General features: G+C 38.4%; 1 protein-coding gene and 2 long non-coding RNA genes across 5 annotated transcripts; 2 read left to right on the top strand and 1 right to left on the bottom strand.

Moving 5' to 3' along the window:
• Positions 1-21,393: 21,393 nt before the first annotated feature.
• On the top strand, positions 21,394-22,505 carry LOC131301765 (uncharacterized). The gene is made up of 4 exons (XR_009191425.1): positions 21,394-21,501; positions 21,603-21,693; positions 21,775-21,855; positions 22,419-22,505. It is a non-coding gene; the product is annotated as an uncharacterized LOC131301765 (long non-coding RNA).
• An 8,859-nt stretch (positions 22,506-31,364) lies between these two features.
• LOC131301293 (histidinol-phosphate aminotransferase, chloroplastic-like) lies at positions 31,365-47,397 on the top strand. 3 transcript variants are annotated; one of them, XM_058327492.1, is made up of 10 exons: positions 31,365-31,526; positions 32,140-32,410; positions 34,166-34,249; positions 34,365-34,519; positions 34,913-35,010; positions 35,157-35,265; positions 38,254-38,411; positions 39,443-39,585; positions 39,705-39,845; positions 46,748-47,397. In XM_058327492.1, the coding sequence occupies exons 2-10, from the start codon at positions 32,144-32,146 to the stop codon at positions 46,877-46,879; spliced, it is 1,287 nt and encodes a 428-aa protein (XP_058183475.1). In that variant the 5' UTR covers positions 31,365-31,526; positions 32,140-32,143; the 3' UTR covers positions 46,880-47,397. The 3 variants fall into 3 exon arrangements, with proteins under 3 accessions (XP_058183475.1, XP_058183476.1, XP_058183477.1); XM_058327493.1 differs by having other exon boundaries at positions 31,366-31,526; positions 32,034-32,410; XM_058327494.1 differs by lacking the exon at positions 32,140-32,410 and having other exon boundaries at positions 31,368-31,526.
• Positions 41,892-44,417, bottom strand: LOC131301294 (uncharacterized). Its single transcript, XR_009191239.1, has 2 exons — positions 44,228-44,417; positions 41,892-44,185 (listed from the first exon to the last, which is right to left on the bottom strand). It is a non-coding gene; the product is annotated as an uncharacterized LOC131301294 (long non-coding RNA).
• Positions 47,398-52,981: the final 5,584 nt, after the last annotated feature.

Here is a 52,981-nt window from a genome sequence, read left to right as displayed (position 1 = left end):
TGTACAGTAAGCACCATGGGCACGCCAAAGTGATATATTCAATCCCATGTCCCTTTCCTTTATTTGTTTTCTAAGAGTTTAGTCTTTCAAATGATATTCAAAGTTTTTCCCATTTGAAAATGTTAAGTAGAGACTGATTTTTACCGGGTAAATGGAGTGTTTTTTCAACAAAACCTTCCATATTCGTAACGTGGCTCCCGAACCCAAAGTCTCAACGTTTTCGCTAGGTCAAAAGCCTTCTTTTCAAATCAAACCCTAGGTTTTCCGAATCATCCATCTCAAAAATTCGGGTGGCGAATCTCGAGCGCGCCTATCGGGGAGCCCACACCTATAATAAAGTACTCATTAGTTTGAGTACTTATTTCATTCCCATAGATAACATTATCTCAAACTCTTATCTACCTCACTTTTATGTGGGCTTCACATACTTTGTGGTAGAAACTAGGTGGATGAAGATTTTGGGGCACTATGCAGTGGTGCCCAAAGGAATAAAAAAAATTTCATCAGTGTCAATGACTAAAAAAAATTAGCTAATGAATGTGAAAAATTCATACTAGACTAGAAAAATTGATCCATAAACCTTTCACGCTATAGCTTATGTTATAAATTCGGCTACGGTTGCCCCGTTCCGCTAAGGATTCTTAAAAAATAAGTATTTATTTGCAATTTTCAAGTTTAAAAATATGAAATTATTGTAATAATTTTTTGTGCAATATGGATTTTATTTAATAAATTTCGATAAGATCTTTTGAACAAAACAAAAAAATATCAAAAAAATATTTTTGCAAATACATTATTTTTAAGTTTAAATATTGCAAATAAGTACTTATTTTTTAAAAATCTTTAGCGGAAAGAGTAGGTTGACCATTTCTGATTGTCATTGCCATACTTTCTTTTTTTAAGACATTTTCTTGTCGGTCTCGTTCTACTAAGCTTTTTATTTTTTAAATATTTATTTTTCACTTTATGAGACAGTTCATTCTCTTATGATACATCACATTTAATTCCAAAAAATATATACTTATTTGAAACATAAGTACTTATTTTTTTTAAAGGAACGGGTCCTGTTAGTCCACTGGAGTAATCACCCAAATGACTACTCATCAATCCATAAGTGGGTCCTATTTTTATCAAAAATTACTCTTTAGTTATCATATTTTAGCCATTTTATTATAGATGCCCTAAGGTTTTGCCTGAACTTCATCAATTGGAAAAAAATCTTGGGTTCCCTTGAGTTCACCAAGCGTATTACGGGGTTGTAGTGCGCTGAGATCCAAGATATCATTGTCTTAATTTGATATGATCATTTAATAGAATTTACTGGATATTTTGTTCGTATGAAAAAATTAGGTTAGTCTAACATTTGTAATCACATGATTGAGAGAAATTTCCATTACAATTCAGTTTCTGAATCATGATCATCATTTATTCTTTAAACATATATATATATATATATATATATATATATATATATATATCGTGAAAGGAATTAATTTTCTTGGTAAAATGAGTAAGAATTGCAGGAATTCTAAAACATTTTAAGTATTATTTTGTTCACTCACATACTCATGTTTCGTAGAGTCTACATTGAGTCCACACTTCAATGATTAAATTCATCCTCAATTCAATGATTAGATCCTTTCAATTGTTCGAACTTTGAGTTTTCAACTTTAATTGCTAAAAATCAACTCAATCTAGTATAGTTAAGTATTTAAATGAAAAAAATGCTTGTCGTAATTTTAATTTTTTGTTGACAATATTTTTGGACAAAGAACATAATGATTTAATTCAATGCTTATCAATAGCCCCTTTTTTTCAATAAATGAATAAGATATTAGTGTTTACTGATAAGCACCCAATAATGTAGATTCTTGATGTTTTAAGTCCTCTAGTATGTTGCTTTTATATAAATAAATTATCGTTTTTATGCAATATTGCACGTAAGGTAGTTATACTAGTGTTTCAGGTAAACTGCAAGAATAAGGTATGTTTTGACACCAACCATAACCCTCAAGGGTGTTCAAGTACCCGAGGCCATGTGGAGCACCACCACAAAGGCTCAAAAGCGAAGAAACAAAGCACCGGAGGATGGCCAGGGCCGTTGGATGCCAAGACAAGGAATAAGCTGAAGATCTGGGTTTAAGCATCTCGGTTGTATCGATACCATAAACTTAAACTTATGTCTGGCGAATAGCATATCGATACAACGAAATGATTGTATCGATACAGGAGCTTTACATCCAGAACCAATTTTTAGCTTAATTGCTCAGTATTGATACATCATTTCCTCTGTATTGATACCGAGGGCCTTTGTCTAGTTTTTTAGCTTCTCTCTCCCCTTAATCTTATCTTATCTTTTTGCTTTAGTCTTTTCTTCTTGCTTAGGTTTCCTCCATTGTTGCTTCAAGCTTTCCTAGTGTAATTCCTTTAAGAACACCTTTAGTTAATTATCGTTTGTTATTTTCTCGTTCATTAAAGTTGTAGCTACGCTCTAGATTCTCCTTAATATCAAGTTTATTTCCATTTTATTGGTTAAATCTTATGTCTCGTTTTATCCTTATACTTAGTTCTTTAGCTATGAGTGAGTAGTCTTTTAGGTTTAGCCAAGGGGTGATTCCTACCCCGAGACTTGGTTGGTTAAATGGTTTCTCTTGGCTTTAAGCTTAAAATCAGTTTGTAAAATGGATTAAACCTCTTATTTTTGTTCAAAGCATGTAGTTGTTAACTTCTTTGATCGTGTGTCGACAAGCTTAACTTGGCATACACGATGCTTGGAACCCTGGCACTTCAAGTGTTTGATAAAATGACTAAATGAGTTTTGGTTCATTTTTAGACTCCATCTTTACACATGATTTTCAATGTTAAGCCTTCTGAGTGAGAGCACACAGTTGTGACTTTCACTTGAGTTATCAAAGAGAACTATTAGTCGACCAAGTCGCATGTAGGTTGATCCCCAAGATCTTGCCGTTTGTTAATCTAGTTAAAACTCTTTTCTAGTCTTTTTTCGAGAGAGGAACTTCCACCTTTCAAAGCAAAATCAAAAGTTGGTTGTCTAAACGCCGTAAACCTTTGCAGACCTACAATCCGAACAAGCTACATTCAAATCTCCCTATGGGTACGATCTCGGTCTTACCGGATATTATGCTACCGACGACTTAGCCCTATGCTTGGGGTATTCAACCTATTCAACGGTTAGGTTCATGGCTAAGCATTTACAGAATGGTCTAATTTGACTATCAGTGTAGGATTATATGAACTCAACACAAATAGACTATAGTGTATTGTTGTCTCATTTTTTGGTGATGAAAAAATTCAAAGATGTTATAAAACTAAGTTAATATCAAAAGAATATTGCAGAAAGTAAAGATAATGAGAACACAATATATGTAAAACGTGGTTCTTCCATAACTATCAATAACACAATTGATCTACGCATCAATCCGATTCTCTTTATTTGTTTCATTGCAATTTGCCTTCTGTCTTTATTAGAGTTAAATATCAAAACGTATGATTAATATGCTACTATTACGACTTCGTTTACTATTTATAAACTTAATTCGTTGAAGACTTTATGGCTCCCATAATTGCAAACCTTTTGTCATCAATTAATTTCACAATAAAAGACACAAAATAAGGTACTAACTAATATACTAATTTGCATATGACACTCTTGTAATTGATGAGCTCATTCATTACTGTATCATGCATTGTACCGATGTACCATATATGCATGTGTGGGTGGGGTTTTGCCACAGTTGTGTCATGTGTGCCTACAGATGCTCTATATATTTAAGGGTAAATTGCACTGACCTTCCCTAAGGTTTCTGACAAACAAACTGACATCTTCTCTAATTTTAGAAATTATAGCCACCTCCCTTACTTTACAAACTAATATGCATTTACCACCTTTGTCATTAAGTTTTGACTGATGGTGTTAATTTTGATAAAGAAAATACCATAATACCTCAATACATGTAAATTTGATTGCATCGACCTTTCATACTCTATATTAAGACATATGGTTTTAGTATTAGCATCTCACAGGTATGGAAAATTATTTTATCTTTTGAAAGCTATTAAACAATAAATAAAATTTGAAAAATGTTTTTAGATTTTTTAATTATTTGTTTGTCTTTCTATAGTTGGTTATAATATTTTTATTTCAACTTCTAACTTTGTAGAACTCAAACAAGTATTAAATTTTGTCCAAGACCAAAAAAGAGTAACTTAAGGACAAGATTCATCGGTTTTATTTATATTTTTGTCTTATTTTATTCTTCTACAAATATCTGCTTCAAATGTAATTTATAATGTGTGAGAACCCACTAGGAATTTGGGAGTCCCACATTGGGAAGTCTAAGGGAGTAGTGATAGGTGCTGAAAAGCACCCATTTATTCTCATTAACTTAGGCTTTGTCAGTCCTATCTAGTGTTATTTAACAAGATTTAATTGGTTTTGATGTTTCAAGGCTTTCGGAGCATTCAAAAGGGATTTTGAGTAAGAATCGTGAGTTAAGGATGTTCCGGTGGAGTCCACGGCTAGAAGAGGAGCGAAAAGGTGAAAGCTGGAATTTTGGTCCGGACCAAGAACTTGCTGGTCCGAGCGACCAAGGCTGGATCAATAATCTGGACGTTCTGATATTCTAGTTCGGACCAGCATATCCATTGTCCGAACCAGCGGACAGCATACGGGAATTCCACGGTCTGTCTTAAGTCTTATTTTTTCGGGCTGAACTATAAAAGGGCGCCCTTAGTTCATTGTTTAGGGTACGTTCTTTTCTAGCTAGCGTGACAGGGAGAGAGGCAAGGGGATTTCAAGGAGAAAAACTTCATGTCTTCCATTTCTTCTTCAATCTCAATCGCATCTTTCTTCTCCAAGGCCGGTTAAACCCATTGTCTAAGGGGAAGATGAAACTTCGCACCAAGTAACTCTATTTATGTATGGGTTTTAGGTTTATTATTCGGATCGATTGTATGACTAAGAACCCTTTCCATTTCAATTTAATGGTATTATTTTAATGGTTTTAATCTATTGAGTATTTGTATGCATGCTTTTAAATACGAGTTATATAATAATTTTCATTGATTGCAGTTGGAGTATACTCATAAGACGGGCCGTGCTGTTAGGCGGCTAGACCGTACTTCTGAGACGGTCCATGCTATGGGATAGTCTATACCTTTTAACAATTCAATTTTTTTCTAGATGATTATTGCTAGGGTTTGCAAGCCCTAATAATAATCCCTTCTGATTCGAATAATTAATCTCGTCTATGCATGTTGGAGTTACGTGTCGAAGTAGATTCGAACCCTAGATTTTCTCTCCACTTGTTATAAACTTTTCATTTAATTGTTTCTCTTAGCTTAATAAATTCTCCAAATTCAAACAACCAAACTTCCTTTGTCCGATTTAATCTGAAAATTGATGGGAATTATAGTAACTCAGCTTCACTGTCTCTATGGATCGACACTCTCTCTTAACCACTATTCTACAGAGTAGTAGTTAACTCCAAATTTTTATAAATTTATTTTTGACACGGAATGACGCTGTCAAGTAGAAATGGCATATAAGGATTTGCGAGCAACTATTGTATAACTTGAGGTTAACCTTTTGAGTCATGTGGTTAGGCGAATGGTTAGTAGGTTAGTTGGTGTAGGTCGTTACACAATGAGTCCAAAATTCAACTCTCTTTTTTTATCCTTTGTGGACTTTTTATGGTTATGAACCAATCTCTCTCTCTCTCTCTCTCTCTCTCTCTCTCTCTCTCAGTTAGTCTTATGAATTAACCATTTTTTTTTCTTTTTCAATTAGTTTAGAAGAACAAATTGTAGGGAGGTATTCCCGAGCACATACATTTAGTTGCCGAATACGTGATGTTTGGGAGCACGTGGTGAATTCCACCGGACTTATCGCCGGGCAATATGAAGAACAGCGATATGGATCAACGATATGGGAAGTCCTTGGTCCATGCAATCTGTTCGGTTAAATAAAGGCCAATGACATGACAACTCACTAGTGTAAACTATCTGTTCGGCAGATAAGAGACATTCTGATTATGTTAGGACCAAGTTACATGTGAAGTAACTGGTCCAGGAAGTCTGTTCGGCAACGAGATGGCCGAACAAAAGAAAGAACTTCAGTCAAGTATTGGAGCATAAGGAACATTCTGGAAGAGTCCAGAAACAATAGTATTCCGTTAAGGAATAAGATCCCGAGAATATAGGATCTAATAAAGATACCCAATGAGTATGGGATGTTCGGCTTGTTATGGAAAAGAGTCCTACAAGGATTAAGGTAATGAACTGATAAAGGAAACGAGAATCCTTGATATCCTAAGGATTCCTATACGAGTTAGGAATCCTAGGGCAACACGGATGCTTGGCCAGCAAGCATACGCAAATCTATAAATAAGAGGTAAACCTAGAGGTAAAAGGTACGCAATACACTGTATTCTTATTGCTTTCCTACTGATAATTAGGGTTCGATTTCTAGTACGTGATACTAACAAAAGCATCGGAGGGCCTTTGCCACGAGAGGCAAAGGTGCACTCACCCTCTGTCTATTTTGCAGATTAGGGTTCAGACGACGAGTTAGGGTTCCGGTGAAGAGGCACGAATAAGCCGTTGCGATCCAGTTGATCAGAAGGCATCGATTGTTTTCATCCCCCTACAATTGGCGCCGTCTGTGGGAAACGAACAAACTTTTCCGAGAAAGTAATCATGACAGAAGAAAATCCAGTCACTCCATTCAGTCCAAAGGACCAGTTGGGTGGGAGAAGGGATAAATCCCCACCAGGCGCTCCGAGAAAGCCCACTGGTAGACATGACAGAAATAACTCCAAAGAAAAAGGAGACAAGACTGCTACTGGTTCCACAAGAAGGAGTAAGTCTCATCGAAGAGAGGAGTCAGTTACTCGTTCAAAGAGTATACACAACGATGATGACGTCCTTGATAAAAAAAGAAGAGAAATTGAGGAGTATGCTCGTTTAATAAGAAAACGAGAGTACGAGATACGGGAGCTGCAGAGGGTACGAGAGCACCCAGAAGATTCTGGACTCTCATGAAGGAATTCCCAGAGAGACAGACGGGCTCTGGTGGTTCATAAACAGACTCATTCACGTAGAAGGGGGAGCAGAAGTCCTGTTATAGGGCGTCATGAGGCTTCTCCACAAAAAAGGGGAAGAAGAAGTAGAAGCCGAACACCAGAGAGAATGACTTCTTCACGAAAAAGGAGGAGCAGAGATAGAAGTTCTACCCCCAAGGAAGAGGACACGAGAAAGCATCATCGAGACAGGTACGAGAGACCTGATGCTGATTGGGTTAAGGCTTCGTCCCACAAGTCAAAAGAGCAAGAGGATGGGACAGTGACTGCACGAGAAGCAGCACGCAAGGCCCTGCGTAATATTGCAGCCTCCCCCTTTACAAAGAGGCTACAAGAGGCTAGGTTGCCGAGCAGAGTGAAGCACGGTGCGTTCGTACTTTACGAGACAAATACGGATCCCGTGGCTCACATTCAGCATTATCAACAGGCTATGTTTATGCATGAAGGGAATATGGGCAGGCTAAGAAAGAGCCGTACAAAGATAAGCAAGCTCCTGACCCAAAAGCTTTCTTTTCTATCACTACGGTTTGGAAGGAACCAATATACAGGATTCTTTATCGAATAAAGAATCAGCCATATTTCAAGTGGCCCCCGAGTCTAGGCGGAGACAAGGATGCAAAACGTGCTACGAATCAGCACTGCAGTTACCACAAAGATTGGGGCCACATGACCGAGGATTGTGAGATGTACAAGAGGCACCTTGATGATTTAGTCTCTCGGGGCTATCTCAAGGAATTTATCCAAGAGGATCCAAAGGAAAAAGGGAAAGCTATGGAGCTGGGTTACGAACAAAACCTAAAGGTGTGATCCATATGATACATGGGTTGGCTACACCTTATACGAGGAATGAGGTGAGGCTGTTGCAAAGGCAAGTCAGACACGATCAGCATGTGATGCGTTTGGGAAATAAGAGAGGACGAGAGAATGATGTGTGCAACGAGAGCATAGCATTCACTGACGATGACTTGGGGGAGGTCCAAATACCCCACAACGATGCATTGGTCGTAACCCTACGAGTTGGAGAGTATGACATCGAGAGAATTCTAGTCGACTCAGGAAGTTGTACAGAGGTGTTGTACTACGATGCGTTCAAGAAGCTGGGGTTGGCCCAAACAAACTTAGAGCAGTCTACAACGCCTCTCATTGGGTTTGGTGCAGGAGCAGTCTGGCCCCTTGGGAAGGTAACGTTACCTGTTCGGGCTGGGACAGTAGTGTTAAGAACAGATTTTTTGGTGGTCGATGTCCCTTCTTCCTATAACGCGATTATAGGGAGGACGTGGTTGCACAAGATGAGAGCAGCCTCCTCGACTTATCACCAGATGATGAAATTCCCAGGTTCAAATGGGATTGAAGTCCTTAAAAGCAACCAGAGGGTGGCATAACAATGTTTGATTTCCATCATCAAAACAGCCCCAAAGACCCTCCATGTTCATACATTAGAAGTACCAGATCAACCAACCATCGAGGATGTTGGAAGAAGCCCAGCTGAAAAAGTGGTTGAAGGATTGGAGAAGATTCAGATCAACGAGACTGATCCTGAAAGATATTTTTTAATTGGGGAATCACTACCAGCAAACGAAAAGGCTGAGTCGATAAGATTTCTAAAGGAGTATATTGATGTTTTTGCATGGGTGCCAGAGGAAATGCCAGGGGTGGATGCAGATGTGATTTGTCACCATTTAAACATTGACCCTCAGCACAAGCCGATCATTCAGAAAAAACGAAGGGCAGCCGTGCAGCATGTAGATGCAGTGATTGAGGAGGTCGATCGTTTATTAGAGGCCAAGGCAATACGTGAAGTCTATTACCCAGAGTGGTTATCCAACACTGTTGTGGTAAAGAAGAAAAATGGGAAGTGGCGTGTCTGTGTGGACTTCACAGACCTAAACAAAGCGTGCCCTAAGGACAGTTTTCCTTTGCCCAGGATTGACCAATTGGTTGATGCAACCTCTGGTTACGAACGAATGAGTTTTCTCGATGCATATCGAGGATATCATCAGATTGCTATGTTTGAACCTGATCAAGAGAAGACTTCGTTCATCACACCACGAGGGTTATACTGCTACAGTGTCATGCCGTTTGGGCTGAAGAATGCTGGGGCTACATACCAAAGACTTGCAACCATTATGTTCAAGAAGCTCATTGGGAAAACTTTGGAAGTTTACATAGATGATATGGTGGTAAAGAGTCGAGAAAAAGGAGGGCATATTACTGACTTAAAAGAAGTATTCGAAATCTTAAGGAAGTATAAACTAAAACTCAATGCCTCGAAGTGTGCGTTTGGAGTTGGTTCAGGAAAGTTCCTGGGCCATTTGGTAACCATGAGAGCGATAGAGGCAAATCCTGATCAGATTGATGCCTTGCAGAGACTACAGAGTCCCAAAACTACCAAGGAAGTCCAGAGGCTGACTGGAATGGCAGCAGCACTTAACAGATTCATCAGCAGGTCAAGTGATAAGTGCAGACCCTTTTTTCAATTGCTGAAAAAGAGGGAGGGATTTGAATGGGGAGCAGAATGTGAGCAAGCTTTCCAGGACCTGAAGAAGTACCTGGCCGAACCCCCACTATTGTCAACTCCACAGCCAGGTGAGTCTTTAATTCTGTACTTAGCTGTTTCCGAGCATGCAATAAGTGCAGTCCTGTTGAGGGATTTGGGGATCGAACAAATCCCAATTTATTATGTTAGCAAGACATTGTTGGATGCAGAAACGAGATATCTGCCATTAGAAAAACTTGTCCTGGCACTTAGGACAGCCACAAGGAAATTGCCACACTACTTCCAAAGCCATAAGGTTGTGGTTTATACTGAGTTTCCATTAAAATCGTTGCTACGAAAGGCAGACTTTTCGGGAAGGATCTCAACATGGTCCGTGGAGTTAAGCCAGTACGATCTCGAATATCAGCCATGCACAGCAATCAAAGGCCAAGTGTTGGCTGATTTTGTGGCAGAATTTTCACCCACTGTGGCTCCCCTGCCTCCTACGAGAAAGGAACAGGTGACTGAGACATCATCCATGAAGGATCAACCGTCAGCCGAACAGGATCCCACGGAGTGGAAGCTATTCGTTGACGGATCAGCATGTAATACTGGTTCAAGAATTGGGGTAGTCCTGTTTCCTCCTCAAGGAGTTCTGATTGAACTATCTGTTCGGCTTGGATTCAGTGCAATGAATAATGTAGCTGAATATGAGGCAATCCTGGCTAGATTGAGGAGTGCAAAAACCCTTAAAGCAGAACGGGTTAGGGTATATTGTGATTCTCAGCTTGTGGTGAATCAGCTGTCCGGCGAGTATGAAACTCGAAATGAAAAGATGGTGGCCTATGTGCAGGCAGCCAAGGACTTGCTTGATACCTTCGAGAGGGTATATATTGAACAAATAAGTTCTGGACAGAATGCTCATGCAAATTCATTAGCTTGGTTGGCTGCGGCTGTTCCTACTGAGTTCAAAAGGAAGGTAGCAGTCAAATATCTGAATGAGCCGAGCATTGGGAGGAATGTAGACTTGGTCTTGGACGTGAACCAAGGACCAAGTTGGATGGACCCAATCATGGAGTTCTTACGAGATGAGATACTACCATTTGACAAAAAAAAGGCCCACAAAATAAGGGTCAAATCTGCTAGGTTTTGGCTGTCCCCAAAGGGTAAGTTGTACAGGAAATCCTTTACAGGCCCATATTTACTATGTGTACATCTTGAGATGGTACAAAAGTTCCTTCATGAAATCCACGAGGGAACATGTGGGAGCCATGCTGGAGGCAGATCCATTGCCCACCGAGCAATTACTCAAGGCTACTGGTGGCCACACATGCAAGAAGATGCAAAGGTGTATGTGAAGATTTGTGAGAAGTGTCAAAAATTCTCACCAATGATTCGAACACCCGCCGAGGATCTCGTGCCTTTGACAAGTCCCTGGCCTTTTGCTCAATGGGGGATGGATATAGTGGGACCATTGCACAAAGCAACTGGGAATCGAAAATTCCTGCTTGTAGCAACTGACTATTTTACAAAGTGGATTGAGGCAGAACCACTGGCCAAAATCACTGAACCTATGATAGAAAGGTTCGTGTGGAAAAGCATCATCACTCGCTTTGGGGTCCCTTACTCATTAATCACAGACAATGGATCCCAATTTCAGAAGAAATTCAAGGCTTTCTGTGCTCAATTTGGAATTCGAAATTATTATTCCACCCCAGCCTACCCTCAGAGTAATGGGCAAGCGGAGGCGTCTAATAAAACTATCCTTGATGGAATCAAGAAAAGATTGGACAAAGCTAAGGGAAAGTGGCCTGACGAGTTACCATTAGTTCTGTGGGCTCACCGAACAACGCCTAGGAGGTCTACGGGAGAGACCCCCTATTCATTGGCCTATGGAACAGAGGCTGTCATACCTCTGGAGGTGGGTCTGCCGACCAACAGGACCGTTTTGGTTGAAAGTGGAGGCAATGACAGGGCCCTTCAAATCGAGCTTGACCTTGCCGAGGAGAGGCGAGAAAAAGCCTTGGTACATCATGCTTCTTACCAAGAACAGCTGATGAAAAGCTACAACAAGCATGTTCACCCTCGAGAGTTTGGTGTTGGGGACCTCGTACTACGAAAAGTGCTCGGCAACACCAAGGTGGCCAATGAAGGCAAGTTGGGGGCAAATTGGGAAGGTCCGTATCGAGTGACTGAGATTGTAGGCATAGGGGCCTATTAGATTGGTAGATTTGGATGGTAATCCAATTCCGAGGCCTTGGAATGTCCATAATCTACGAAAATTCTTTGTTTAAAAGAAGCATTCAGTTCTGTTTTAGATTTGCACTATGTGATTGTGTGGGAATTACGAATATAATTCCCTTGTTCTATATTTTAGTTGCAAGGGGTACGAATAACGCCCTCTTGAGTTTTACCGATTATGAATAAAATCACTTTTTTAGTATAATTGTTATGTTCTAATCTAGAATATTGGTATTTGTTTTAAATACGAACTACGAGATTAGTTTCCCTCATTCGTATTGGGGAGCAGGGTATACAGTTAAGTACGTGACACTTAAACACAAGTATGAAACACTTGTGTGATTTTCAAACAGTTAAGTACGTGACACTTAAACACAAGTATGAAACACTTGTGTGATTTTCAAACAGTTAAGTACGTGACACTTAAACACAAGTATGAAACACTTGTGTGATTAAGTATGAGCACACTTGTATGCCTTGTTTAAAGTACGTGAAACTGAAACAAGTGTATGATTCTTTAAGTACGTGAAACTTAACGAATACAAGTATGAAAACACTTGTATGGACTTTAAACTACGAGACCCTTGTACAAAGTTTATTAACTTGCTTAAAGCATAAACGAATATATGTTAAGCCACACTAATTCAAGTACGTGAAACTTAACGCCTGTATGATTGTTTGAAAACAGTTTGTTGCAACTATTCTTTAAGTACGAAACACTTAGAATTTGTTTAAGTATGTGAAACTTAAAACATGTCTTGTTTTGTTTAAAGTACGTGAAACTTACAACAGTTGAGTACGAGAAACTTAGGAACATTCAAGTATGAGAACCATTTAAGGTGGAACGCTTTTAAGTACGTGAAACTTAAAATTCAGAAACAGGAAATCATGTGTGAAAGATTTGCTAAAGTACGCAATACTTATGCAAACAAATGATGATTAACAGTACGAAATACTTAGATTGAAATTGCATACGAACAGATGCAGCAAACATGGAAGCCGAACAAACATAAAAGTTATGCCACGAAGGGCCAAATACCTATTTTAAAATAAAGTATTGATAGTACTGGTACCACGCAGGGTAAAGAAAGCTATGGTCATGCAAGACCAGCCGGATGATTTTTAAAAACTACCTGTTTACTATCTTAATCCAGGTTCTGAACCTCAGGAGGGACATCAGCCTCAGCAACAGTAGCAGCAGTTTGTACCTCTGGGATAACAATCTCATTGGTCACTTCCAGAACAGATGATTGCACAACGTCATTTTGTGATTCAACTTGTATTTCTTCATCAACATCTGCAAAGTCGTCAATCTGTTGATCAACATCATCTGCTGGAGCTGCAACTTGGCGACTTGGTAGATCATTCTCAACCCATAGGGGAGAATCCTCAGCAACTCCTGCCTTTGTAAGGCATGCCTCCCAGCATGCGATCCAGATTTGATCTTGAATATCAGGCATCTGTTCGACATAACTTGATGTTGTGGCGTCAAAACCCTTCTGATAACCATCTTCAAAGGATGCCTTTTTGGTGCTGTCCATCTCGGCCAAAACTTGATGAAGGCTCTCCTCCGTGGTCTCAAGCTTGCCCTTTGTCTCAGACAAATCAGCTTTAGCTTTATCTCTCTCCCTCTCTAATCTCGTGACTGTTCGGATCAGCCTGGTGTTGTCATTTAAAAGCCTGATCCTCTTGGCTTCAGCTTCCTGGAATTTTTGGCCCAGTACGACCATTTTTTGGATAAACTATAGCAAATACCAAAGCGTGAGTAACTTTTCTCTTAAATATTACAAAGACGGAGCTTTAAAAAGAGAAGTTTTTGTTACCTTGATTCCACTGACGAGACCAGTGGACACAAGCCGATCAGGGGGAGACGAAGACTCTTTCTGTAAGTCAACAAGGAGTAGCAACCCTTGGGCCAGAGCAAGTGCTGTTTCCGACGAACTAGCACTGTCCCCGACGTGAACGGGACGGTCTCCTCTAGTGAATAGAGGAGTCCATGTTTGAGGAAGTACTTGGGTAGTTGGTGAAACAGGGTGATGTGTTTCGGTATCTGCTTGAGAAGCAGTACCAGTTGGGTCTTCTGATCTAGGCCGTTTGTCTCTGTGAGCATCACTGGCCTCTATGGTAGTATCCACTTCACGAGATGAAGTGGAGCGGATCGAACCTCCTCTGTTACGACGGGGTGCAGGAGGGGCGTTCCCTGTGGAAGCTACCCGACCAGATCCCCGTCCCCGAGAAGAGACGGTGAGGAGAGAGCTGAGGTTTAAAGGCTGACATGTCATGGTGCTTGAGTTAGGAGAAGATTGAGAGTAACCTGAAGAGGATGATTGACTGGCGTCAAGATTCAATACTGGCTGTTCGGGTTGAAGAGGAATAACCTGTCTGGATCTTTGAACTCTAACTCGAGGTAACGGAACTCCTTCGGAAATAAGGATTTCACCCAGTTGACCAGCTACAGTTACTCCTGCGTTAGCTCTTGTGCTCCTAGGCTGATGAGCAGTTGATGTAGAGGCAGCACTGGTGCTAGGGTGAGCAAGCCTCCTGTCGATGACACCTCTGTACGCAGGATCGTATCCCAGAAGCACGTCAGCGTCACGACCCCGACCAGCTGTTCGGGTACCAGGCACGCCTGTATATTTTAGGACTTTGTTAATGTCCTCTGTTCGGATGTTGCTTGGTGTACGTCTGGGACGATGATTAACGTTTTCAGCTGCAAAATTCAAATCGAAAAACTAAATTTAGTGCATGAAAAAGCTACGAGAAAGCAGTAAATGAAGAATTGTAAAAGGGTAAAATCAAGAGCATACGTGGATAGCCCCATATGTGGGGGCAATGGAGCCCCAGCACTTGGCCATCTTCCCCTAAAGGCTCGAATGCTCCAGTCACATAGAGGAAGTCGATCTCGTGGTCACGAGCAGAATCTGGCAGATTGAGCACGAAGCGCTTCTCTGCCCTCCTAACTTTGAAGTAGTAAGTATTGTACTCAGGGTTTAGTACTATACTATACCACCACTAGATGTCCCAGATTCCTAAATTGGTCTCTAGAATCCCATTTAGGGCTATAGTCCCCATTATCAGTCTGAAAACGTTCGTAGAAACTTGCATGGGTGTAAGACGGTACCAGCTTAAAATCTGGCGAAGTAATGGATGAAGGGGGAAACGGACCCCGCCTTCGACAATGGACACAATTGGGATACACATTCTATCCCACGATCCAGCATCCCTATCCGCTCCTAATGGGGCGAGTTCAAGCCCTACGTTTTCAGGAATATTGTATTTTTCTCTAAATGCCGCCATGGCAGCAGGGGTATCACAAAGCTTCCTAAACTTACTGGGTCTAGGAGGGTTGTCATCCGCCATGAGTATATTCAGAAAAAAAGAAAAGCTGGAAATGGGTACGAATTGAAACCCAAGAAACGACCCACAAAATGTGAGAATGAGATCTCAGATGGAAACCTAAGAAGAAGAAAGGGAGTGAGAACGAGAATCTTACGAGAATACTGTGACGATTCCCTAGAATGCAATCGAATTTGCAGACGGCGGCGATGGCGGATGGCGGGATGTTTTTACCTGGTTTCTAGAGAGAGAAGGAACGAGTATGAAGTTTTGGGTGAGAAACCCAAAATGAGCCCTTTTTTGGGGTTTAAGGGTGAGAAACGGAGACGAAACGTCTCCTCTTACACCGTTACAGGATAAAGTAACGGAAAGCAGAGTTCGTTCTGATGCCGTTTCATAGAACATCAGTTCGAAATTAATGATAGGCAAACGATACGTGCCACGTGGAGTCATTACCTCAAAATGGTATAATAACAGAGGCGCCAAAAGGCATCAATGACATATTGAAATTATGACTGCACGGGATTAGAAGAGTCTGGTCTAAATAAAATTCTGTTTCTAAAGCATCATATATTGCCCCCGAAAAGTGGTAAATAGATGAAGCTGGGGAGCAATTGTAGGGAGGTATTCCCGAGCACATACATTTAGTTGCCGAATACGTGATGTTTGGGAGCACGTGGTGAATTCGACCGGACTTATCGCCGGACAGTATGAAGAACAGCGATATGGATCAACGATATGGGAAGTCCTTGGTCCATGCAATCTGTTCGGTTAAATAAAGGCCAATGACATGACAACTCACTGGTGTAAACTATCTGTTCGGCAGATAAGAGACATTCTGATTATGTTAGGACCAAGTTACATGTGAAGTAACTGGTCCAGGAAGTCTGTTCGGCAATGAGATGGCTAAACAAAAGAAAGAACTTCAGTCAAGTATTGGAGCATAAGGAACATTCTGGAAGAGTCCAGAAACAATAGTATTCCGTTAAGGAATAAGATCCCGAGAATATAGGATCTAATAAAGATACCCAATGAGTATGGAATGTTCGGCTTGTTATGGAAAAGAGTCCTACAAGGATTAAGGTAATGAACTGATAAAGGAAACGAGAATCCTTGATATCCTAAAGATTCCTATACGAGTTAGGAATCCTAGGGCAACACGGATGCTTGGCCAGCAAGCATACGCAAATCTATAAATAAGAGGTAAACCTAAAGGTAAAAGGTACGCAATACACTGTATTCTTATTGCTTTCCTACTGATAATTAGGGTTCGATTTCTAGTACGTGATACTAACAAAAGCATCGGAGGGCCTTTGTCACAAGAGGCAAAGGTGCACTCACCCCCTGTCTATTTTGAGATTAGGGTTCAGACGATGAGTTAGGGTTCCGGTGAAGAGGCACGAATAAGCCGTTGCGATCCAGTTGATCAGAAGGCATCGATTGTTTTCATCCCCCTACACAAATTAAGATAATAAAAAACGTAAAGCCGATGAATCTTGTTTTTAAGTTACTCTTTTTTGGTCTCGGACAAAATCTAATACTCCCTTTGTCCCATTTTGATTGTCTATTTTCGTTTTTCGTATCGTTCTTTCAACGCTTATATCTTCCAATATAAATCTTCAAAAATATGCAATATGGATCTTGTTTGATAGTTATTGATTAGATCTATACTACACAATTTTCAAAATTATGAAAAACATTGTAGATTGGGAGATATAAGTATTGAAAGAACGGCTCGAAGAACGGAAATGAACAATAAAAATGAGACGGAGGGAGTACTTTTTAAAATTGTATAAACGATACAACTAAAAAAATACTAGGACCAACTATAAAAAGATCTACTAACAATTAAAAAAGTCGACCTTTTCTCAAATTTTAAATTTTATTTATTTTTCTATATAGAGTTTGAAAAATAAAATAGTTAACGCTAAAATAATATGTGGTAATATAGAGCATGGAAGACCAATGCAACCCAATCTACATGTGTTGAGGGTGTTTTGGTTTTTTTCTCATTAAAGTTAACACCGCTATTCATAATTTAACGGCTAGGGAGGTAGATGCATATTAGTTTGTAAAATAAAGGAGGTGACAATAATTTTTAAAACCAGAGGAAAGGTCAATGTATTTTTCAGAAACCACATGGGAGATTAGTGTAATTTATCCTAGATTTAATGAAATAGTTTATAAACTAGGGCTCCTTGTTGATGAGGACATACTATAGGGTTTAACAAGCAATTAGTCGATCTAAAGTATTTGTTGCGGCTCTAGTCCTTATAATCACACGCGCTCCAAAATTAGCCATATTACACACATTTCCAAACACGTTTCAGAGACGAAGAAACCTAATCGCCGTCGTCATCATCAATCTTTTCACCGTCGTCATCGTCGATCCTTTCACCGTCGCTGTCATCATCGTTATTGTCGTCATTCCTTTCACCGTCACTATCGTCATCGTTATTGTCGTCGTTCATTTTCGACCGTTTCAACAGGTAACTTATCTTTTCTATTCATCGCTAGCGTCATTCGGATCGTCGTCATTTTTGCCGTCATCGTTTTAGTGTCACTTTCCTAGGGTTGTAGCATCATTTTCCTAGGATTTAGCGTCATTTTCATAGCGTTTAAGCGTCATTTACTGGTTTTGTCACTTTCTTTATGTTAGGGCCATAAAATATGAAATTCAATTTTGTTTGTTCACTGCATGTGTTTACATTTGTGATATTAATATCTCATACTTTATCCCTTGTAAAATACAACCAAAAATGATTTTGATGAGATAGCATTATCTTTTTATTAAGTTTTTGAGAGACCAACACTATTTATCTGAGATACTGTTATCTCTTACTTTATTTTTGCCAATACACTATATTTCTGGCAGATAGAGTTATCTCTCAGTTTATTTGTGAATTGAATTGGCTGAGATAGAATTATCACTTAGTTTATTTTGTTAGGGTTTAAAGTGCACTTAGTCTTTTACATTGTGATATTACTATCTCTTGCTTTACCCACGTTCGCATGTTGTGTACATTGTACTACCATAAAATGTTTTTGATGAGATAACATTATCTCTTTATTAAGTTTGTGAGATACCAACACTATTTATCTGAGATATTGTTATCTCTTAGTTTATTTGTGAATTGAATTGGTTGAGATAGAGTTATCTCTTAGTTTATTTTGTTAGGATTTTAGCGTGCATTTAGTATTTTACATTGTGATATTACTATCTCTTGTTTTATCCACGTTCGCATGTTGTGTACATTGTACTACCAGAAAATATTTTTGATGAGATAACATTATCTCTTTATTAAGTTTGTGAGATACCAACACTATTTATTTGAGATACTGTTATCTCTTGCTTTATTTTTGTCAATACACTATATTTATGGCAGATAGAATTATTTCTTAATTTATTTGTGAATTGAATTGGCTAAGATACTGTTTTCTCATCTGTTTTAACAGGAAAAAGATACAAAAGATTCAAAATGATACAAAATCCTAAAAATCCTCCCGAAAGCCTTGTAAGACTCAAAAGATTCAGAATGATAGCCCATAAGAAGACTACAAAGAAACCACCACAACAACAACAACAACAAGATATAAATACAATGAGTTAACAACAAAGAAAAGGAAAGAAAAAGAACAACAACTGGAAGAGGAAGAAGAAAAGATAGAAGTTAAACTAAAGAGGAGAATAAAAAAGCAGAAAAAACAAAAAGAATAAGAAGAAGAAAAGGAGGAAGAGGACATAAAAGAGGTGAAGGAAGAGGAGGTTAAACCAAAACGTTTACAATACAGGTAACTACTTGGTGTAACATTATACAATAACTGGTGTGACATTATACAATAACCTAAAAGTGTTATTTTTTTGAGATATTGTTATCTCTTGCCTCATTTTTGCTGATGTATTGCTATTATCTTGTACTCCCTCCGTCCCTTTTTAAGTGTCATACTTCGTAATTCCAGCTTATTAAAAAGACATCATCATTATACCTTTCACATCAACTTTTTCCTCCATTTTTCCTACTTATCCATCATCATTACACTTTCACTCACTAACTTTTCAAAATGGAATCTACTTTTAGGGACAAAATAGACAATGCACCAATTTTTACCCACTAACTTTACAAAATGGACACTTATTAAGGGATAGCCCAAAATGGAATGCTGGACTATAAATAAGGGATGGAGGGAGTATCTTTTATTGTAGGTCGAATCTTTACAGCATTGTAAGCCTTCTACATGATATACAGTTCAATGAAGTACAATCCGAACAGATTCAGAAATCACCTTTTGCAAACATGTTGTTTGCAATTACTAAAGGCAGTATTGATGAGCAAATGGTGAAGAAATCTGATCTCATCCTTGTCAAGTTGATAGAGACATATAAGAAAGGACAAGCAAAGTTTTTGCTTGCAGGAAAATATATTGCTCTGACTGATCATGAGCTTGGCGTCATTTTTGGAATGACATCTGGACCGATGAAGATCCACATCACAACCGACGGGCGAAGGCCGGACACAGAATTTGCCAATCGAGTCTTTGTTGGGGCAAGCACCATACACCTTCCAACAATGAGGGTGACAATTGAAAATATTTTGAAACCTCCCGTCAAGAAGAAGCAAAAAGAAGTATCAGAGACAGAAGCTGCAAAAGATTTGGCACGTCTTCTGACATTGTACACGAACACTATTTTTTTCAACAATAGGACCAAACCTGAATTGGTCCTACCTCAAACTTGTTGAGGATTTGGAAAATAGTGCAAAGTACAATTGGTCGATGTTCATCACCAATTATCTTGTTAACGAACTCAACTCCAAGAATCCAAAGATTGTTGGTGGTTGCACCACTGCACTCCTGGTAAAAATCTTCTACCTTTTCTTGTAGTAAAATATCAACGACATTTAACACCTATTTTCATTGAAAACAGTACTGGCGCTGTGAACATACTCACATTATGGAACCAGCTCAACAAACTTTTCCAAGGTTTATAAAATGGAAAATGAATGAGCTTGCTGCTAAACTCTTGGACGCACCACTGAGTAGCCTTCTAGAGGGAATGATAAGCATCATTACCTATTGAATTTTATTATGTATTATGATCAAAATTAGATAATGGTATCTCAGCAAAAATAGTGTATCTACCAAAATGAATCAAGAGATAATGCTATCTCATACAATAAACTCTATATAAACACAAAAAAGAAAGAGATAATAATATATCAGTCAAATACAGTTCACAAATAAAGTGAGATATAACTTTATCTCAGTTGAAACGTTATATCTCATGAATCTATAATCTGAATTTACCTCTTCTAATTCATTGTTCCCTTCTACTCTCAAAGGTCATTGTTCCCTTCTACTCTCAAAGGTCAGACAGTCAGAATTGGAGCTAACTGAACAGGAGAGAAGGTTGTTTACAACTCTAGATTTGCATGAACAAGAAGGTAACCACAAAGAACCTGAAGCCAAAGAAGAAAACCTTATGGACAAAGAACCTAAAACCCAAGAAGAAAACCCCCAAGAAAAAAACCAGGATGTTAAGAATTTGATTTTAGTGCTTCCACAACAAATTGAAGTGCTTGAAAAAGAGAACAACGTCATGAAAGTTAAAATTGAAGATAGGGACAAGAAGATCCAAGAAAGGGATCTGCTGATTGTTGTGTTACGCCAGAATGTAAAATACCTTCAAAATGAGCTTTCAGGGTATGAAAAACAAAGTGCAGATTATACAGATATTGAAAAAGAAACTTGTAATCTGCATTTTGAGGTGGAGATGTTGAAGGAAGATGTAATCAAAAATCAGGTTGAAATAAGTGGGCTGTATGTTGAGAAGGACATAACGGAAGAAAAAATTGAGGAGGTGACAGAAGAGTTGCATGACATGGAAACACATTGTGTTTCCCAACATTACAAGGATCAGAAGATAATTGAAGAGTTGAAGAAACAAAAAAACAACTTGACTGAACAAAAACAAAGCAAAAATGTGCACCATCATGAATCTCTAATTGATGATGAAGAGGCCATTGGGGAAGAAATAGACCAAACGATCAAGTTCGCAATCTTAAGCATTAAAGCAGAACCATAGCAAATAACGAAGAAGAGATTGAGGAAAGGTCATACTGTGGACCCATCGTCATTGACAAAGAGAGTGAATAAGAGGGAAGATAGGAAAGAGAAGAACATGCAGGATTTCCAAGTCTACGTGAAGAAAAAAAGCAAAGAGAAAGCAGCAGAGAAAGCAGCTCCAAAACTGCAATATATGGGTGTTGAAAGAACAAAGCTGGCACATTTTGTCTCAAAAAATGACAAGATCTTCTTAAATCACATATTTGAGTGTGAGAAAGACATCAAGTTAGTAAAAAGCACCAATTAGATGTTATTTGTCTAAAATACTGTTATCACTTGCTTCATATTCATTGCTGATGTACTGCTATTATCTTGTAACTTTACAGAATCTCTATCTGGGATAACAACATCTCCAATGGTACGGTAAGCTTGCAAAAAGCCATAGAAATCTTGAATGAATAAGATGTACAAAACACGGTAAGAAGGGAAAAAAAACTCTCTTCAGGACTGTTACTAAACTTTTGTGCATTTAAGTCTCACATGAAACAATGTGTGCAGCTCATCGATTCTTTTACATTCATGTTGGAAAGAGAGCAAGGAGATGAAAGTAAAATACTATTTTTCAAATCCATATTGTGGGTAAGTAAATCACTAGTCCTGCATAACTACTTGATCTCTGTATCTCTTGCTTAAAAAATATATTATGTATCTGAGATACTGTTATCTCTTGTTCACATGCACTGTTTTTGCCTACAAAGAACAAGAGATAAGAATATCTCATGAATTCTATGTTATAAAAAACATATTATGTGTCTGAGATACTGTTATCTCTTGTTCACATGCAAGTTTTTTGCGCATATAGAACAAGAGATAAGAATATCTCATGAATTCTATGTTATAAAAAACATATAATGTGTCTAAGATACTATTATCTCTTGTTCACATGCACTGTTTTTGCGCATATAGAACAAGAGATAAGAATATCTCATGAATTCTATATTATAAAAAACATATTATGTATCTGAGATACTGTTATCTCTTGCTTAACATAGACTGTTTTTGTGCATATAGAATAAGAGAAAAATATCTCATGAATTCTATGTTCTGAATTATCCAACAGAAATCAAGAGATATGGTTTTCTCAACTGGTATATAGTATGTATTTTGTTGCATGTAATTGGTGAAACACTTTCTTCTGATAGAGCCTACTAAAGGACAAGAAAAATGAGGTCAGAAAGATGTTCTTTGATGACAAGCTGGTAGAACTCATTCAAAAAGAGCATGCCTATCGGTACTTGATTTTCCAAATGATTTCCTCAGAAGGTAATAAAGAGAAGGACAACAATCCATATCATTGGACTGTCCTGGTTTATGACATTGAAGATGGGCAATGAAGGCATTACAACTCCATCAGACCAACTGGAAGAAATGCATACTTTACAGATGCTCGTTTAATGGTAAAAAGACTTAGACTTCTTGTAATCCATACTCAAATGACACAAAAATAATAATAAACAAATATTTCACTTTGTAAATGCAGAAAAAGTACGTTGAAGGATTCGTGAAGAAAAACCATACCCCAACATTCAACATTTCATCACAAAACGAAACAATCTTTCAAAAGCAAAAGTTTGATGCTCCAATAATCTCACCTGCATCTCCGCAACAAATACCTGGAACGTAAGCCAATTAATCTTGTTCAGCATCTTATTTCGATACTCCTATGCACTGTATTATTTCCTGTGCACTCTATTTTCTATCCTTCTAACTCTAATTATGACAACTTTTGCAGCGTTGACTGTGGAATTATAGTCTGCTACATCATTGAGAAGCTTGCACAGGGAGATCACATCCCTAAGTTATTGACAACTAATGAAATCAGACAATACAGAGTGTTATTGTTGCAGAGGTTCCTGTATAATAAACCAAGAACATGGACAGAAACTATTTGGAAATACCGAAAGTTGGCAAGTTAGATTTGAATACGGACTAGGTTTTGGAAAGTTGTTTAGGTGTTCTTTTGTTAAAACTGACACATATGAATGGTCGGTTTCGAACAATTGGAATTTGTCGTACCGGGTTGTATATGAAATGTCTTGCTTGATCTGTTGAAGTACAATAGGTGTTTTCTTTTGTTAAAACTGACACATATGAATGGTCGGCTTTGAACAATTGGAATTTGCCGTACCAGGGCTTGTATACGAAATGTCTTGCCTGAACAATGGAAAATAACAGGTGATCTTTTTGTTATGATAACAATTCTATATATTTTCATTTGATATACAACTGATGATGCGAAATAGTCTGTCTACCAAAATAAAGCAAGAGATAATGCTATCTCAGCCAATAAAATCTGTATCAACACAAAAATTAAAAAAGATAACAATATCTCAGCCAATAAATATCTTGCCTGCTCTGTTTTGAATTATAATAGGTGTTCTTTTGTTAAAACTGATACATATGCATGGTCGGCTCTAAACAATAGAAAATAGCAGGTCATCATTTTGTTATGATAACAATTCTATATCTTTTCATTTGATATACAACTGATACTGCGAAATAGTCTATCTATCATAATAAAGCAAGAGATAATGCTATTTCAGCCAATAAAATCTGTATCAACACAAAAATTAAAAGAGTGACAAATAAAGCTTCTTCTTTTTTTCTTGATTCGAGTGACAGATAAAACTATCTCATACAAAACATTCTTTGTGAACCATAAACCCATAAACCGTAAGTAAACCCTAAACATGCTCTATAAAAATAAGAGAGAGAGAGAGAGAGAGAGAGAGAGATAACAGTAAGATTATGAATCAACAATAGAACACAATGAATCAATCGCAAGCTTCCTTACATCTCTTCCTATTATGATTTCCTAACTTTTTGAAAAGTTAAATAGGTGTTCTTTTGCTGAATAGGTGTTCTTTTGTTAAAACTGACACATATAAATGGTCGGCTCCGAACAATTGGAATTTGCCGTACCAGGGTTGTATATGAAATGTATTGCCTAATCTGTTAGAAGTACAATAGGTGCTCTCTTTTGTTAAAAGTACAATAGCAGGTCATCGTTTTGTTATGATAACAATTATATATCTTTTCATTTGATATATATACAATTGATGGTGCGAAATAGACTATCTACCAGAATAAAGCAAGTGATAATGATATCTCAGCCAATAAAATTTGTATCAACAAAAAAATTAAAAGAGATAACAGTATCTCAGACAATAAATTTCACAAAAATAGAGTTACAAATAAAGCTTTTTTTTATTTGATCCGAGTGACAGATAAAGCTATCTCATACAAAACATTCTTTGTGAAACCTAAACCCATAAACCCTAAACCCTAAACATGCTCTGTAAAAACCAAAAAAAGAGAGAGATAACAGTATCTCAGCCAACATTCAACCTTTCATTCAATGTCCAATGAATATGAATCAATAATAGAACATAATGAATCAATCGCAAGCTTCCTTACATCTCTTCCTATTATGATTTTCTAACTTCTTGCACCTGCCACAACTTATTTGCCTCACATTCTCACCCCCGGACCAGATTCTTGCAACCTTGGGTCTCCCACGTGGCCTCCTTATCTTAGGAGGAAGAATAAGAGGAAGAATAACGGCAGAATTTTCAGACACTTGTGCAACTCCAAGAGTAGAAATAGGATCAGGATGTATAGGACAATCATAGGAGAATCGAAAAGCAGCAGCAGTGTATAATGGATCAATATATTTAGATACATCTATGCCATTCTTCTGAAGAGCTGTGAATGCATGCACACAAGAAAAACCATAGAGCTGCCAACGACAACATGTGCATGTCTTGCTTCTTATGTCAACAACAACAGTTGGTAATGAAGACACTTCAAAAACCACATCACTTGATCAAAACACAGTCCATGACCGTCCTTTATTAAAGAACTCTCTTAATTTCGCATCATATTCAGGACACAAAAAACACTGTTCAACTTTCTTGATAACTGTTTCCTTTCACACATTTGAGTCATGATTTGAATCCTGATCGTATCAACACATTTAAGGGCTGGCAACTTACGAGCTTCAAGAATCTAGTTGTTGAAAGACTCCACAGCATTTGAGGTCATTTCCCCATATCGTTTACCTGGGAAATATGCATTTGCCCAATTATACAACGGAATGAAAGCAACAAACTCCTTAGCTCTGTCTCCACCAACCTCAAACAATTTGTTTACACAATTTTCAAAATCTAATACTGTAGGCGCAAGAGCACAATCATTGAAGAGACTCACTTCTCGTTCCCGAAAACCATTAGGTGTTCTTCCTGACATCCTATCTCTCAAGTTATTCTTCAAATGTTGAGGACAATAAGAATGATATCCGTTTGAGAAAACCTCTGGCACATGCTTCACAAGGCCAGTATGGTGATCCGTTATAAAAGTAAGTTCACGAGATTACAGAATAGATCTCAACTTCAACAAAAACCAAAGCCAATTATCGTCGGTCTCGGAATCAACAACACCATAAGCAACCGAAAACAAGCCTACACCACAAAAAATAATAAATAACAGTATCTCAGCAATAACAATCACTGTATCTACCAGAATAAAGTAAGAGATAATGGTATCTCAATAAAAATAGTCTCTACCTACCAGAATAAAGCAAGAGATAACGATATCTCAGAAAAAATAGTCTTTGTATCTACCAGAATAAAGCAATAGATAATGCTATCTCAGCCAATAATCACAAAATTAGAAAGAGATAACAATATCTAAGCCAATACAATTCACAAATAAAAGAGAGAGATAACTCTATCTCAGTATAAACATTCTCCGAATTTGAAAAATTTGCCAAAAAAAATTGACCGTTATCAGCATCCTTCCCAACGGCTGCTAGTAAAGTTCCCTTATATCTCCCCATCAAAAAAGTACCATCAAGACACAAAAAAGGCCGACAATAGTTGAATCCTTTGATGCATGCATCGAATGCCACAAATAACTTTCGAAACCGATTATCTTCACAGCATTCAACGTCCACAATACTACCAGGATTTTTCTCCTTCTCTACCTCCGCATACAATCGAAGTTTGTTAAATGACAATGCATAATCACCTTGAGTATCATTGTTCGCCATCTCAACACCTAACCATGCGTGGTGATAACCAATTGTAGTATCGTATGGTTGCCTGAAGAATCTAACAGCATCTATGGGCTTATACGATGCCTTTGAACGAACTTCATCAAGAACTTCTTCTGCAACAAGCTTTGAAGTCATCTGAGAATTTTTTGAATTACAAATTGTAGCACCACATCTGTGTTATTTTTCAAGCTTCTTAATGCAAAAAAAATGATTTGATTTGTCTAAAATTGCATGAACAAACCATTTACACCCATCTGCCTTAAAAGCACACTCAGCTGTCACTCTTAATTGATCATTTTCAAATACTTAAACCTAAATCCAACTTCAATTACATACTTACACAAAGATAACCTAAAATCCTTGACACCATCTCTAAATTCTTGACCAACATGACTAATCAAATACGCCCAATCAGCAAAAAGTCTTTTTGTCTCATGATGAGGATAAAACTTTTCAAGAGGATCCTCAACAATTTCAGAATGTGAACTACTAGTTACTCCACCATTTCCATTGCTACGATTGCTTTCACCGATTTCAAAACGGCTACTAACTCTACAATTACCGTCTTCAACAGATACCTCAACACAACGAGCACCATATGTAGCAGCTAAATCCATCATATTACGAAAATCATCATCATTCTCAAGGAGTATATTAAGATGATCAGAAACAGAATACAATAGCCTCATTGATACCAAACCATTCCACTTGTTAGAAATACTTCCAATAAGATCCTCAAATTGATAACCTTCTGTCACCTTAACAACAAGACTGTAGGATCCATATTTGCACAATAGAAGAATAGAAGAATCCATTTCAACTTCAAAAAACAGTTCAGTTTGCAAAAAGATAACATTACATCAGAATGAACAAAATCAAATACACATATCTCAAAAAATAGTCTATCTATGAGAACAAAGCAATAGATAATGTTATCTCAACAAAAACAGTCTCAGTATCTATCAGAACAAAGAAATATATAATGTTATCTCTGCAAATAAACAAAAAAAATAAAGAGATAACAGTATCTTAGCAAATACAGTTCATAGTGATACACATATCTCAGCAACAATAATTTTTGTATCTAACAGAATAAAGCAATAGATAATGTTATCTCAACAAAAATAATCTCAGTATCTACAAGAATAAAGCAATAGATAACGCTATCTTAGCTTATAAACTCTATAAACACAAAAATATAAGAACACAACGAGAGAGAATATTGTGACAGAGAAGAACACAACAAAAATCAAATCAAATATTGCGACAAAGAAGAACACAACAAGAGAGAAACATCACCGCAAAGATCGCGATCAGAAAAAACTCCGAAGACAAAGATCGTGATCGTGATCAGGAGAGATCGTCACAATGGGAATCGAGATTGTGATCGCGATACAGAATTGAGATCGTGAAGGTGATCATGATCTAGAACTGACTTGTGATCGCAAGAAGAGAGAGAGAAGCACCAGCGAGCTCGTGATTGTGGTCGAGATCTAGAAGCGATCGTTATCCAGAACGCAATAGAAGAGAGAGAAAGAGAAAAGAGCCAGCGTACAAAGTTCAAAAAATACACATTATATAGAACACCTCAATCAGGGCATTTTTGTCCAAAATCGGACTGTAGACATAATAAATGTACAGTAATGGACCTTCACCACTATTACACATTGGGCTGGACTAAACTCCCAAAATTACCTTCAAAACGGACCCTAACCCAATTTACTATATAAACTATTTACTTTTATTACCTTTTCCATCCATGCCCAAAGCCAAAACTATGACGTTGTGTTTGGGACTAGCAGGAAATTGGAGAAAAATGGCATGGTACACAATACTAGAATTTTCTATTTTCTTTCCTCTTTCTATCTAAACTAAACAATAAATTTTGGGAAATGATAATGTCAAAATTATTTTTGTTGGTGTCAAAATTCTAATGTATAAAAAGACTTATACCATGTGCAATGTATAAGATTTTTATGTATTAGAGTTTTGGCACCAAAAAAAATATTTTTGGCATTATCACTACCCTAAATTTTTTTAAATTTTCTTTTCCTCAAATTCCAACAAAAACACATGTGTAACGACCCACGTCAGATGACCTGTTTAACCTTTAGCTTAACCACGTGGCTCAAAAGGTTAACCTCAAGTTATACAGTAGCTACTCGGAAATCCTTTTTACTATTTCATTTCATCTTTTCTAGGAATCCCGATGTGGGACTTCCCAAACGTGGGTTCTCACAATCTCCCCACCTTATAATGCATCGTTGCATTAGCCCTAACGCTTAACTATGTACAACATAATTAGTGTGCTCGTACCAAATTCTAGAGGTGACTCCACCATATAAACCAATGTTGTGCTCTAATATCACCTGTAACAACTCACACCAGCTAACCTGCTTAACTCTTAGGCTAACCACATGGCTCAAAAGGTTAACATTACGTTATACAGTAGTTGTTCACAATTTTTTTTAATTCCATTTCATCTTTTCTAGGAATCCTGATGTGGGACCTTCCAAATGTGGGTTCTCACAACATGAGATCTTTTTCCATGGTTACCACGGTCTCCAGGGTTTCAATGGTTTGTTTGGTTAGGGAAAGGAAAAGAGAGAATAAAAGTTTGAAAGTTTTCCTCTCCCTTATTTGGTTCAAAAAAAGTTTACATATACAACATCAAACACAATCCCTCACATATGTGTGGGGCCTCACATGTACATGAGGGATTGTGTTTGGATTATTTTGTACATAGCATAGCGGTTTCGTTTGAGAGGTAAAAATAAGAAAATGACCGAGTAGGACACTAGTAAAATATATTCTCTAATTTCTATGTGTGAGGTTGTCTTTGGTGTTGTGTTTAGATTGTTATGCACCGTAGCACAATTATTTGGTTTGAGAGGTAAAAAAAGAAAATGACCAAGTAGAACAATAGTAAAATACAGTATATTCTCTACGGCCTGTTTGGATGCCGGAGTTGAAGGTCGGATTTGGAGCCGCCCAATTATGATCTCCTGGTCCCACTCAAATTCGGGGTTTGGGAGTGAAAATGGGAAAAGGGATTTGAGCCTCTCCCGGATTTCTTCTCTGCCTTTTCCCAGATTAGTCCGCCTCTTCCCGGATTAGGTAATGACAGGGGTACCCCTATCATTGGTGAAGCGAATTTGGTAAATGGACATTCTGCCCTTCCTTTCTCTATTCCATCATGGCGTTGTTGATCTGTGGAAAACGAGACTGGAGAGAGAGGAGGTCGCCGATGAAATTTATGGTGACTCCATCGCCATGCGAAATTTCTGGTGACTGATCTTTGAGAGAGAGAGAGATTGGAGAGAGATGAACCAGATTTGGGAATGGACAGCCAAAACTGATGGGTTTTTTTTTTTGGTCAAAACCAGAGCTGAAGTTACTCCTGTCTTCCACGTTATTTCCAAAGTGGGGAAGAATAATCTAGTGGTTTGGTTCTTAGAAACCACAATGTTCCAATCCAAGGATTTAGAATGATTGAAATTAATCCAAAGGCCACAAACAATCAAGATTGGGACGAAAAAAAAAATAATACACTTTGTAATAAAAGGGTAAAATTATTAAATAAGTTGAATTAATTATATTAAAAAACTAAAAATTAAATTACTATATCTTAAAAGTTCAAAAGTATGAAAATAAGTACCTCTCTCTCTCTCTCTCTCTCTCTCTCTCTCTCGCTCTCTCTCTCTCTCTCTCTCTCTCTCTCTATATATATATATATATATATATATATATATATATATACATACAATTTTTGATTTAATGCCTAATCCTATATAATTTACCTTGCTATTTATAAACAAACAATGTATTTTTTTAATTACTAAAAATAATTTACAAATTTTGGATTTTTTAATTTAAATAAGGTTTAAACATTTTACAAATATTCTAAGTGGGGTTAATTCAATCATTCGACATCTAATCCCATCATATCTACCTACCATATCCTCATTCTCAAAAAACCATTTAAACACATCATTACAAATTCACCATTCTTAAGACGTGGGGCTACCATTCTTAACATATCACCCCTCATTACATACAATTATTCTAGGACCACACTCAAACCAATACCCAAATACACACCCACACACACAAGTGTGTGGGCTCCACATGCAATGCACACTCTAGTGTGTGTGGAGCCCACACACTTGTGTGTGTGGGTGTGCATTTGGGTGTGTAAAGTGGGTGTGGTCCTAGAACTACTCCATTACATATCCACCTTCAAATCCACCAGCCTTCTATATCCACCCAAAACAAATCCTCCATCCAAACGGGCCATTAGTTTCCATGTGAAGGGTTGTCTTTGGTGCTGTGCATCGGCTGTAAATGAGCTGAGTAGCTCATGAGTTCGGTTCAGTTCGGCTCGGTAAGGACTCGATTCGGCTCGGTTCGAAGGGTAAACGAGCCGAACTCGAGCTCGTTTTTGCAGCTCGTTTGATAAACAAGCTAAATCAAGCTGAGCTCGAACCTAGCAGGGCTGGGCTCGAACAGGTTCGCGAACATGTTCTTCTCGGCTCGAAATATATAGGTTCGGCTCGGCTCGGCTCGAACATGCCAATATATAGGTTCGCGAACAGGTTCGTCTTGGCTCGAAATATATTGATTCGGCTCGGCTCAGCTCGAACATGCCAATATTTGGTTCGACTCGACTCATTTAGCCAATTTTTCAATATTAAGGCCGAAAAGTTGACGAATTCGAGCTCGAATTCGAGCCGAGCCGGCTCGTTTATTCCAAACTGAATACTAACGAGCCGAGCTCGAGCCGTACTTTTCCGGCTTGATTCGAACTCGAGCCGAGCTTGAGCCAGACGAATTCTGATCGAGCCGAGCTCGAATATGCCAATATTCGGTTCGGTTCGACTCGGCTCGTTTACACCCCTATTTGCATGTAGGAAAAAGAAAATGACTAAAACAACAATAATATATTCTCTGTTCTCACACTTAGGAAAAAGAAAAATGACTAAAATAACAATAACAAATATTCTCTTTTCTCACACTTTCCGTTTTTCATTATGTTCCTTCACATTTGCAAGTTCCAAACGGGGCGCAAGGGTTTGAGATTCTCTTTGCGTTTCAATTAAACTCGTCTCTTAACCCGACGATTTCCCGGCCCAACCCGCGTCGGTCATCTCGCAAAGTTCCGAGCCACCGGCGGTGGTCTTTCCGACGAACCCAGGTATTTCGCTCTCTCAACTTTCTATCCCCTTCGACTTCTCCCTTCATCTGTAAGTCTTTAGAATACGAGCAGAGTAATGCTAAATGCGTGTTCTACCAGCAAGAAATTCCTTATAAGGTACCAAACAGATTATTGACTAAAGTTTACTCTGTTCTATGAGTTGGAATCAGAGGCAAAGGCATAGAGGTCTGAAACTCACATTGTAATTATGCCTGCAAAGTTTATATTTTGACTCCAGTTAAAATGTTTAACTGTTCCAAAGTCCAATCCCCAAATAGTGTGAAGAGAACTTACCGTTCTCTATCTCTCTCATGCGCGCGCACACACACAAAAACGTTGAATTGCTTGCAAAGTATATACGTTTAAATGCCAACTTTATATACGATTAAAAGTTGTCAAAATTGACTTTTAAAATTCCTCTTCAATTTAAAAGTCAATTTTGACAGCTTTTTTAAATGCCTAAATTACCCACGGCCGTAAACCTGTGTAGCAATTGATTGATTCCAGGTGCGTTCCTTCTTCACTTGGATTGGTAAATTAGGTTTTCAAGTGAAGGTAGAACTGTTGTTCCAGTTGAAACATACGTTGAATTGCTCTGGTCCCAACACTGCAGATTCATGGGCGCAGTTGGTTTCCACGGCAGTTCATCATCTGTATGTCCAATCAAATCCTCCGGTGGTGTTACTCGTTGCTCCGCCGCATATTCTAGTAGACCCAGTTGCTTCCCATTTGATATGAATCAGGGGAGGAGGGTCAATTGTATGGCCTCCACTATTCCAGTTCAAGAAATGAAAGAGGAAGGTCAACTACGGTTGACTGGTGATTCTTTCATTCGTCCTCATCTCCGCAAGTTGTCTCCCTATCATCCCATTTTGCCTTTTGAGGTAATTTTGCTCCAACCCAGTTGACCCTTTCGATTTGTTCTGTCTGCGCATGTAATGAGACCAATGTGATGGTGACAACAGTGACGATGACGATTTGTTTCGGGTGGATTAGGTCCTTTATTTTTTTGTTGCAGTTTTAAGACTGTTTACCAGACTAATTTTCCAGAAAAAAATTAGTTGTTTTATTGACAGTTTTCGAAACTTGTTTTCTGGGAATTTTGGCAGGGAATCCTGTTTGAAGCATCAAAATAAGTTTCCGCAATGTCGGGTATTACTCTACTGAAAAAGAACAAGAGATGAAAGCAGTGACTGTTTGGGTTTCAAAAACAGATTTCTGAAAAGTTTTATGCAAATTTGATTATTAAATATGCAACTAAAACCTAAAAGATGGTAGTTACTAGTTACTTATTGGTTCAAACTCCAGATGCTGTGGTTGATGTGTAATCACATTGACTATGGCAGTTAATAGTTGTGTTTGCTAGTTCGCACTTTTCTAGTTTCTTCTTGACATGATTTAATGGGCTGGAGGTACAGGAGAACAAGATGAGTGTAGCGGAAATGAGAATGTTGAGGTGGATGTGTGGTAAGACTAGATGAGACAGGATTAGAAATGAAACGGTTCGTGAGATGATAGGTGTAGCACCCATAGAAGAGAAGTTGAAGGAAAATAGGCTAAGGTTGTTTGGACATGTCTACCGTAGACCAGGAGATGCAGTAGTTAAGAGAGCGGATATGATAGCTTTGGGTAGCAATACTACAGGGAGGGGTAGTGGGTTTGTGTGAACAAGTGGCCCTTGACAGAGCTCAATGGAGGAAAATAATTCATGTAGCTGACCCCAAATGATTGAGACATAAGGCTCGATTTGGTTTGGTTTGGTTTGGTTTAGGTACAGGAGAAGTTAAGTTGATTGTTTCTGGTGTGTTTGCATTTGTTGGTTTCTTGGAACAACGGTAAATACTGTTGTCAACAGTTTTTGATTTGGTTGAGCAAGCTAGGGCTCCTATTGTTTGACATCGAGATATTGGTTGAGGCCGATGTATTGATGGTAGTGAGAGTTCTAGACAGAACTTAGTACTCAATTACTTGTGCTGGTGATTTTAGCCTTTTTAGGTGTTGCAAACTTGCATGGGGGAATCCAAGTCAAGATTAAATATTGAAAGTCGCGTTACGTTATTTTTGTTTCTAACCGTTTGTGGCAAAACATGGTCTCTGCACTACAACTTAAGGCGTGCTAAGTGTGTTTTCACTCATAAGTAAGGGTTGCTTCAGGATTATCAATTGTTTTAGTCAGAAGGGATGCATTAGTTAGACATTTGGGTATTCATATTTATCTCTGATTCTCTGGCAATGGTAGAATTTCAAGCGAATTTGTTAAAATTTCGGCTGAGCAAAATAAGAGCTACTTAAGGTTAAACATAATACACAAATCGCACAATTACTCGCCCCTTTATTTGATGCATGTTGTTTTGAATGACTTCAGTTATGCGAAATAAGAGCAACTTTAAGATTCATTAAATTCCATTTACCTGGTTTTTTGGTGAATCTATGGATTTCCACTTGCGTATGAGTTTTGTTAGAGTTCCGGTGATGTATTTTATTTCATTCATATGGACACGGTTGAAGTTTCTCCTAGACTGGTCTTGTGTTATTTGAGTGAGTGGTTGGTCATTAGTTGGTTTTCTTTCATTATTAGGTACTGGAAATAACACATTGTTCCATTCACTTCACTGGGAGAGTTGTGGTTTTCTATACAGGTTTTGTCAACACGTCTGGGCCGAAAGCCTGAGGATATTATTAAGTTAGACGCAAATGAAAACCCATATGGTCCACCTCCAGAGGCAAGTTATAAAAACAAAACTTCTAAACTTTGAAACCCTTTTCTTGTGATTGCAAGGCCAGTTACTGATTAACTGTTTGTTTATGTCCTGTGTACAAATATCAAATATCTTATAGGTTTCTGAGGCTTTGGGGTCAATGAAATTTCCATACATTTATCCTGATCCTGAAAGCCGTAGATTGCGTGGTGCTCTTGCCCAGGATTCGGGTCTTGGATCTGAATATATTCTTGCAGGGTGTGGTGCAGATGAGCTAATTGATTTGATTATGCGGTCAGTGAAGATCTTGTGACAACTTCAATTTTAAAATTTGCTAAACCGTCTGATTTGCATAATGGGGCAATAAGGCCCCGTTCCAGAACACCTTTTTAAAAAATAAGTACTTATTTCACATTTTCAAACTCAAAAATAATGTAAATGAAAAATAATTTTTCAATTTTTTTTGCATCGTATTAAAGATTTCAATGAGATCTATCAAACAAGATCCATATTGCATATTTTTAGATTTCAATAAGCCTATAATTTTTGAGCTTGAAATTGCCTTCTTAAAAAATAAGGACTTAAAACCCGTTCTGGAACGGAGCCTAACTATCCTTTATGGCTGTCTGCTGATATTTACTTTTTCCCTTATTTTATTCTTTTTTTTTTCCTGGCATGTTACTTCAGTTGTGTTCTGGATCCTGGTGACAAAATTGTGGACTGCCCCCCGACATTTACAATGTATGAGTTTGATGCAGCTGTTAATGGGGCACTTGTCGTAAAAGGTAAATGTAAAGAATTTGTATCCAACTCTAACTAGGGATCAAAGAGTTTTTCTCCTATTATATGCTTTCTCTGTTGGGTGTCATTGTTTTTATTCTTTGTCAAATGTGCATGTATATTGGTATGATACTATTTTCCAACTATGCAGTACCTCGGAAGTCAGACTTTAGCTTGGATACAGAGCTGATCGCTGAAGTTGTTGAGCAGGAGAGGCCAAAGTGCATATTTTTAACTTCTCCTAACAATCCTGATGGGAGGTTACTTTTCCTTGCCTTTTATGATTTGGTTTTCCTGGATGATGCAATTGGGCTCATGCGATCTATGTTCAATTGTACTGTACTTGCTTGTTTTGCACATTTACTACGTTAACCACCTTCTGAATAGGGCAAATTAGAGCGTATAAATTGTTCAAATATTTTTTTTGGTACTTAGGAATTTCATAAATATTAAAAGACCGCTAAAGTCATACAGGTCAAGTCCTTAAAACTGTAGCAGGAATTACTAGACAAAATAAACCAAACAGATAACAAGCCTAGCACATGGTTGTGCTTCAAAGTTCAATCTTGGAGATGCCCAACACCCAGGCAGTCCGCAACAACGAAAGGCCTCATGGAGGGCGGAGTCACCACCAAATCACCTGCTTGCGCAGCCCCAAGCCTAGCCAGATTATTGGCGCTCTGGTTGGTAAGGCGATATATTTGAGACGGTAGTTCCAGTGCGTGTTAGGAGCGTTTTTTAGTCTGCCACAATTGCTCGATGGGGATGTCCTTCTGGAGTTCCTTCGTTAATGAGTCCGACAGCTGTGAGGGAGTCCGACAGCTATGAGGGAGTCCGACTCGATCTTAACATCTGTCCTACCCTTCTGTAAGATGATGGTCAAGCCTCTTTAAATGGCCCAGATTTCTGCCTCTGCCTCTAGGCTAGACTCGCATGTGAGCTTCCCATAGTAGCCAACGACCCATTTTCCTGTGCTGTCTCAAAATATTCCTCCAAATCCCGCCTTGCTATCAAAACCGTACCAGCATCCATCTGTATTCAATTTGACTTGACCTGTAGAGGTTAAGCTCCATTGTATTAGTTGACGTTGTCTAAGGCCACCCTTAAGAGGAGATTTGAAAACCTCCTAGATTTCTAATGAATAGGAAGTGATGGTTTTGAAGCTAACAGGCACTGGGATATCTCTGTCATCAAGACTTTTTCAGTTTCGGCTTTCCATATTTGCCAAAGAGAAACAGCAAACAGCAAGCTCCAAGAAACATCACTTAATATTCCTGAAATTCTTTTGATTTTGAGATTATGGGATTTCCAATCGTAGACAGGGCTTTCAAGTCCATCCCTCAACCAGCAGCCTTTCCGAAACAGAGCCCAGAGATCCATGACTTTAACACATCCTCTAAAGAGGTGATCAAGATCTTCCGGATTGGCATTGCATCTAAGGCACAGGTCCTAGGATGCAATGCCTCTCGAGGCTTGAGTTGATTAGTAGGCAATCTTTTATGAAAAACAAGCAACAGAAAAGTTTTAAACTTATACGGAATTTTGAGTTTCCAAAACCAAGACCGCCCTTTGAGATCAGAATCCTCAAGATTGATCAAATCATACACTGCCGATGTGGAGAAATTTTCACTAGTGGATCCCACCAAATTAGGGTAGTCCGGAGTAGCTGAATACCTGGGGAGATGTAAATTTCTTTGGCCTCAATCATCTGTTCATCAACTATATTGGCAAGCTGAGTAAGGTTCCAGTTTCCATTATCGTCAATGAGTTCTTTTAACTCTCATATTGTTGTTAGTGTTTTGTCCAGGGTAATCCAATTCAAGAGTACCCATCCCACACCTCCAATCCTTCGAGATGTCAACACTCTTACCATCACCTATCGACCATTTGATTCCCATAACAAGGATGGGTTTAGTACTAACAATACTCCTCCAAACGTGAGAAGCAAATCTCCTAAGTGGCCAGGATGGCAGGGAATTATTTTTGAGGTATTTTTCTCTAACATTGCCCACCCAGAGGTTCCCTTCCTCAGCGGTCAGTTTCCAGCCAAGTTTCAAGAGTAAGGCAAGATTTTGCACTCTGGCTTTTTTCAGCCCTAGTCCTCCTCTATCTTTGCTCTTACGCACTCTATGCCAATTTATAAGATGTATCTTTTTCTTATCTTCCCTCCGGTATCCCCCCAGAGAAAACTTCTATCAAGTCTATCCAGCCTTTCACATATGCTTATGTGAAGTTCCATAGTTTGCATATAGTAACTAGGGAAGGTGGAGGACACAAATTGAACAAGGGTCTACCTTCCCGCATGATTGAGAGTATTGGCCTTCCAACCAGTCAAATGCCTTTGGACCTTTTCAATGAGGGGGTTGAAGTGCTGTTTAATAACCCTACATATCATGTGTACAGATATATCACTAATAGAGCTATGACAAGGTCTAAGAAGTACATGCACTTCTAAGAAGGTGCATTGTCCGACACAGTTGCACTCATTGGTTAATCCCCAATGAGTTTTATAGAAGAGAACACAGACTTTGAATTGTTGGGAGAGGCTCGTGTCTGTCTTGGCATAGACATACACGAGATATCGAAAGTTTGAGATAATTACTCAAAAGCAATTTTGAAATCAACACAACACCGATGCAATAACTATTTATCCTTCCTCACTTAGACTTTGACTTAGGAATTCTATAACCTAAACCGTCTGTTTTGTTTATGAGGAGAGCTTTCTAAATAAATCTCATGATTTGTTGTTTATCCCCCTTCATTTTGAGCTATTTAGTATAGGAATCTAAAAGCCAAAACCTTCTAGTTTGTTTGAAAGTAGAACTTCGTGAAATAATTCCTATGACTTTATGTTAATTCTTTTCCAATTATTAAGTCAGAAGAATAAGGAGAAATGATTTCTTACTACTTTGACATAGTAAAATGGGATTTTATAACTAGTATAAAATCAAGAAATTATTGTTATTTCATGTACGCTTCGGCTAATACATGAATGTTAAATACCTTCTAAAAGGTCAAATTGTTGTTTTTGAAGATTGTTGCATTTGCGTGTCTGCACTCTGCATTGTGTCGTAGTCATATCTCATGTTCATATCTTTACTTCTTACTACATATTATGATCTATTATCAATACTATGTGGACTTTTCCTTTTGTTGTAGCAAAGTCTGACATATGTTATTGCTTTTCAGCAGGCATTATTGCAGGTTCTGATATGATTACTTGTGTTGGCATCTTATTGTTTTCACAGTATAATCAGTGATGAAGTTCTCTTGAAGATCCTTGACCTGCCTATATTGGTTGTGCTGGACGAAGCGTACATTGAATTTTCAGGAATTGAATCTAGGATGCAATGGGTGAAGAAGCATGAGAATCTAATTGTCCTTCGCACATTTAGTAAGAGAGCTGGTATGTATAAGTTTGGACCTAATATCTAATATCTAAAAGCCTGTATGCTTCATTATGAAATTGAATGGCTAGTAGGATCTTTTCCGTAAACTGGTACTTGTCTTGTAAATGTAAAGAAGGCTTAAAAAAGAAATGACTTTTGTCATTTATTGCTATGTACGTTTGTATGATTTTATGCCATTATCATAACTCTTACCCGGTGTCGAGTGTTTGACATGGGAGGTCCACGTAACAAAGTTTTTGTGAGTTAACAGATGAGATTTTCTCAAACTAACCTTTTGTGATTATACTTGTCCATAGAAGTAGCAAAGTTTTTATGAGGTAAGAGTTCTATAGCAACATGGTTTTGGGTAGTTCTCAACCCCAAAAGCTTGCTTGAGGTAAGGGTGCCATCACAATTTATATACTTAATAGCTTCTTTGTTGACATGGTTGAATTTTATAGTGTTTCAAGGCTCAATCAGCCACTAAAAAACAGTGATGGATGCAGCCACTAAAAAACAGTGATGGATGTGCCATCATCATTAAGCTGGTCCTAATCCTGAACAAGAGAAAAAGACAAGGTCAAGATTCTATACCTAGTGTCTTGGGCTTACATGAAATCACATGAGAATCCAACTTTTCCAATGAAACAATGATGCAACAACAAATCCTTCTCTGCAAAACTGAATGTGGAATCTGTTCATGTGATTATTGAGGAGGTGTCCACCCTCCAAGTCTTGCTGGGCTGACCTCAAATTGTGTATTGGAAAGCACCGGTAGAATTTTGTTGGAGCGTAGATCTTGGGGTAGCTTCTATCTGTGCATATGTCTAAGATCGTTCACCAATCTATCAACCTTGGCATGTTTGGTGGTTGACTTGTATGGATTAAATTTGATCAGATTGTTCTTTGAAGATGTTACGGTGGATGGCTGCCTCATTTCTCATACTGATTTTTTTTAACTATGTCTTGAATGTTATCTTCATAGGTTCTTTTTTATTTTGTTTTATGAAAGTATAGCACATTTATGTGAGGTATAAACACTGTACAGGTTTAGCTGGACTCAGAGTTGGATATGGAGCATTTCCTTTGAGTATTATTGAGTATCTGTGGAGAGCAAAACAACCATATAATGTGTCTGTTGCTGCAGAAATTTCTGCATGTGCAGCACTAAAGAATCCGGACTATTTGGAGGTATTTATGATTTACTAATATGGGCTTTACCAATGTTGCTTTTAAGTAGCCACTGAGTATTCGTGGTGTTTGAATACCAATTCTAATACTTGTCAAGAACGTCTAACTGACTCTAACAGAAGGTTAAAATGGCTTTGGTGGAAGAACGTGAGAGACTCTTCCAACTTTTGAAAGAAGTGCCTTTTCTCAACCCATATCCAAGCCACTCCAATTTCATTCTTTCCGAGGTTATGTCTGGGATGGATGCTAAGAAATTGAAGGTACAAGTTTATTTTTTGGTAACCACGTCTTTTTTAAGTAGGAATTATTGGTTCTGCATCCAAATTTTTTAGGTTTTATTCATGAGACAATTACCGGCTGCTCTAGTTTGGGTAAAGTATTTCCCAATAACTCTTGACCCTGTTCCGAAATGCACGCGTATTTTCAATGGAACAATTATACTGTAAAAGCCCCTCGAATGCAAATCGGTTTTGTTCCGTTAGATTTTGCCTCTTCATGCAACTCAGCCGAACATATTGATTTTGCCTCCACGTGTAACTCAACTGAACACTTTGAGTGAAATACTAGCCAGGTCTATTGATAGGAGCACCATTCAGGAGGTGCCCACATAAAAAGAACAACCAGTAGTTATGATGATGAGATATTTGTGTTTCTTTTTTTAGTTGTTGAAATAGTATATCTGTTTTTGTATATTTTTTTTGCATGAACATTATATTTGTGACTTGTATATATTCATTAAGATGTAACAAATAAATTTCATATTAAATAGTTAATTATAAAAAATACAAAGGATATTGAGAAAGTTCTCAATCTTTTTCATGCGCGGTAATAATGGTGGTCGTGGATAGAGTGATGAGAATATTCTCAAGCACCATCTATGCCTGTAACAACTATATAGCGCTGAGAATTTTCTCAACATCATTCACGCCATGTATTTGTGCATGAGTTGGTACCAACTATAAAGTACTACTGAAAATATTCTGGTGTGTGGGCTTTATCAGGCTATAAGGGTTTTTAGCTATAGGTAGCAAACATTTGTGTGTTGGATTTTTGGTGATTCTCAACTGCGGTTTCTCAACTTAAACTAAATTATAGTTTGCAAGTATTTAGACGGGAGGCTCGGACCAAGGTTTAGTACCACTTATAGCCTAAGCAATCCAATACTCACGAATTTACACAATCAAGTCCCAAAGGTAATTTGTGTGCTCGACCGGAAGATTATGCTTGGTGCGATCAAATTTCTCTAAGGAGTTGGTCAAACCCTCAAAAGGACATCGACCCAAGTATTATGCGTGCTACAATTGACTGTCGACACATAATCAAAGGCTTAACACTTTTGAGTTTGAATCGAGTTAAAAAGGACTTCGACCACACACATATACAATTGATTTTGAAAATGAGAATTATTTAATTACTTAGGCCATAGCTAACTACCCCTCCATTAACGAAGAACTCTCTAAGGAAAGGTATAAAACGACTTGAAACATGGCAACTCTTTAGGTGATTAAGGAAGATCGGTCTTAGAGTGTATCGAGGAGATATATACGGCAGAGCTGGCGAAAGACCCTCATACCGTCAATCCCAAAAGATTACACAATCAATCCCAAAAGATTCCACAACCAAGAGTAATCTTAGATTTGGGTTTGGTGTGAGAAACAACTGATTAGTTTGTGAGGACTTACAACCGAACCTCAATCTATTGATTTAACAAACCAAGAATTCAAATGGAGACAATACACGGATTCTAGAAATACAATCTTATTCCAAATCTTAAACCTTACAATGTCAAAATAGGACTACCTTGGACAATATCTTAAGAAGAAAACTCCAAAAACTATGAAGAGCAAATGCCAAACTAGGCTAGGAAACAATTGAGAGAGCCGAGGGAGGTAGAGAAAGAGTGGGATATCAGGTTATGTCCAAAAGATCTGATAATTTCGTATTTATAAGCTCCCAACCTGTAGGCAGTGTGCCCGGAAAAAGGCGGATCGATGAGCACGCTTTTTGGCAGACGAGCGCTCAATTCAGAGTCGCCACTTGGGTTTGAAGGTCCGACATCCAAGGAACCGAACCTGAAACGCTTGCTGCGCTGTTTGATTTGAAAAAGGTGAAGGCACCAGTCCGTCATAACCATAACTGGGTTTGGGAGCCAGGTTACGAGAGGGAAAGGGTTTTAAGGCACCCCTCTGGCCCAATCTGGAGATCGGTCTCTACTTAGGCATTTGCAAAAATATTTGCGATTTTGTTTGATTAATCAATTCTTTAGCCAATTAGGGCGGGGGAACAGTTTAATGGGGATTAAAGGTGTAACATGTTTGCAGGATGTGATAGATAGTATGGATGAGCAGTTAGTAAATAGGGTAAAGGCCAGGTTCTGTTTAACAGAGCAAACCTGACGCACTGTATTGAATTGACTTGTACAAGAAGGAATCTACATGCACTGATCCAATCCACGCGGATCACTGCATGTGATTACAACCTGCGCGCTTGAATACCACACAAGCGCGTGTGAGTTTGCTTTGCTCACAGCCTCTGTTTTTACCTTCTTCTGGGCTCTGGAAGGACCAGTGCACACTCAGGACAGACCAAGCAGTTGATAAGCAGTTATAATATACAGTTAAAAGGCTGAAAAGCCCTATAATTTAACAAAACACCCCATAAACAGTGTGGGGACAAAATAACGGCCTAAGGCCAAGTTACCCGTGCAAGGCCACTCACTGGTCAGAGGCAGTCTGGCGCGCGATGGTTGAGCTCTGGCATGTGATTGTCGCGCCCTGGCGCGAGCGGGACTGAATCAGACTAGTGCTTGGTTTACACGTTTCTGGGGTCTGAGGTATGTTCAGAAAGGTCCCAGTGGTACTCCATAACAGCAGAAATACATATTGAACTACAACTAGCATTTCTAACAAAGGAAAGCAATAAACTGATTATTTTCATGCTTAACAGTGATAGTGATCTAAATGTACAAGAAGACATAGAACAGTAGGAAACCAATGTGCAGCAACGGAGTGTCGTGCGCGAGAGTGGGACTGTCGCGCGCTGGTCCTACCATGACGGTTTTTGAAACCTTGCCAGCTTTAGGGCCAGGACTGGTATTGATTACTAGCCTTGACCCTGCCAGCCCCCCTCGGGGATCAGAACAGAGAGCAGAACAAAGGTAAGCTATATCTTTGGTTTTTGGGTTTGAAATGTACTTGAGCTTTGAGTGTGAGGTTGATTGGGGTGGAAGAACAAGCTATGTTCTTGAAGGAGTATGAGTGATAGAAGCGAGAAAATAAGGTTGCTTGTGTTGCTTGGAATTAGGGTTAGGGCTTTGTATCACTTGGAACTTGATACTTGGTATTTTTTGGAACCCTTGAACCCTTCAAATGGATGAACAAAGGGGGTATTTATAGGGAGAGAGAGAGGTAGATATGGGCTGCAAAGAGAGGGATTCAGCCAGTCCACGAGGCTGGCTGAGGTTGCATTGGTGGCCAAGTTTCCACCTCAAGAAAAGTTGGTGGGAACAGGCATTGCGCTCCGGCGCGCGATGGAGTCAGTCTGGCGCGCGAGGATTGCGCCTTGGCGCAAGGGTCAACGGTCAAACTTTGACTGTTGACCACCACCTGGCAGTTTGACCAGCGCGCGCTGGTGTCATTTTGTCGTGCGTGTGTACCACCTACTCACGTGTTGGTCAACGGTCAAGCTTTGACCATTGACCAACACCTGTCAAGTTGATCTGCGCGCACGAGCTCTCAACCAACGCATGCCAGTAGGGTTTTTGGCTTTTGAAGTGGCTCCGATTTGGTTAGGTTTAAAAGGGTGTCAAACGCTCAAAGCTCAAACACTTATCATTCCCGGGGTGTTCTTGATCCGTTTCATCATCGGGGAATCAAAAACCGAAAGTAAACTAATCTGGAAGCCTAGATTGGGGTGTTTACACAACCATACCTAGAAGACTAAGTCAACAATGTAGTTCGGAATATTCTGTGGACCGGTACAGAGTTTTTGCTGGATCTGTCAACAAACATTCTGCCTTGTTGTGAAAATTGGTTTGGACCTGTCTAGTGCAAAGTTCTGAATACCGTACCGGTACGAGTACCGGTTTTCGTACTGGTACGGTACGGTACTGGTACCGGTCAAATACCGGTACCGTTTCGGATTTAGCGCAATTACCAATATATAGTTATAAATTCATTATTTTTCTCATGACATTCAATTCATCATAACATTTTTTTTTAAACTGTCACATAACTCTCATCTAGTAAATCCATTAAAAAAAAAGAGAAGAGGTTGAACACTCCCATAACTATCAAAACTTGAGAGTTAAAATTTTATTCCCGTAAACAATTTTGGGCTCACAAAAATAAAAAAAGAAAAAGAAAAGAAGAAAAAACCTTTTTCAATTAACCACTTTTGCCTTTTTTGAAGAAGGCCCACGGTCAACCATTTCAAAAGTAAAGTAAGGGGTAATTAAGTACTTTTGTAATTTTAGGGCTTCACACCTTTATAAGCCTTCTTCCTCCTGTCAATTTCTGCTGCTGCCCGACTTCCAATTCAAGTGCTGAGTTCACCTCTCTCGGTCTCTCCCGCTCTCACAGTCATGGAAACAAGTAGGGCTCTCTCTCTCTTCTCTCTCTCTCACAGTCATGGAAACAAGTACGGCTCTCTCTCTCTCTCTGGTTGTCATCTGGATTCTGGACCAGTTTAGCAAAATACTGCCCGAAATTTCCATTACCACCATCTCGGCCGGTATTGTCCGAGATGGCCGGTAAGGTCTGGTAAGGGCCTGTATTAGGGGCGGAACGGAATTAGGGGGTCAGAGTACCATTTTCTTGATAATCCGGTACGTACCGGCCAGTACGGAACAGTATTAATAACATTGGTCTAGTGCTTTTGCTGGACCTGTCCACTGGTTCAGTTCAACTTCAGTCCGTTTTTGCTTCTCTCCAGCTTTTAGCATTTCGTTGCTTGCTTTGACATTTCTCCAAATTGATGTTTAGGACCCGGCAAGGGACCTCCTTGGCTACTCCCGGGAGCCAACGACGCTCTCGGATGCGTCTTCTTACCATTGAATTACCTGTAACACTTGGAAAATACCTTACGTGCAATATCATTGAAAGCTATCAACTATATGTACTTAGATACAATATATTAGAGGACTTAAGCACCAAGATTATACAATATTGGGTGCGTATCACATGTCATGTATCTTCATAATACATTAGACCAACTATAGATTGAGTATTGAGAATTTTCTCAGAAACATGCACGCTATGTATGAGAATAAGACTGCAGACCAACTATACGGTGTGTCATGTATTTGCATAACACATGAGACGTACGGCTTTGGCTTATGCTCTGAGGTGTTATGCTCCTACATGGAGTGAATGCTTTTGTGAAAATTCTCAGTACTATATAATTGGTCTCATGTGTTGTGCATATACACGACATGATGTCGGTACTATACACATGTGACATGAACGTTTCTTGAGAAAATTCTGAAGAATTTATAGTTCATGTGTGTAGATGGTGCTTGAGAATAGTCTCAGTACTATATTATTGATGTTGAGTCATATGCCGGTATATGTCCCCAAAATTAGTCTAGGTGTACACAAGCTAGTCCCGGCATCCTATTATCAAGAAATAAAAATACTAAAAACAACTGGGAATAAAGACAAGCTGTTAAGTAGCTGGTAGTTGCACATGAAATGGTGTACACCCTTGACCATTGCTTTTATATCCTAGTCACAAAACAGTAGCATGCGCACAATGATCAATTTTAAATAATCAATGGACTGATCAATTTCTTGTTTTGAAGTTAATCAATATTATTGATTGGAATGATTAAGTGTTGACTTAGATCTCTCTCTCTCTCTCATGCGTAAAAGCAATCGTAAAGACCTCAAACTCGGACATAGTTCTGGAGAAGAAACCCCATAGCTCAAATCTCTCTCTAAAATCCCCCATTGCTTCACCTCGAAGCACTCTCTCTCTAATCAAATCGCATTGCAAAATGAGCGAAAAAGGAAGTGACTCGGTGCTGGAGCTATGATGATTCGGACCCCCACCATTGGAAGCCCTCTTCGGCGTCATACACCTCTCCGGCGGCAGTGAAGGTCATCATCAAGAGTGCCGACATGAAGGAGGACCTTCAAAGGGAAGCCGTCAACATTGCCATCTCAGTATCCCCTTTCCCCTCCCTGCCTCACTCTCCATTTATCAATATTTTGCTTTGTTCTCTAAATTGCATGAACGAGGCAAAAAAGTAACTTCAACTCAAAACCAGATCTTGCGGTAATTAAAATTTTGCTTCATCCTTAACAGGAATAGGGCATGCCTTTTCTAGATTGGCAGATAAAAAGCTGTTTATTCATGACTGTTTTCTACTTTAAATGCTGAAAATTTGCATGACTGCCTAGTGATTGTGAAAAATTGTAGTTTGATTACACCTTGGTGTAGTGTCTCCATAACAATTTGTTCTTCCCCATGTCTCCGCTGACATATCTCGCTTCCACATTCCAAGCTATTTATCAAAGTTCTGCCCATTAAAAGCTGATCTTTAATTCATTGGTTCTCCTTGTCAAAATAATAAAGCACCATATTTGATGTCCGAAACAATCTCTTAGTGAAACGACTTACCAATCATTCAGCAAATGCTTCTGTATTTAATCAATGACAGTGTTTCAAGATCAAGAGTAGTCTCTCTGTAAAGTGTGCTTAATAGCAGCCTTTAGTAGCCTAAAGATTTCCTGCTTGTGCTTCGGTACTTGAAGAGACAGATTTGGTGCTTGTGAAGGTTCAGTAGAAGTACAATGGCCATGGAATGATGTAGCCAGGATACATTAGTGATTATGCCGTTGGGCTGCTGATCTCTAACAGAATGGTTTGTCGGAATTTGTAGGAAGTCGTTATTCTACGTTTGGGATGTTTTGGGTAGGTAACAAAACATAGGTGGTGAAAGTGTGTCTGTGTTTGTGCGCATTTTGAATTTTCTGGAAAATTGAGCGGCTAATCTGTAAGTTACAGAAGATGGACAATTAAGTATTCATGTGCCAATCCGTGGGTGATAACTTAAAGTGTGTTCAAGCCTACGTACAGTGTATTAGAGTGTACGCCTTTTGTCGGTATTGCTCTCTTTTATTCATGACACTTACTAGTGATGGTTCATAAAATTTTACAGGAAGATCTTGCGACGATGGGTGTCATGATACGTCACTTCAATACTAAAGAATTGAAGAGCTGTATTCGAGTCTCTGTTGGTAAGCCTGAGCACACAGATATCTTAATGGAGTGCCTCAATCGCTTTCGTTGAATTCCTCTCTATGCTAAAGATTCTCTTTGGTGGAGAAGGAAACGTATAGACCTTTTACTTTTAAGTTAGATTTGATTCACTCTTCTTTTTTTTAAAAAGAACGAGAACGGTGAATCAATTCCTCTATGTTAAAAATTCTCTTTTGTGGAGACGAAAATGTATCAGACCTTTAGCTTGAAGTGAGATTTGATTTACTGAAAGAACATTGGATCAAATCTAACTTACAGTAAAAGATCTTATACGTTTTCATCTCCACCTAAGAGAATCTTTAGCATAGAGAGGAATTGATTCACTGTTTTTTTACTTAAAAAAAAAAAAAAACACAGTGAATCAAATCTTACTAAAGTAAAAGGTCTGCTACGTTTTTGTCTCCACCAATTGTGGTCGGAGTTTTTCATGCAATTCTTGTAACAGTAGTCCCTGTCACTGCACTTTTAGTGTTGAACATGTCATTGGACTTCCAAGTGTCCGCATTCTATTTTATTGTGGAAAGGAAAAAATACTCAGGTTGATGTCAAGTTGGATGTTTAAGCATAAGCATTTGTGCTTATATATTGCAGATCAATGAGTTTGTTTCAACTTTCAAACATGCTGAAGTACAGGGCATGCCCACATGTACGGATTTATGCATTTGAAAATTCAACCAGTTTTGGATACGTATTGACATACCCAGCACCGTAAATAAAGAGTCGGTTCAGAGATTTTTCGTATTGAGATTTCCATGTGAAAATTCACCCATTCTAGGTACTTGATTCTACCGCCTATAAATTGTGGTTACATCCTGGTATGATTTTCTATACATTTCCTTCATTTTCTATATGCGGAGGGCTAGTGGTGGAGCCAAGATTCGGGGGTGGCCCCGTTCAACGAAAATCTAGTTACACGTGCGAAAAAATTTGAAAAAAATTTAAAGTGTAAGGTCATATAACTAGGTTTTGCCGTGGGCTTTTATTTGAAAAAGAAATAAAGGCTTGCTTCAACCCTATTATGGTATGTAAATGCAAAACATTACGATATTAATTTTTCTTGATCTGAGCCGACCAATCTCTAAATTGCAATTTTTACAATATTTGTACCAATTATTAGTCCTTTTTGCCTAGTTGAACCACTCCTTCCCAATTAGTGAAAATTTTGAAATCTTGTGACGGAAAAAATCAGCCGTGCTAATGACATAGATGATGTGTGAACAGATCAGATACAGATCTTGATATGGGGCTTAGTACGGGTTCCACACAAACAATCCGAGCCATTCATTAAATATAAAACATTTTTTCAATGGCTCTTGCGAAAATTCAACTCAATCTGATACATATAAGTGCTCAATCTAATCATTTAACTTTTCACTTAGGTTTTTGGAGAATGAAAAGTTAGATGATTAGATCAAGTACTTATATATACTCGGATAAAGCTGATTTTTCACGAAAGTCCTTGAAAAAATATTAAATTTAATGAATGGCTCGAATCGTTTGTGTGGAACTTGTAGTGAGTTCCACATTGCAATCTGTGCACACACTGTCTGTGTCAACAGACTTTCTGGGAAAAAATATATCGAAGGTGCCTGGGATCGACAGCAGTGTTCAAGCAAAATACTTGCATGCTTGACCACTTTACCAGAGTTTGTTTTTTGATCACTTCTCTATATATTTATTAGATAACATTTTTATAAGTTTTTTTTGTGAGAGTATTTTGAAACCCGAAAATGATATACGTACTGATTAGGGGGAGAGAAATCGAACCGTCTCCGGCCACCGGACGGCCGATCTGAGCCGTTCAAAAATTCTATAAAAAAAAACCGATGGGGCGTGCACGGGAATCAACGGCATCCGAGGTGTGTAAGGTGTTTGATCCGAGCACCCATTTTTTTGTGTATAGATGTATATACGTGTATATACACGAAAAAATGGTGCTCGGATCAAGCACCCTACACACCTCGGATGCCGTTGATTCCCGTGTCGGGCCCCATTGGTTTTTTTTTTTTAGAATTTTTGGACGGCTCGGATCGGCCGTCCGGTGGCCGGAGAAGGCCTGCCGGCGGCCGTCGGTACGATTTCCCTCCCCTCCCCATCGGTACATATAGCATTGCTCTTTGAAACCAGGGGTGGCACGTGTCAGCTCCCCTTCTTAGGTCCACCATTGTGGAGGGCACAGTCATTCTCTCAACAAGAAGGGTCTTGGAGGTCGAATTGAAAGAGAGTGACATTCTAAATTAGATAATCACGCACACATATATAAACACTTTACACACATTCACATCTTTTGGTGGATTATACATACACTAGAGGTGTAGTGTGTGGGCTCCAATATAAATATGAGTGGGTTTGTGTAAATGTATAAGTGTTTGTGGTTGTAGAATAATTGTTAGATAAATGGAAAATAGGGCCTACTCCGGGACTGTTATTCAAACCCTTCAATATGGATCCAAGGGGACCGGGGGGGGGGGGGGGGGGGGGGGGGGCGGTATCTCGTCTAGTTTGGTTCCAATCAGTTCGGTCCAGTTTAGATCATTTGTGGGACATTCCCAAGCCCATAACGACAATGATCGAAACCGTTCACTTTTTAGAACTCATCAAAAACCTTGATGCCAAAAATCACGTTGATCGTATATCATTTGATATAATATCAAAATGCATTGATCTTCAAATAATTGTGTCAAATGGATTGCAATCCAATGTTGTATTAAGTTTGTAAGAAAAAAAAAGTGTGCAATATTGGATTGCAACCCATTTGACACAAATTTTTTTTTTAAAATGGTTTGTCACAATTATTTGAAGATCAATGCATTTCGATATTATATCAAATGCTAAAATGTGATTTTTGGTGTGGTCAATGTTCTCGACGAGCTCTAAATAGTGAACAGTTCTAATTATTGTTGTGGAGTTGGTCTTAGATCCGTGGCACGGCTTTGTTTGGTTGGGAGTTTAGTTTAATTTAGTTTTGGTAGTGGGTGGAGAGAGAAATTGGATAATGATTGAAGAGAGGGGTAATGATTGGAGAGAGATAGAGAGAAATGAGAAAGTAATAATTGGAGAAATAGAGTAATGATTGGAGAAAGAAGTAGGGTAATGATTGAAAAACTAAACTAAAACTAAACTAAAATGCGAACCGAACACAAGACATTTGTTTTTTCAAAATATTGAATAATAAAATTAACAAACACATACACCTGCCAATTATCCCACAAGTTCTACATATGATGCTTAGTTGCTTACGGATTGGTACTTAGCAACCAAAAAGCTCATTTGATACATTTTTCAGGATTGTTATATTAGAATTTAGTAAGTCTGTTCATAGAGATAAAGCACTCAAAGTTCATGCACTGATCTCAATGTGGGACCCACTACGGGTCTCACATAAATGATTCGAGTCGTCTATTAAATTGAAAACATATTTTCAGGGTCCCCTTATTAACTCAATCCGATACATAGAAATACTCGATTTAATCATTTAACTTTTCATTCAAGTTCATAGTGAGCCCCATATCAAAATTAGTGCACGATCTGTGCGTGCTTTATCTGTGTCAATAGTAAGGTTGATTAGAATTATCCAAAAATTTTAAAAGTTGATAATCGAGAATTAGTTATGCTAAAAAGGAAATATAAATATATGTAACCCTATTGTGCTTATGTTTTCAAATGCTGCTTCGAAAATTATTGTGTGAATATATTTTTGAAATGCACTTCAACCCCAAATCTTCTTTTAACTTCTATTTTATCCAAAATTATGGATAATGAGCTCAAGCAACCAATAAACACAAAAGGACAAAATAATTATCAGGCTACTAAAATAATAATAAAAACTAATAAATGTAGTTTGAAGGGCTAAAAAATATTTTGGCACGTATCAGCTAAGATACTTGACTGTGATCAGTCAGTGAGGATTAATACATTTGCAATTTGATTAATCTAATTGTAAGTTCAACCAGTTGACCCAACAATTTGAATTTGATTAAGATCGCGTATTTAGCACATGTGGTTGTTAACAATAATGTTGAAGGTAATTATTGAAGATTAATACTTTTGATAAAGTAAACCGACTAATTTGTTTAATTATTTAACCATTTGATTTATCTATTTCAATCCACCAAGATGACGCAATTAGCAAATTTGAATATCAACGGTCTTGGTGGTTAATTAACATTGACTAGTTGACTAATGTATGAGTAACGCCTAATGATTCACTGACTCATCGGAATTTACAAGAGATTAGTTTTTTTTTTTTTGGTATGTAGAGACTAGTTAGCGTACTAGTTTAAATGAGATAAATAACTCATAACCATGAGCAAACCTTGTGCACAAAGAAGAAAAAGAGAAACTCTGAAATACCATTGATAAAACTGAGGCAAACATTAGGTTTACATCCTTTTCTAAGGCATAACCCGAAACCCTAATAATAATAAGCTAAAAATAAAAAGTCCTAAAATTTGGGGTTTTTCCTAAAATTGAAAACGGGAAAGAGAAACAAGTGTAATGGCCTGGATTCTCAAGCACCACGATATTAAAAAGACCATAATCTGTCTTTTATTCCAAAAACTATATAATTTACAACTATCGATCTCTATAGCAAATTAACAACAACCCACTCTCGCAGCAACTCGGACAAGTCTGCACCACCGGCACCTGACCCGCTAACCAACCTGCAAGCTAGAGTCCAAAGGACCCCAGGAGTGTGTGAGACATAAAAACGTGTACAATATCAACACTAAAATAACTGCACAACACCAATCGCCACATATAACATCAATCACGAATATAACACATTCCACATAAATGCAACCACATATCCGGTCCTCCTCGGTATATGACGGGTGACTTACCACCTCACCAGCCTCACCACAGTCCATTGGCCAACATGTCTTTTGGCATAACTTATTAGCCTAATCACCCCGTCGCATACCAAACAGTTCCACGACATACAGTCACCACATATAACACAACCAACAAAAACCCAACATTAATATTGTACGAGAAATATGTATCTCACACTCACCCTCAAATCGCTTTGCCATCATGCTCCGAAATCACACACAACACCGAAAAACCATCACGTCCAACTCCCAAGTACTCGGCCTCCTACCTCTTGGTAGAAACTCACTGAAAACTTATTTATCCTTAAAAGAAATCCTTTGCTCTTGTTTTTATACCACCAGCTAAGTAAGCTCACAAGGTGTCTAATCAAGACACTTGTCCATCCACCACTTAATTCATTTCCTTGTCATTTTATACAATAGATGTTAAGTACTCCGCCTCACATGCACACACCCACGTACAAAATCACCCACCAATAATTTTTTTTCCCCTTTTTGGCTTAAATACAATATTTATACAATATGGGGTGTTACAATATCCCCTCCTTTGGAAATTTCGTCCCCGAAATTTGTCTACTAAAAGTATGATGTCACGCTTCCGCTACGCACTCTGATCACCCACTCGATCCCATGTAAGACTTACTCACCTAAGCTCTGATACCAATTGTAATGGCCTGGATTCTCAAGCACCACGATATTAAAAAGACCATAATCTGTCTTTTATTCCAAAAACTATATAATTTACAACTATCGATCTCTATAGCAAATTAACAACAACCCACTCTCGCAGCAACTCGGACAAGTTTGCGCCACCGGCACCTGACCCGCTAACCAACCTGCAAGCTAGAGTCCAAAGGACCCCAGGAGTGTGTGAGACATAATAACGTGTACAATATCAACACTAAAATAACTGCACAACACCAATCACCACATATAACACCAATCACGAATATAACACATTCCACATAAATGCAACCACATATCCGGTCCTCCTCGGTATATGACGGGTGACTTACCACCTCATCAGCCTCACCACAGCCCATTGGCCAACATGTCTTTTGGCATAGCTTATTAGCCTAATCACCCCGTCGCATACCAAACAGTTCCACGACATACAGTCACCACATATAACACAACCAACAAAAACCCAACATTAATATTGTATGAGAAATATGTATCTCACACTCACCCTCAAATCGCTTTGCCATCATGCTCCGAAATCACACGCAACACCGAAAAACCATCACGTCCAACTCCCAAGTACTCGACCTCCTAGCTCTTGGTAGAAACTCATTGAA

The sequence above is a fragment of the Rhododendron vialii genome, chromosome 9a, assembly GCF_030253575.1.
Source record: "Rhododendron vialii isolate Sample 1 chromosome 9a, ASM3025357v1".
NCBI lineage: Eukaryota > Viridiplantae > Streptophyta > Magnoliopsida > Ericales > Ericaceae > Rhododendron > Rhododendron vialii.
Note: the sequence above shows the minus strand (reverse complement) of the source record. Positions and strands in the feature narration are given on the sequence as shown.

Excerpts from the sequence above, each read along its gene's own strand:
- LOC131301293 (XM_058327492.1), top strand. The coding sequence starts at position 32,144 with ATGGGCGCAGTTGGTTTCCACGGCAGTTCATCATCTGTATGTCCAATC. Across the intron at positions 34,250-34,364 it reads CATATGGTCCACCTCCAGAG|GTTTCTGAGGCTTTGGGGTC; the intron begins GCAAGTTATAAA and ends AATATCTTATAG. Across the intron at positions 39,586-39,704 it reads AGAATCCGGACTATTTGGAG|AAGGTTAAAATGGCTTTGGT; the intron begins GTATTTATGATT and ends TGACTCTAACAG.